Genomic DNA, 60948 nt, shown 5'->3' on the forward strand with positions numbered 1-60948 from the left:
TCACTTTTATAAATAGGTTTTGAGATGTAGTAAAATAGCTGGTGTGAAGGTAGCAGAAATTACAGAGCTAATACAGAAAGCTTTGGCGAACGACCAGAAAGTTAGGTAAGTTTGATTTTTTTAGAACTGAATGGTCTTGTTATAGATTTTTCTGTTGAGGATTTTTCTCGCACAAGCATTAACTCTACAGTTTTTACAGTCTTTCCTTATCTATTCATCTCAGTTGAATATACTAAATGTTTTTTGAAAGTTGATTGAGCTATTTATTGTATTCCAGTTTACACATAATCTGTATTAAAAAGCCACATAATATTTTTCATTTAAAAAGTTAACATTTTCTTAGGAAAAAAAGAATCCAGTAGCTCATGTTAACAGAAAGAATACAAACTGGGGTTGATTCCCATCTCTTCTTACTGTGTGACATTAAGCAACAGCTATATCTCAGCACTTCAGTGTCTTCTGCTTTAAGTACATAACACATGCTTGACACATGGTTTAATAAATGGTTAATTATAGTAACTTTTTATTATCTCACTTGATAGGCATAATAAATTGGTGGGGTTAAGTTAGTCAAATAGTTTCTCATCCAATATTTCTCATGTATCAAAAGGATAAAATAGTTAACTTTTTTTCCCTTCCTGTCTTCTCTCGCATCTCTCATTCCCCCTTCCCTCCCAACTCCCCAAAAAAACCCACACAGGAAAGAAGGTGGAAAGTTTGGCTTTGCAGAATCTATAGCAAATCAAAGGATCACAGCATTTAGAATGGAAAAGGCCCCTATTGATACCTCCGATGTAGAGGAGAAAGCAGAAGAAATCATCTCTGAAGCTGAACCTCCTTCGGAAGTGTATCTTTCCTGGGTGTTTTTGGTAAAAACAAGAAGATTCATAACACTTTGGGTATTATTAGGGCTCTGTGAAGTGTGTGCATATGGAAATTTGTTTTCTGAAACACTGTACTTTGTTAGAAAAAAACATTTAAGATATGAGACAAGATAGTGATGAGTCATATTAAATTGATGGTGTAACATCTACCTTCCCTTCAGCTATCCTACCAAAACCAGAAAATTCTTTTACTTTAAGAAGGAATTTACAGCATTTCATTTTCCTTTGGAAAATTGTTCCCTAATCTCACTGGCATGGTCAGACACTATACATTATACACATTGTTCTTATTTTTTTTAATAAATTTATTTACTTATGTATTTATTTTTGGCTGCATTGGGTCTTCGTTGCTGCACGCGGCCTTTCTCTAGCTGTGGCAAGCAGGGGCTGCTCTCTGTTGTGGTGCTCGGGCTTCTCATTGCGGTGGCTTCTCTTGATGTGGAGCACGGGCTCTAGGCGCTCGGGCTTCAGTAACTGTGGCTCACGGGCTCTAGAGCGCAGGCTCAGCAGTTGTGGCGCAAGGGCTTAGTTGCTCTGCAGCATGCGGGATCTTCCTGGACCAGGGCTCAAACCCATGTCCCCCTGCATTGGCAGGCGGATTCTTAACCACTGCGCCACCAGGGAAGTCCCCACATTGTCCTTGAAGTTCATTCATTCACCAGATTTATTACTGCAACTAAAATGTTCAGAGCAAGTGTGTCTCTCAATATTTCTCACCCATTGTGTCCATAAAATCTTAACCTAAGTTATACACTATTTCTTCTTCACTGTCCAGCCATCCATAGTATAGCTATTAGTAAATTTTTTTCCTAATAATTTGAGGCACACTTCAATCAATCTTAAAGGAAGAAAACTTTCATTCTAATCATTTTCAGCACTGCATCAAAGAGCAGTATTTCTGTTATTCAGTTTTCTTAACTTGCTAAGTGTTTCGAAACCTGTGCTGTGGACTCCTGGAACCGCCCAAATTGGAGAGGGAATAGAAAACTCCTGGGGTGATCTTGAAGACTCTGAGAAGGAAGACGAAGATGAAGGTGGCAGTGATGAAGCTATTATTCTTGATAGTATAAAAATGGACACAGGAGAAGTCTCTAATATTGGAAGCCAAGGTATGTGATACTTTATGGCTATATGTAATATATATATATATATATATATATACATACATATATATCCCTATCTTAGGAATCTTATTTTTATATTAGCAGTTGGGGCTAAATATTTTGTAATTTAAATTTCAACTAAACTTGAGGCTAACTGCAAGAATATGCTTATCTTTGAGGAACAGTGGTATTCTTTGGTATGTGAAGGGAGTGGCATTTTTTATTTTTAAGTTTTTTTTTTTCTGTTTTTTTTTATCTTATCCGGGCCAGTTTTAAGGGGATGAGTTTCTTAAAATCTCATTCCTGTGTGCTGTTTTTTCTTTGTATAGTTTCTAGACTCAAACATAAAAAGGCAGTATCAGAACGTATATTAGAGTAGTGCCATCCATAGAACTTTCTGCAGTGTTAGAAATGTTCAGTCTCTACACTGTCCAGCATAGTAGCCACTAGCCACATGTAGCTACTGAGCAGTGAAATGTGGCTTGTGTGAAGAATTCTAAATTTTAATAAACAAGGAGGGATCTAGGAAGTAGGTTGGTGGAGAACTAAAGGATGCAGCTATTAAATCTGGCTGAGAAAATAGTGAAGGTGATACTGCCTGCCTTCAAGGAAGATCATTGCCTGTAAATATTACTGAGGACCTGCTGGGGTTTTTTGTAAGGCAAAAAAAAAAAAAAAAAAAATCCCCATTAATTGGGACCCTTATTCAGCTTCCCCAGTGGTTACTTCTATTTAGTATTATTCTTCCAGACCTCGTTCCATGTATTTACTATATATTTACACCAACATAAGCTGCTTAAACACAGGGACTATTTATTGATAGATGTTAACTTTTTTTTTTTAACTCCATATGCTTTTATATATTTGTGAAATTTTTCTAATAGGGAGAAAGTAATTGAAAACTCTATTTAAATATAAAGAATTAATGTAGTAAGTTTCATGGGGAAAATGGACAAAAGAACAGAAACAGACGTTTCTGTTCTTTTGCCCATTTTTTGTTTCTGTTCCTATTTGTATTTGCATTCCCAAATACAAACGGCCAGAAACACATTGGCAAGGGTGTATAGGAAAATGGGTTAATATACTATTCTTGGAGTGTAAATTGAAACGTTTCCGGAGGGATCTGGCAAAAATGTCTTTCGGAAGGTATATGCCTTTTGACCCAGTAATTTGTTTCTAGTTATTTTTCCTTTTAGTGTTGTTTATAATAGGGAGAAATTTAAAATCTAGATCTTCAAAATTAACAAATTCAAGGAGTAGCACAAGGAATTCAGTTGGCATATTGACTTGGTTCCTAATTGGTTCTATAAGATGCTCTATGTGTGTGTGTGTATAGTGTGTGTGAGTGTGTGTGTGTGTGTGTGTGTGTATATATATATATATATATACACACACACACTCACACACACTATACACACACACACATGTATGTAGAATTATCCCCCTCATTTTAATTCTTTTAAAGAAGCACACATAAGGTTTTTCAGAGCTCCAAGGAATAACCTCAGGGAAGGGAAGAACCAAATAGTAGATCTGTAAGCCTCCACCCAAAATGCTGCTTGGGTTCTCTATCTGAAACTTATATTCCTTTCTTAACATTTTCTTAAAAGATGCCCCTATAGTGCTCTCAGACAGTGAAGAAGAAGAAATGATCATTTTAGAACCAGATAAGAATCCGAAGAAAATAAGGTAACAAATTTCTGGTTTATTTCAAATGTATACATATACTCAAGACTTCTTTTTAGAAGCTTGCTCTCTGGGTTTCTTCAACCTGAGATTTATAGAATTAGGTCTGTAAAACTGCTTGGATGCCTTTTAAGGTTACAGTATTCTTCTGTCATAGGTGGCAAAAGTAAGCTCCTAGTACTAATACTGTTAAAACTTGTTAATTTACTTTGTTCACAGAACACAGACCATCAGTGCAACACAAGTAAAAGCACCAAGTAAAAAGCCAGTGAAAAAGAGAAAAAAGAAGAGAGCTGCTAATTAAAGTTCACATAGTTGTATATTTGTGTATATAACTATTAAAAAGGTATTTATTCAGTGCTAACAACCTTGGGTATTATTCACAAACCCATTACAGAATCTAGTTCTTTATACAGTTTTTACATTATGCTTTAAAATAAACGTCTGGAGGACTCTTTAAAACAGGTTTTAAATAACTGTCACTTTGGTAGGTCAAGTGTAGTAAAAGTCGATGAATGAAAAGCATTTTCATAGTGTGTACAAAGACCTGAAAGAGTCTTCTTAGATTATGCCCAAGTCAGACAGTTGGCCCAGTTCCTTAGGGAGGTGAATGTCATCACCTGTGTGTTGGAAGGAGAAGCCTTCCCTGTCCCCATGCTTTAATAAACCAAATTAATTTTTCTAAGTGAAATCCTGAAGTCAAATTTTTGCCTCAAATTAAATTTGACTTACAAACCAAATTTTCCAAATCAATTTATTTCTTATTATCCTGACAGCTGGCATCATTAATACTTTAACAAAAACCACTTAAAATTAGCCAAATATCTAAGATAGTTACATGTACAAAAGATATACAAATTAAAACCTTTAAAAAGTAATAGATACCATAATTTGTACTTGACCATAACTTCCGTATTCAGAAATGATTGTAAAATTAAAACCTAAGATAAAATCTGTACACCATATACTTTGAGTGATTTACATCCTAGAAAACAAAGGCAGTCTTTCACCGTTACACATTTAGTGTCTCGGGTGGGTTGAGGAGAGAAACACCATGATACCTGTAAGCAGGGAAAAAAAAAATCCATTTTTAGTAAACATTCATTGGGTGAAACAGATTATGGAATGAAACATATACTAGGAACTCACAAATGCTATTTCTGTCTACTTGAATTAATGGTTATAAAACCATAGTCTGGTCCCCAACACTTGCATGCATGCCCACCGTTCCTCTCCCCTCTTCTCCCTCAAATACAAGACAGAAGCTCAAAACACATGGCTGCTAAGAGAACAGTTGCTTAAGGAGGCTGTGCCTGATTTGTGAATCCCTTAAATAAAGTTAAAATGTCAAGGATCTCTGAACCGTACGATAGCCTGGAAAAGCAAGCTTCTTTGGTATCTACTGCTGTTAATTCTTACTTTGAGTTTTTGTACTTTTCTCTTATTGACTGTTGTGCATGCCGCGGAGCTCTGAGGTAGGTCTGGTGAAGGTCCATGAGACAAGGCTTTAGAGTTTCCAGCGTATATCCAGTCTTTTGTACTAATGATTCAGGCTGCAGGAGGGAGGATGGAACCACTGAGTTTTGTTTTTAGTAACAGACACTGAATACAAGTTAGTAGTTGGCATTAGTTGGCTTGAGTTTTGTCCTAACACCTCCAACTAACATCTTCCAGTTTTCTCAAGCTCTTTTTGCTAACGTCAATCAATTTTTACTATTTTCCTTGCCAACAGCAAGTCTTATGGCCTGAATTCTTTAAGCACACCCTTCAAATCCAAGCATTAATAGTAACCAAGCTTTCTACCTAACAGATGCTATTAAACAGGTAAGACAAAATGCTTTCAACAGTGTACGTGGTTGAATAGCTCTTCCAGTTCAGTACATCTAGACAACTGTCAGTTGTATAGGACAGTTATTTAACCTATCTGGCACAAGCATTTACAGCACAAGGTGGATGTGTGAGGACGTCGTCATACATACCCAGCTTTGTCCCGTGACAGTGTAGAGTGCTAAATGAAAGGCTGCTGCGGCGGTAACTGATGGCAAATACTTTAGATATGGGTCAGCATCTATCAAACTTAATTCTCCCAAAAACTGGAATGAAAAGGTAAATATACTTTATGATCATAAGAGCTCTGGAATTCAAAACTCAAATCCTTACCTTCTGACTGAATATTTTGCTATCTTTTAAGACTGGCTCTGTAGCCACCATTGCCACATCTTTAAATATATTCACTATCATATTTTGCTTCATTCTCATCCTGTATTTTTCCTCCTTTAATAGCTTTAAAAACAACTCTTCTGGCTACCATTTACCGAGACTTCCTCCTCATACCACTATTCCTAGTGCTTTCTCCATTTATGTTTTCTTTTCTTTCATGCTGCAGCACTAACCTGTCCCCAGAATACTAAATCCCTTGTCCAAGGCTGTATAATGAAACTAGAGCTTGCCCCTAATTGTGACCTTAGAATCTTCATTCAGCAAATGAAAAGAACTTACCATTGCTAAACTTTCAACTTTGCAGTTTGCAGACTGCTGGTGCAGAAAGTACTGGGTAAGAAACTGATTTATTGTTGGTGCAGCTAAGTCAAAAGCAAGGACTTTCAAAACTAGGTGCTCCATTCTCAGAACTTGTTTCTTGGTATAAGTGTCATCTGTAATGTATACAAACTCTGCTACTTCTGGGGGGTATATTTCTTCAAACTTTCTACAATGAAAGAAGTTTTAAGTAATCAGTCCTTTTATAAGAAAAGCTTGTTTGTCCTAACTTGAAATCCCTTAAGCAGAATGAATGGAACGAATCCAAAACCAGTTGCCTGTTTGCACTGATACTTGACCATTTCTAGCCAAGACTAGGTAAATGCTAATTAAAAGCCCCAAATATTTCTCCCACTTCAGTCAAAGGAAGTAAGTGAGAGGCCGACTTCCCAAGATGGGAACAATGCCAGAGTTCACCAAGTAACTGAAAATGTAGGAAATTTCCTTAGAAAAATAAATAATTTACATTTTAGTTTTCATGTCTTAATGGAGAACAGATAAGATTTTGCTTATATACCAGAAAGTACTTTGAAGTAGAAGGAACCACTCTGTAACCTAGTCCTGGTGTATTAAAATGTCGCCAATCTGTAGGTTCATTCAAGGTGCCCTGAAATCCAGATCTAGGAAAATTAATGTCCTAAATTTAAAAAGTTTCATCCACTCCACCATCCCTAAAGTAGTCGCTGACTCCCTGCCTTGTATAGTATGTTAAAATGTCATACTTTAAAAGATCACAATTTCTTCCCTACACAGAAAGATACTACTAATCACTTTTAACCCAACAAACCAAGTTGTACTTACGAGGCTAACAGCATAGCAGCAGTGCCCACAAGCTGAAGTTTTCCTCTCAACACAGACATCGATGAAAGAAACCTATCAATGTAGTTCACAGCCAAATGCAGGGTCTCATTCTGTAGTTTATATTCTTCTCCTACTTCAACTAACCAGTCCACGAGGATAGCCCTCATACTGTTAGTAATGTCTGGCTGTTTCTTCATGTAACCCACTTTAGGCTTACATTTAACCTGTTGAGAAGGTTACTTAGTATAGTGTTAAAACTGCAGTTAGATCATTCTACCATTAACAGATGCTGCCTATATGCTAGAAACTTAAGTATAGCATTAGAGTAATTCACTGGCAGTTAAAAAACTTAAAAACATTATCCTCTTAATTTCCTTTCACCACAGTGAACAAATAGTGTAAAAAGTAGATTCAGAGAGCCTTTACCTCCATTTCCCTAAGGTATGTGTGAATGTCCTCATGGTAGTCTGGTACTTCATTAACACTCACTGGCTTTTCATCTTCCAGTACAATTGACATATCCATAGTATGTGGTGACTCTGGGAGAATTCAAAAGTACAGTGAAGTTCACTTTTCATTTTCGACTTAATTTAAGAGCTAAAAGTGATTGCCCTTGTAAGGAGTCCCAAACTACCAATGTGTTTATTTCATCCAACTAAAAAGAGCTTGTTATGACAAAGTACATAGAAGATTTAACTCTGATTTTAGTACCTATGTCCACTTAGTTTTGGAATGATTTTAATTAACAAGAAAAAGTACTGACAAACCATTAACAGGAAAATGAGTTAGAGGAGCAGGTATTGAAGTATCTTCATCTCCCATGACAGGAGTACACTGGTTTTGCTAGGACAAAGTTAAAATCCAAGTTTGGAGATATCTAGGATTTGTCAAAAGAGAGTTTGCAGACCCCTAAGTCTAACATTCAAAGCACAATCCAGGCAGTAACTAGGAGTAGGGCTAACAAGTGTGCTAAAGAGAAACTCAGATTTCTTATGGGCAGTTCAAACACATTAACACTAATATCAATGGGTGATTCTTTTTTGGTAAATTTAAATTATCTTTGAAGGCAAAAAATATCCATTATTCTTTTTACTTCAAGGTTTGAGTTTAAAATTTGTTGCAGATTTTAAATAAAAATACACCAATTATTTTATTTCCATAGGACTTCGCTGCTATACCTCTCATCTACAGAACTAAAGCTGAGATTGAATTTAGTGAGCTGTCCAGTGACTCGATAGCCTGATGGTAAAGAAGCAGCACAAACTGTAGTCAGAGTTGTCTATAGCAGCTACTCTGACTCACAGGAGGACAATGTCCCTCTCTGGTATCAGACAATCACTCAGACTGATTTTACAGAAACAAAGTTTTAAAGGTGGAAGAGATGTTGGCTATCTCAGTATTTAAAGCTGCATTCTCAAATAGCACTCTATTTGAGAATGGTATGTACAAAGTGAGTCTTAACACAACTGAAATATATTCTCCCAATCAAGCAAACATTTCCAGGGTCAGATTAAAATAAGTCTGAGATCTAATGAAATTGATGTGATTAGCAGTGTACCAGAAGGAGCACAGGATTAGGATCCTTTTGTAGGTCACTGGGTCTTGGCTTAGCTGTGAGGCCTGAGATAAGTCACACCCTTTCTAAACTTGTTACATTAAACCTAACTCATAATGTAGTTAAGGATCAGGTAAGATAATGTTTTGAAAAGCAAAATTTCATTAATCCAGTCTATTCAATAATTATGATTACATTGATTTGATGTAATCAAATGATGTAATGATGTAATCAAATGATGATGTAATCAAACGATATGATTACATTGATTTGATACAAATTTGATACAAATTTTCTTTAAAACTTACCAAAACTACCATCCATTGGGTAATCAAGAGGTGCCAGTGGTTTTCTCGGTCCTGGTAAAGTAACAGCTGAATTAAAAGCCAAAACATCTTCACTTTCTGGTTTTTTAGATTCAACTGGCCTCTTTTGAGTCTCTTCTTCTGCTTCATCCACATGAATGGTAAATGCAGGCTGTTGACTGTTTGCTTTCCAGGTAGGAACGGTGACATGCTCATCATTTATAGGAAGATCCTTAAGAGGTGCAACCTAAAAAATAAATAACTGGCTTTGAGCCTATTAAGTGGCATTTTGTTCTGCTTTCATCCCCTTATACTGCATTTACTCCCAATTACTCTATCAGGAAAATTAAACTTTAGGGGGGAAAATCCAGACAAGGAAATTTGAGTAGTCAGTCGGAGAAAGAAGGGATGTTCCAATTTGTCACAGGCATTCCTGCAAGGGTTTTAGAGTCAGATTAAGTGGAATTGGGCAAAACTAATCAAGGCCACGAGATGGGTGGAGTGGCAGGGCGAAAAATGCCAAATTTAGGAGAGATGGCAAAAAAGTGGTTTACCTCTTTCGCCCCAGGGTGGAGCAACAGAGCAAATTCGGTAAGATGGCGGAATTGACCAAAAGCAAAGTATTTTTTATACCCTTTCCTAAAGCAGAGGTAATCTCTTAACCATATGGGGAGGATGAAGGAAGTCCGAGCAGTGCCTGGGGCTTAAAAGCAGAGAGAAAGGCGTGGAGGCGGGCAAAGGCCATACTCATGTTGTACGGCTTGGTTTGACTTCGTTATCTATAGAAAAATACTCCCAATGGAGGAGAGCGGACAGGCAGCACAAACGCAGAGTGCTGGCAGAGAGAGTAATGGGAGAAACTAATGGGAGTAATGTGGCATCCTACACTCCAGAAAACCAGGGATCAAGGGACTCCAGATCCTGGCTTCCCGCGAAAAGGCCAGGGGATGCTTTCTCGCCACTCTCCTCTGCCGGCTAAACCCCTGCAAAACTCCCGCTCGGCCCACCCTCCTGCAGATACGGCTCACTGCTTTACCCGTCGCGTCTTAGGCCTCTGCTGCGGCGCTGGTCCCCGCGAGTTCCCGGCCTTCAGTACCGCCAGCCCAGCGCGGGTCCGGGACTGCTGGGTGGGCGCCGCCTTCTCGGGGTTGATGTTCTCCTGGTCCTCCTGGAGCGCCGTCTGCTGCAATGTTAACAGCGCCGAGCCTGCCTCGCGGGCCGCAGGCCCGGGCGCGGAGCTGCCCAACATCACTGCTCCCGGGGGCGCGGCGGGATCAGCCTGCGGCGCCAAGCAGCGTGCACTGCGTCCCGCCGATCAGCCTAGGTACACTCCAGCTGTACCCGCCCGCCGCAGCTCGGGCCAGCCTACCCACCCGCTGGCCCGCTCGGGATCGTGTAGGACCGAGGAGGTTGCGAAAGGCGGAGGCAGGCACTGCCGGACGTGGAGGGCCAAAGACGCCCCCGAAATGAAGCGAGCAGCCCGCCGGAGCGGCGGCTGTTCATGCAGTTCAAGTATCCCGCGACTATTGAAATGGACCAATGAAAAGAGCCGAGGCCCGTGACGTCACTCGGGGCGACGCGGTCGCAGGCGAGTGAAGGCGGTGCGAAGGCAACCGAGCAGGGGCGGAGCGGGGCGAAGAGACGTCGAACGGCGGCAGGAGGAAGTACGCGCGCCCGGCGGGGAGGCGGGGCCTAAGTCTACTGTGACTTTAAATAGGGCCGCTAGGCGGTCCCTGTCTCGGGGCAAGGGCTGTCTCTAGGATAAACTGAATTAAACTTTAGCAATTAGTAGCGGGCCGCCCCGGCCTTCTGCCCTAGGACCTCCAGTTAGCTTGACTGACTAGTTTCTCAAGGTATAAAATCTGATCCGGCCACATACTGGCCTGGTGGTCTTGTTCAAGTTATTCAGTGTCTCCAATTCTCAATTTTCCTATCTGTTAATTGGGAATGATATCTACGCGTTATACAGTTGTCGTTAGTATTAAATAACGTGCATAAATCATTTAACACGCTGCTTATGTAACTGATATAATATTGAAAGACTATAATGTCATCTTACCATTTAGGTGTTTCTTCACAGTCTTATGCTTTTTATTTTTCCTAATGAAGATGCAATTAATTTAAAGTGCCACCTTGAACTACTGTTGATATATGTAACAAACAGTAATGTACTACAAGAAATTCAACTAGACAGTCATTAATTTTTATCTCTTTTTTTCCCCAAGGTGTGGCAGCCGACAAAAAGCTCGGAGTAAAATTCTAGTGACCTAGATATAATTATGTGTTCCATTTAGAAATGAAGGTTGTTTAAACATAGTAAAAACAATATGACCTTATAAAAGTAAAACTCTCTTAGCAATATGTGCCTTTAACAAATTTTCACATTTAATATACAACAAGGCTTGCACATAACTAATAAATATAATGGTATATAATTAAGAAGCACTGTTGTTTTCCAACAAATTCATAAGTGTGCCCTTCTTGAAAACACACAGAATAGTTTATTTTCTATTGTAATCCTTATGCTATTTTAAACAACCTTTAAGTACAATATTCACTTGAATATGAATAAAATATGAATTAAGATTAATGACTTCCATAGCCTTAAAGTCATATTTCCCTCCATTTATGATAAAAAAGAAATCAGTGGATATTAGTGCAGGAAAATCTAAGAAGCTGTCACTATTTCGACACTATTCACATGTAGTATACTTGTATAGGTATAGCCCTACTGGTTACAGCACATCAAGTTAAGATCCCCCCAATCTGTGCAAATTCTGCTGATTTCCCTGGCCAACTCAAGTATTTTACAAACTGAGCATGGGTCACAAAACATTACCAAGCAACAGCAAAATCAATTGTAAATCAATCTCAATTCCTAAAAAAAATTTATGTTATTTCCCCTGGTTGACAACATACATAGTAACCAGAACGCAATCCAGGCACCAGAACTTGGGTTCCACCTTTACAAAATAATAGCATGTCCTCTTAAACACTTAACCTCACTGAGAATCAGTTTTCTTACATGATTTGACAAAATAATCAATATATGTTGTCAAGATCAAATGAGGAGGGACTTCCCTGGTGGCACAGTGGTTAGGAATCCACCTGCCAATGCAGGGGACACGGGTTTGATCCCTGGTCCAGGAAGATCCCACATGCCGCGGAGCAACTAAGCCCCTGCGCCACAACTACTGAGCCTGCGCTCTAGAGCTGGCGAACCACAGCTACTGAAGCTTGCGTGCCTAGAACTCATGCTCCGCAACAAGAGAAGCCACCACAATGAGAAGCCCTCTCACCGCAGTGAAGAGTAGCCCCGGCTCGCTGCAACTAGAGAAAGCCCGCACGCAGCAGTGAAGACCCAACACAGCAAAAAAATTATTAATTAATTAATTTAAAAAATAATTAGCCAAAAATAAATTAAAAGAAAAAAGATCAAATGAGGTAACATATGTAAATACATTTTGAAAACCATAAAGCAGTTTATACATATGTGTGTTAGCTTATTAAATATTTGAATATATTTTTATTTTCCAAATAATAGTTCTCGATTATTAGAAACATTATAATTATTATAAAATAATTATTTTATACAATGATTATTATAAAACATCCACTTGAAAAAAATTCATTAAAATCCTTTATAATCATTCCACTTGTTTTAAAAATAAAAATTCTCTTTATTTTAAAAAAGTTCCATTTGTCCTCCTATCTCTCTCTCTCTCTCTCTCTCTCTCTTTTTCTCTCTTACTCCTCTTCCTCTTCCTCTTTCTCTGCTATGTGAGGACACAACAAGAAAGCAACCATCTGCAAGCCAAGAAGAGAGCTCTCACCAGAGCCCAACCACGCTGGCACCTTGACCCCAGACTTCCAGCCTCTAGAATTTACGTGGACCTCTCACTGCCATGGCCTCTCCCGCTGCGGAGCGCAGCCTCCGGACGCGCAGGCCCAGCGGCCATGGCTCACGGGCCCAGCCGCTCCGCGGCACATGGGACCCTCCCAGACGGGGGCACGAACCCGCGTGCCCTGCATTGGCAGGCTGAGTATCAACCACTGCGCCACCAGGGAAGCCCTGAATGCGGATCTTGATGTTTGAATATGTTTTAACCTTGCACGATGTCTATATTAACAATATATGGGTTGTTTGATAAATAAATATTTTAAAAATTAAAAAAAAGTTCCATTTGTCAAAAAAAATAGAAGCATTACTAAAAAAAAGTCATAACATATATTTTTAGATAATATTAAAAAACGCACTTGAAATAAAAGTATATACAGTTAGCTTGCAATTCTATTTTAACATTTTTAATTTAAACATACAACTTCTTTGGAACTTTACCTTATTTATATTTCATGCAGCATCAAAGAAAGCAATCAATGCATTTTGGTCATAACTGTCCAGAATCTCCAGTAAAAGAGGCACTTTGGTTTTTACATTGGTGCCTTTGAATTTGAACTTATCTATGAAAAGATCGGTGATCATGCCTATAAAGAAAAAATGTTAATTTTCTGTCATTGATTAATTCTATTAATGACACATTATTTAATGAAAGTAAGCGACTGCTTGAGAATCTATTTCTAAGCACCTGTAATTCCATTATTTAACATACAGAAATCTGAAAGGATTGATGCATCAAAAAATATTTGGGGGGGATTTTAAGGCAAGTTTCAAAATATAAATCATTTGGCTAATAACCCTCTTAACAATTGGCTATAAGCTATTAATTCAGACAATCAACTGCTGGCCAGTTTTGAACTGCTATTGGTATATATAAAATTACAACAAGTGGGTTTTTTTTTTCCACCAGGCTGACCATTTTGACACAGTGTAGACATATTCTGTTCATAACAGCTTTATCTGAATTAAAATATCCCATCTATATGTTGACCATTCTTAGGATTTGACTTGAAGGCAAATATTTCTAGTTTCAAAGATCTGGGCAAATTATTTCACCTTTGAGTTTTTGCATATATATAGTGGGAATAATTCAAGCTATCAATCTTTTATCCAAAACTCTTGATGCAAGATGTGTTTCAGAATTTTTCACATTTTAGGAAGATAATAAAAGGAATATACCATATATATGGCATAATACCCGTGGAAAGTGAGTGGCAGCATCTGATAACAAAACATAACATTTCTGCAACAAAATATATGAATATTCATACTAAGTGGAATAAAAAAACTATAAATAACCTCATATCAGTTTAAGTGAGGTTTTGTCATTAATTCAGATCAAGTCAGATTTATTGCCAAATGATTTATGAACAAAGTTTTTGATTTCAAAGCTCTCTGGACTGTGGAATTGGTGATAAGATATGGTGGTTCTGCACCACCCATCTTCTAAGTTGTAATGGGGATAAAAGATCATGTGTTTGCCACATAGTAAATATTAAGATATTAGATATTATTGTTACCGTTTATGAGCAAGTCTCTGGGCATAAAATAAATTCATTAGGTAGATCTTAAGGATCAATATGGACTGATGATACCAACTGACTCTACAGAAGACTCGGCACAGTGCAAACAGCTTGCATTTGGGGGCAAGGAGGTTCTAATGAAGGCTTTGCCACCACCTACCTATGTGACAACACATTCTTAAGCTCAGATTTCAGTTTACAGATGTGAAAACCAGAGATAACACTATCTACCTTGCTGAGCTGTTGTAAGGATTAAATATCCCCCCTAATTATAAAGATGTTATAAATAAATAGGCGTGCTATGCACAATAGGTCTTACATAAAGATCACAAAAAATGTTTCCTTAAGCTGTTCCTTCCTTCCTCCCTCTTGCTCTTGCTTTTTCAATACAACTGTGAAACATTCAACTTCTCACCACCAAAGCAGAATGAGTTTTAAACATAAACTGACACAGCACATATATACCCCCTATTAAATTTTGCATAAAAATATTAAATGCTGCATTTTGATATTTCAGAATAGCAATAAAAACTGAAAATTATTTGTGTGAAATATAGCCTAAATTGTAATGCTTCATAGGATACATTCATTTCACACTGGGTTTCTTCATATATATAAATTCATTGCATTAGACTTATTTCACTTCTTAATATTTATTTGTATTTTATCTAGTAAAAATATTAAACATTAAAACCAACTTGACAAAATAAATATATTGGGCAGTACATGGGTTGTTACTGGTTCATGACTGCTGTAATCTTTGCCTGTCTCCTTCTGCCCAGCTTCTCTCATGTGATCCTTTGCAAACAGCCAGTAGAAAAGAAATATGACAAGGTATTCTAGAATAGTTCACTAACCATAGAGTCTTTCAAGATGTGCAGGTTGCTTTTTGTATTCTTCCTGTAGGTGATCTGCCTCTTCTAGGATACAGCGATATTCTGGTATCAGAAAGTTTGTGTTTCCCTCATGAACCTGCAATTCCTTATTTTAAAGTTAAAAACAGAAGCACTTAATGTTCAAAATTTAATCCAGTGTAAAGTGGATTTAAAGTGGAAAACTTTAAGGTCTTTACAATTTTAGAAATCCCATCACAATAAAATAATGATCACGAGTCCCGTGACACAAATACTTACTTTTAAAGCATCAATTAATTGCACTTTCTTAGCCAAAAGCAACTGGTACTCCAGCTTTGGGTGGATTAGCTTTAATGTGTGTTTGACTGATACTTCATTTATCTCTATAAGAAGTTAAGTCAGGCACAATTAGAGAAGTCACTTTGATCAGGAACATTCTTATTGTAACAACAACCAACAACCCCCCCCAAAAACAGAAAGAATGATTCTTTTTTTTTTTTACCGTATAATATGTTGAGGTTAATTTTCCTTTTTGTAGCTTCTTTAGAGAGCACATCTTTTAGGATGGATATAGTAGAAATGTTGTCAGATTTAAAAACTCCTTCACCTTTTCTATAAAATTAATATTTTTAAAAGAACAGCTTTAGAAGGAAATACATCCAATAAATATGTCCAATAAATACATATTTTGCAAATAGGACCTTGTGTCTAGACTTCATTTAATTTTAGATTTCTTTATATACACATCTCATTATTAATGTAAAACATATTTAAACATGTAACCTTTTACTGTTGTAGTGATTCAAGTTCTAAACATACTTGTAAAACTGAATAAAAGATGTTAGACACATGCCTCCGAAAGATACGACAATTTATATAAGTTCTTCATTTAAAACAACTTCTTTTCATTTTCACTAATAAAATTTCCAATAGCTAACCCCTATGTATATAAAATGCATTTAGAATTGCTTGCTTTCATATAAGTTTTTTTTATGTAATCACATAAATTACAGCATGACTATATGCTTCATCCTTAAAAGAAAGCTAATATCAAACCTAAGAGTAACATCTTCTGTTCTTCCATGCCCAGCATCCATTGCCACTTCTTACGTTCACAGGACCCTTCTTTTTCTTTATGGAACCCCTCCTTCTCTCTCTCTCTTTCTCTCTCACCCTTTTCAATCCATATAGTTTCATTGGCACTGGCCCCAACCCCATTTCTGGGACTTCAGGAGGAAGTTTTCAGCAGCGTATTCCATACCCCTGAGCACAGTGGTTCACGACTCAACGATGATACTCAATCCTGGGACTTTTATTGGAACTAGTGGGAAAGAAAGGCTATGGTAGCTGAAAAGATATAAAGCTGGATGGAGCTGTTGGTGGCCACCATGGCACTACATAGGAAAGCCAAGAGAAGACAAAAACAGCTGAGCAATGGAAAGGGATAAAGTCTTGACAATATCAGTTAAGCCACTGATCCAGTTATGCTTGAGGCAGACTACTGCTAGTCTTTTAAGTTATATGAACTAATAAATTCCTTTTATTTGGTTAAGCCTGCTTACGTTTGGTTCCTTTTTATGATGACCAAAATTTTCCTAATTAATATATACCATCTTTTACATATTCAGTGTTGCCTTTTTGTTTGCTTTTATATTGACTGCTTTTTTTTTCTTTTTTTCTAGAAAGATGAATAATACACACTTATTTTGATCCCAATTATGTATTAGAAATCATGAGATTTTTTTCACTAGTCTTCAATTTTAATTAATAATATTTAACATTAAATACTTATGCAGTACCTGGCACTGCGGAATGACTCACGTGGTTTATCTTCCTTTAAGCATCACAATTCAGTGAAGTAAGTGCTACTATTTCTATTCGTCAGAAAAGAAACTGAAACCCAGAAAGTTAAGTAATGTAGCTAAGAGCAAATAGCTGGTGAGTCACAGAGCCAGATTCAAACCTAAGTATGTCTGTCTCCAAAGTACACGCTTCTATACTTCTTCCATATATATGTATTTTATGGAACAAAAAACCTTTACTGTGTACCACTATGTTCAAAGCCATGTGTTAGATACTTGGAGGATACATACAAAGTTAATTAAGAATAAACTCTGCCCAGAGCTTACAATCTGATTTACAGACAAGCTTACATAAAAATTATTATATACTTCAAAAAAATAACAATAAAAACCTAAGGCAGGTAAGAATAAAATGTTATGGGAACAGAGAATAGAATCAAGGAAGACTTAAAAAATGTACCTATTGAGTTGGGCCTTGAAGAATAAGTAGAGTTTTGACTATTAAGGAAAGAATATTTAAAGACACAGAATGGTAAAAAGCAAAGGTATGCTATTATAAAAATATGTAGTATGCCAGGGGCCTGTCAAATTGTCTGCTATGATTAAAACGTGAGGTTCGCTGTGGTACTTCAAAACTGAAGTCATGATTCCAGGTTTACACAGGTAAGATCCCCTGGAGGGTACAGTGAAACACCCCCATAGAACTGATGCTAAAACCAATTAGATTTCTGGAGAGTTCTTGGTCCCAAAGGCTATATTCAGAGGTAAAATTATGTGTTCACTGTTGTTTCCAGAACCTAGCATGGTAAAGTCTCAGCTAGGAAGCAGAAAGTAGAATACCTCAGTAAACTGCTTAGGGAGAGAAGCTTTAAGAGACAGAGACAGAGAGAAGATAAGAAACCTCCTCCCCTCCAAACAAACAAAATCAAAAAACAAAAGATCAAACAAACAAAAACAACCTGCAGATGTGAGAGAATGAGAATGCAAAAACCTTGCAGAAGTATGAGGGTACAAGCTCAAAGCAGATGTAGAGAAACCAGCTTTACCCAACACATTCAGAAAAAGAACAAAAGAGAAGGAAATTTTAGCCTCTACTATATTCAGAAACAGAAATTAGGGGAGCCTATGGGAGATGAGTAGGGAGTGACAGTGAAGGGGGCAGGAGGGCAACTGGGAGCTTGAGAAGAGTGTCAAGGAATAATGACCTTCACCTCAATGTGGTCACTTCAAAAGCCTGCATGTTCTAAGCTCTCAAGTTCTTGAGCCATTTCCTATTTTTGCATAAAGAAATTCAATGGTAATTCTTCTTGTAATTCTTACTGGAATTAGGATAAATGTTCAAATCAATTTGGGAAGGACTTGCATGTTTACATTGTCTTCATATTGATAACTATAGAATATATTACTCCATTAAATCAAGTCTTTAATGTCAATAAAATTTTAAAGTTTTCTTCATGAAGTTCTATGTATTTCTAATAAAGAATATTCTTACAGATTTTACATGAACATTTTGTTATTGTTATCGCTGCTCTGAACGAATCTTTTTAAATAATTTATTTTCTAACTGGTTATGGCTGAGAATTGGAAAGGTATTGCCCTTTCATATTCATCTTTAGTCAATCATTTTTTAAACTCATTAATTCCATTTGTTTTTCAAAGATTCTCTTAAACAGTATAGTTTTTCAATCATATTATTTGCAAATTATTACTGCCTTAAAACTTATGAAAATTTAGAAGTTCCATTTATATAAAAAACACTTGTGAACCAGGAATAAGTTTTATTTACCTGTAGGTACTTTCAAGTTGTGTATCCAGGAAGGTGTTCTGAAAGTAAAATGTCACACATTCTCCTGCTGGAGGTTTTTCAGGAACTTCAGGCAGGCAAAAAACCACCCAGGAGTGAAGTTCCGCAAAACTGAACTGGCCTGTCAAAGTCAGTGTATTCATGGGTCTGCAATTAAACAGTAGAGGTACACATATTTGTCTGGGAATACACAGAGGTATTATATGTACTCAACACATTAAAAAACAGAATTTTGCAACAGTAGTTACAAATAGAAAAGCAGCCTTTTAATTTTTCTCAGATTTATCTTAGCCATCAGAGAAACATTTTGATTTCAAGGGAAAAAAAAAAAGAATGCTTACCTATACCTGTACTTCTAATATTCAGTTAAGTGACATAAATAGCTTGTTTTCATTATAACATGCCTTCACAAATACAATTCAGTTTACTCAGGTAAATTCCATTTTTTAAAAGTTCATCTAGTGTTTATATTATAGGAACTACAAAACATAAGAATCTCCTAAAGGAAAAAATCAGCATAATGTGAAGGCAAAGAATTGGGTTTTTAAGTAAGATGGACATGGGTTTGAAACGCTAGCTGCACGCCACTGGGAAAGTTAGGGAATGATACCTTCTATTTTGCAGGGATATGGAATTAACTTTCTATCTGCAAATTACACATACACAAAAGGTTGTAAACTAAATCAAATAAATTTAAAATAAATCAAATGGATAAAGAATTAAGAAAATGCAAGTTTATGGAATTAAAGGTACAGAAAGAATTTTAAGAGAATACAGAATAGAAAGGACTTTTGAGATTGCCACACCAACTCTATTTGCAGATGAGAGAACTAAAGCCCAGAGCTTAAATTATTTTCCCAAAGTCATGTAGGAACAGATATCAGGCTATATAATCTGAGTCTCCTGAGTCCCAGTTTGCTGTTCTTTCCAGAACACCACGCTATACCTCCTTTAACAACTTTGACTTTTAAGCAGGAAGACACCCTCAGAGAATCCATTCTCTTTAATGTTTTCCCAAAACCTTCCTTAGGAACTTTTCTCCTTATATCGTATTTAAATTACATACCTTTAAAATTACAAGCTGCAATAGAAAAATACATAGGCTTTGGCCTCAAATCTTCACTCTGTTTCTCATATCAACAAGTTACTTACTTTTCCAAACATTACTACTTGTTTTGCCGTAAGACTTAAATGGTAACACCTAAGCACTGAGCACAATGCATGGCACAGGGCAAGTATTCACTAATTGTTCATTTCTTTCCCTTCTTCATTTAAGGCCATGGTCTCTCATTTTCAGAAAAGAAAGTGAAAAACTATAACCAGGAGGATAATTAAGTTGGAATGGAAGTTAGAAATAATAGGGACTATCACAACTAATTGCTCTACCAGTATTCCCTGAGGTGAAGTAGAAAGGAAATATAATGTTTGAGGCTAACACAATAAGGTCCTGTTTACAGAGAACTCAAATGCTAAACAGTATTTTCTCACGATAGATGTTTGAGACAGAGAACTATTACTCTACTGATTTCAGAATGGTAAATATATGAGAAAGATAGGAAATTCCAGCTCAAATCAGCCTCTAAAAGAAGACAAAGACGCTTACGTCTATTAGAAATAATACAGGTATCCCCTGCTTTTTGAAAGTTCACTTTATGCCACTTTGTTTTTACAAAAGGCCTACACGAGTGCCTATTTTCGGTAACCAAGAGAAATCCAAAGAGGATTTTTGCTTTTACCAAGAAAAGGTGAAAAGCAAAAACAGCCTCAGCGTTTGTTCTGCAGCGGCTGTTACCGAAGCAGCAAGTACCCCAGCAGCACTGAGAGCAGCCCCGCCGAGTTCCTTCTCCAGGAACTACACTCATCAGGCCACATAGCTTTGAACTGTCTGTGAGCATCTGTGCTTTATCCCAATTTATTTTGAGCATCCATTATCAAGATGTGTCCTACAGTAACTGCTTCTTCGCTTTATGCTATTTTGGCTTATGAAAGGTTTCATAGGAACACGCTACTTTCAGATAGCGGGGGAAACCTGTACACAGCATTTAAATATTTATTTAATTTTTAAAAAGCACAACTAGCTACCAGAATTTACACTACTAAAATAAAAAGCAACTTTATCTGCATCATGTAATATCCTAAAAATAAACTTCTCCCTCCTTTGCCCTACCTGTCATGATCAATAAAGTGAGTTCTTTGATGGAGTGAAAGGGGTTTGATAAGGTACTGGCGGACCTGACATGTTTTGGGTTGAATTCTTGGAGTCACATATGCTTGAAGTGTCCCATACTGGCCTTCAATTGAGCGAATCTGAACACAAAAGAGGAAAGAAAATAAGAATAATCTGGCAACATAAAGGCTATCTTTAAAATGTTCAACACAAGCAAGCAGGCACTCAGACCGTAATCTCTTCTGTAATATGTTGAAGGAAATAAGGACATTCTATGAAACAAGAACTTTTTACCTCTACCGTAAAAGAAAATTTTAAAAGATTTTGGAAATCAAAAGCAAAATTAATCCATCTATGAAAGTCATCCCCACCACATATTTTTTAGGTCTGTCATTCCAAAAGACAGACATTCTCACACACCACCCTATCACATCTAAAAGTGTAGGTGTATAATATATTGTATAAGATTCACATAAAAAAAATGGTTAAAATTTAGATATTTTTGTTGAAGGGATAAGTGGGTCAATAACTAATACTTCATTTTCTCAGAAATAGGGGTATTATAGCATATGGCTATTGTTATAAAAACCTACTGACAGAAAAAAAAATGTTTCCAAGAACTTAATTCTTGACTTTCTATGAAAATAGAGAAGCATACTCACAATTTACTTATGACATATTTGGATTAGGAAATTCTTTTTAAGCTATTTGAATATGGCTAGTTGGATATCCTGAGAATTTAAAACACTTACAGAAAACCCTAATTCATGAAATTATGAAGACCTAATTTTAGGAGTTAGAAAGCAATCAAGTTTCTCCCTCCTGTCCCTTTCAGCTCTTCTCTGTTCCAATTCATGAAGTGGATTGTAGTACCTGTTGTATTACAACAGGTTGTATTCTCTAATCTAACTGATACATCGGCTCATACTTTTCCTGGCATGTGAGGGGGGGAAAAAAATCAATGTTTTACCTAAATGGGAAACATAAATAAAAGTTTAAAGCAAGATTTTTTGCAAATTTTATACTGAAAATATTGTTCTGAATGGGAAGAGAGAAAAGATAAGGAATAAAAATACAGAAGGAAAATAAAAATCGATCTGATAAAGCTCTATTTTAGGGTTTCTTTTTAAAGGGTAAGCTTACACTGGCACGTAAGTTTTTCCACAATAAGTTCACAATTAGTACAACACGGGGAATATAGCCAATATTTTATAATAACTGTAAATGCAGTATCAACTTTAAAAAAAGAATATAATTGTTCATAATATTAAGAAAAGTCATAATGCTTTCTCTGATTATATACTTCATATTCATTTTTTAAAAATCCACACAATGAAGAAAAATTAGGATTAACATATAAGTAATCTGAAATCCTACCACCCAGAGATGATCAATATTGCTATTTTGATAGTCAACCTTTCTTTCATACATCTCTCTATGCAGATGTACAAAAATAAATGCATAACTTCACATGACTAAATTCTATTTATATCATAGACATCTTTGTTTTTATTTCTAATAACCAGATTTTTCCCTTATCTCTGCCTCTCCTAATACCATCACCTCCTTCCCACTCCCATCCCACCCATACCTTCCCCCTATTGTATGACCTATCATATCAGAGAGGTATGTTTCTTTTTATACATTTCTTCATATTATAGATAATATATATATATACATATATAGGACTTTTATCTGCATTTTGTGTTTTTCATGGAATTTGCTCCATGTTAACAGGAATTGACCAACTCCTTCTTTATTGCAGCTCTGCAATATTCTATGAAATGGATAAACAGCTATTTATTCAAACATTAAATTACTGAGTGTTCACTTTGGTTCAACTTTCTGCCTCTACAAACAATGCTGTGTGTACAATACTGTGATTTTATTGCTATGAAATAGATTCCAACAAATGGGATTATAGCCTATTTTACCAAAGTAGCAATAAGAATTTTTATTTCCTTCAGCTATGATTGAGAGTGTCCTTTTCCTCATCCTGCCACCTGGTAATTCTGCTTTTTCAAAATTTTTGCCAATCTGTTAGACAAGCGGAAACTGATTTTTGTTATTTTGAGTTTCCCTAACTGATAATGAGGTAGAATATGTTCTTTTAATATTTGTTAGCTATTTTGATTCCCTCTTCTGTGAACTGCCTATCCACATTGGCCTATTTTCCTAATTGGGTAGTCTTTTTTTTTTTTAAGGAACAAGATTCTTTCTTTCTTTGGCTGCGTTGGGTCTTAGTTGTATGCGGGATGTTTCATTGCAGTGTGTGGGCTCAGAAGTTGTGGTGTGTGGGCTCTCTAGTTGTGGCATGTGGGCTCCAGAGTGCATGGCCTCAGTAGTTGCAGCACGCGGGCTCTCTAACTGTGGCACACAGGCTCAGTAGTTGCGGTGCACGGCCCTAGTTGCCCCGTGGCATGTGGGATCTTAGTTCCCCAAACAGGGATTGAACCGGCGTCCCCTGCATTGGAAGGTGGATTCTTAACTACTGGACCACCCTGGGTAGTCTTTTTAAACAACTTATAGGCAGTCTTCATATTCTGATATTTACCCATTATCTGGAAGACAGCTTCTTTTTGAAAATAACTAGGTACTTAATTCATCTGAATTTATCTTTTATAATATATGGCATAAGAATCCACTTAATATTCTTCCAGATGGATGCCAGTTGTACCAATAGCAATTTTTATTTTTTTAATTAATTAATTTATCTTTGGCTGCATTGGGTCTTAGTTGCTGTGGGTCTAACCACTGTGCCACCAGGGAAGTCCCACCAAAAGCAATTTTTAAATAAAAATAGTAATTTAATAGAATTTTCCCTATCTAAAAACGCTGGGCATTAAATTCCCATAAATATGTGCTGGGCTATATTTCTAAACTTTATTTTGTTGTGTGACCTATTTATTTAGGCCTTGTAAATACCCCACATTATTTTTATTATAGTAGTTTGATAGTACATTTTACCATAGGGCAAGATAAGTTCCACCTTTTCTCCTTTTTCATAGTTTTGTTGGCTCTTTTCAGGCATTTACTCTTTCCTCTGAACTTTAAAGTTATTATATCCAATTTTAAAAAAGAACATAGGTTTTTAATATTTTTAGGCCTACTTCCTAATTTATTGGCACAATCTAGCTCAGTGAATGTAATCTAAATGTTTAATTAGGTTACATAAATATGCTGAAGTATATTCCTTTAGAACTTATACCAGTTTTCAATTTTTCTTTCAAAATACATGAAAGGGAACTTATACAGATGAAAATAAATTGTTTAGAAAAAAATTACATTTTAACTGGAACTTCCTTAACCAGATATGAAAAAGTTATTGTGCAATAGCATCTCTCTTGAAAAAAGCATACTCTGAGTTTCAGAACATCAGGAAAAAGTTATAGTGCTTAATTTCTGGATCATAAACATATCAAAAATAATTTTTTTTTAAATTTCACACTAAAAATTAAATAACTAAAATAAACTTGTATGCTACAATCAGTATTTAATTATAAAAGTGATTATGTTAGTAAATTGCAAAAGGAAACTTCAAAGATTTTCCCTGGAATAGTTGGTAATGACATCACTGGAATGCAATCAGAAAAATCCAGATAATAGGAAAATATAGGGCAAACGCTCAGATACTTCAATAACCAAATTACCTTATTTGGACCATGATTGGATCAAACAAACTAAAAAAAACACTACACTAAACATTTGATAATACTAAGGAATTATTATTATTTTTCTTAGGTGTGATAACAGTATTGTGGTTATGTTTTTAAAAAGAGTTCTTATCGTTTAAGTGGAGATATGTATATGCATAACAGATTCACTTTGCTGTGCACCTGAAACTAACACAACATTGTAAATCAACTATACCCTAATAAAAAATTTTTTAAAAATACAAATTTTACATAATCACTTAGAAAAAAGAGATCTTATCTTTTAAACATATGTACTGAAATATTTACTAATAAAATTATAAAGTATTTTGTATTTGCTTCAAAATAATTTGGAATGGAGAGTGACAGCATAAACAGGATTGTCATGAGTTGATCATCGCTGAAACTGGAATCATTACTTTTATGTATGCTTGAAACTTTCCATAATAGAAAATTATAAAAAATATTTCCAGTTAGAGGAAATTTAGGATTGGTAATTTTAGAGAACGTGACTGGTTGAGTGCTAACAGAAAAGAGAGTGGTTTGGGCTGAATTAAAACCTAATAGGTCATTCAAAAGACATTATTCCAAAATGCTCATTTCAGGAAGAAATTTAATGCAAAGAAATGATATCGTATGTTGCAAGATTTACCAAGGAAACAAGAAAGTTCAAACTTTCAAATAAAGGTAATCTCAAACAGTTTTACCTTTAGTTCCAGCCTCGTGGTATTTGCCTGGCACCGATAAGTGGCGAGAAGAAAGTTGTCATTTGACTAGGAAGAATTCAAAGTTGAGGAAAAGGATGAATCTATGTTTTTAACAATAACAACAGCACCAACAGTAATAATAATATTTATTTTTACTGAGCACCCATTATTTGGGTGGGACCATGCTATGAGCTTTATGCTTATTCCTACAAACAACCCTATGTGGTAAGTTTTAACAGATGAAGAAATTGAGGTTTGAAGGGTTAGGTAAATTTCCTAAATGCCAGTAAGTAATGGTATTCAAATTCGTATCTTTAAGACTCTAAAGCTCAGTGCTCTTTCCATATTAAATCTCTCCAATAACACTTTAAAATATTAATTGTTCTCCCAAAAATTTAACTGGCAGTGCAAACTCCTAATGTTTGCATTATAAAGGTAAAAACATCAATGTTCAGTGTTGAATGTATTTGATTTTCACACATACTTATAGACAACTGAGAAATATCTCATCTATGCATTCCCAGCAAATAGCATAGTGTCAGGTAGACTGTAGGCATTCAACACGTTTGTTGAACAAAATTGGAGAGGTTACTTCAAGTATGATAACTTCTTAAAATTGAATAATAAACTACTAAGAACAGAAGAGTATATCTGTGTGCATGAATTGCAAAATCAGACAAAGCAACGTGAACTATTTGATATGAAATTTTCAGGCACTGCTATTTCCCTATTTTTAATAAATACTGAAGAAATAAAAAGAATGCTAATGCTAAAAAGAAAATTCAAATGTTTTAATTTCAAATCATTTAAACTCAGCAAACACAGAGGATCAGTCAACTTAAAAATAAATATACTTGTGTGTAATTAAAAACAAATATTGTGTGTAATTAAAAACAAATATTTAAGTATTTATGGATAAAATTATATATATTAATTAAAGGCGATAAAATGTCTGGAATTTGGTTTGGGATAGGGAGGGAGAGGGTAAAGAACATAAAACAAGACTGGCCATATGTTAAAGTTAGTGATGAGTACATGGAGGTTATTACAGTATTCTTTCTCCTTCTGTATATACTTGAAATCTCCATAAGATTTGTTTTTAAGCCATCATTCTAGAAAATAGGTTTTAAATTAGTATGAAATACTCATTTCAAAGAATCCTGCAGTGATATAAACAGGTTAATCTTTCACTGTAACTTAGGAATTAAAGATCTGAAGTTCATACTAACTTGATTTTTTAAATGATCATAAAAATGTAGGTCTTAATCCTTTTATGTTTTATTCTCAAACAGGGATGACAAAGCACATATGATAAATAATACAACTGCCATAAAATCTCTTATCAAAAAAAAAAAGCTTTACTCTGAAATTATTTTGAAAATTATTCCCTAATATAACTATCAACTTTGTTCTTTATCTACTCCTGTTATCCTTCCTTTTGTTTTTTTTTTGTTTCTTTTCGGTGCGCGGGCCTCTCACCGTTGTGGCCTCTCCCGCCGCGGAGCACAGGCTCCGGACGCGCAGGCTAAGCGGCCATGGCTCACGGGCCCAGCCACTCGGCGGCATGTGGGATCTTCCCGGACCGGGGCACGAACCCGTGTCCCCTGCATCGGCAGGCGGACTCTCAACCACTGCGCCACCAGGGAAGCCCTATCCTTCCCTTTTTAATGCCAACTCCAGTCACCATTTCCTGCTCTGGCTGGCCTTCTCCAATGCAGCTGCTCCAGACCTTCTCTGAACCCTAACTTCTCTTCAGGAGCCACACCTAAGCTCTGAGATGCTAGTCAGCCAGTACCATGCAGAAAGAAGTGATACAGTAAGCACGTCCAAAAGCTCTGATATGGTCTCATCCCAGGTACTTTGCACACAGTAAGTGTTCAATAAATGTCTGTTGAATGAAGGTTAAGCAAGAGTCAACAAGAAAAAGTGGGGAAAGACAGGCAGATGGAACAGATCATGTTTAAATGTAGGAATGTGTGAAGCTGTAAAGCATTTTCAAGAAATTTTAAGAACTTCAGTTTGGCAGAAATCATGTGCATGGGAGGGAAGGTAGCAGCTGGTGAGAGATTAAGTTGGAGATGTAATCAAGAGCTGAATTACAGATTTTTTATGCTACAGTGAGGAATCTTGACCTACATGCAGCTCAGGAAATAAGGAATCTTTAAAAGGTTTTGAGAAAAGGAATGACACGGGGATGTTTGTCTTTTAGGAAGGCCTCTCTGGTGGCAGTGCACAGCATAGCGTGGAGGTGACAGGCAATACTGGAGGCACAGAAACTGGCAGACGGGGAGTTCAAGCAAAAGCATTATGAGGACCTGGAAGGTTAACAGAAGTGCAAATGAAGCAGAGTCGACGTAGAAGAGCAAGGAGGTGGAAATGACAAAAATTAGTGACTACAGCAGCACCCCCCCTTATCTGTGGTTTCGCTTTTCAGGGTTTCAGTTACCCACAGTCGACTGTGGTCTGAAAATATTAAACAGAAAATTGCAGAAATAAGCAATTCATAACTTTTAAATTGCACACCGTTCTGAGTAGTGTGATGAGAACTTGTGACATCCCATTCCATCCTGTCTGGGACATGAATCATCCCATATTCATGCTGTATATGCTACCCGCCCGTTAGCCACTTAGGAACCATCTCAGTTATCACATAGACCAACCTTCATGGTATTGCAGTGCTTGTGTCAAATAACCCATGTTTTACTTAATAACAGCTCCAAAGTGCAAAAATAGTGATGCTGAAACAAACACCGTATCATACAGAGGTTCCGTACTATTCTGATTTCAGGCATCCATTGGGGATCTTGGAATGTATCTCCAGCAGAAAAGGAGGGAACTACTGTAACTGGATTTAACAGATCAGAGAGAGGAAGGAATTTAGGACAACACTCCAGTTTCTGGATTTTCTGAGGATAGGGAAAGAGAGTAGAAGCAGATTTTGAGGGAAGGGTTATGAAAGGAAATACAGAAGAAACATCAAACACTAGTAGCATTTACAGGCTTTATACAAAATGGCATAATGGAAATGAAAGCATTTGAAGAATTTTTTATATTTTTACTCACCTCAGAATCACAGCTGCTAAAGCTGACAACAGCAGAATTTTTATCCACATCTAGTAAATCTATTGGAACATCACTCTACAGTCAATATTAAAAAAAAAAAAGGTTTAGATGAAAAACTAAAAATTCTCACAACACAAATTTTCTGTAAGGGTTCTCCTTAGCTCTAGTTTACGTTTGTCTCTAAATTTGACAGTATGAACTCTCTTAACTTGTATTTGATAATATGCACTTCTAGAAAATAAATATAATAAAGAATAAGAGTTATATTACAATGACCTATTTTTTTCTAATTTGGATTAATCAGATCACAGAATTTCATCTCTCATCACTCTCTTTAAAGTATACTCTTCCTACTTTTTTTTGTCAGTGCTAAAAATGTTACCATGGGCTGCAAATAATCATATGACCATTCTTACTATATCAGTTCATTTTTATCATTTCTTACTTCACCTGTAACACAGAAAGGGGATAATTTTTGGTCTCCTCCAGAGAGGTAGCTTCTAGGACAATGCTGTTGCACTGTGTTCTGTGTGAATGGTGCTTCTGGAGTTGTTCAATGCAGTAGCCCTTGAGCTAGCATTACCTGAGAGACATTTCTGCCTCTAAGTTTTAATTAATAATCTGATCTCTCCCTCACATCTTTTAAAACTTTGTCTTCTTCCTCTTTATTCTTTTCTCATTTTCTGATGGGTTTTCCATCTTGCTTATTTTCCATTCATCCTACTATCATCCTTTTCCACTCCCTGAATATCTTCCAATTTAAAGAAAAAATAATTGTTAGGCACCCATACTCCAATGTAAAATAAAAATTTTAAAAAACTAATAATAAAAAAAGAAAAAAGAATTAAATACATTGATAAATGGAGTTATATATTATTATCCCTAAGTTTCACCTTTTGAGATTATCTACCTAGAAACTGATGGTTAATGAGCAGGCTGTATTATTTCAGTAGTTGGAGCTTAAAAAAGGTTCTAATAAGGATATAAAATACTGGAGTTTCCTAAGTCACATCTCTGTTAAGATTCTCCTAAAGGCTAACCAGAGAACAAATCTTTAATGTCCTTTCTAGGTCTTCCTGAAACTTAAGTCCATTGGTCTTTTGTTTAATATGTACGGGATAAATAAAAAATAAAGACATAATTTAAATAATCTATGAGCCAACTGATTAGCTAATGCAAGATTAAGATAAACATTTAAAATCACCGTTTAAAAGTGTTCAATAATAATTAGTGCATACGACTTGTTTGCAAAATAGATCCAGCCATAAAACAAAGAAATTAGACATTCTGCTTACTTGTATTAAGACATTATCTATCGCCGTCTGAACCTCTAAGATAAGGCTGTAGCTGGCATCATCTTTATTTAATGTAAACTTGTCATTTACACTAAATGAAGGTACTGCTGATTTTGCTTTGCTTGATTGAGAAGACTGTTGATATTTCTCTCTTTCCTGTAGTACCTTATATTGCAGATGTTCCAACTCACTCCTAGAGGAAAATATATACAAATTTGTCACCTATAAGTATAAACATTTGAGATCCTTAGAATATTTACAAAAGTCTGAGACATTTACTGCTGCAAAATGCATTTTTATTGGTTGAGTTAGAACTATAACACTAATAGGAACAAAATTTTTACTTCTATGACTGACCTAATGGTTCCACATTATTTAACTCTGATCTAAAAACTAAAACATCTACTCAGCCCCACACCAGCAATATTAATAAGGCATTGTAAGAATCAAGGCAGGCTGCAAATAATCAATCCTAATACATGAATCTGGTTACAGTCACATATAGCACTAATCAGAAAAGAAACTGATTGTTCTGGGGTAGAGGAACATATTAGATTTAATAAGAAGAAACAGAACGTGTGAAATCAGTAAACATGTACCTTTCAGTAAGACATTAGGGGCAAAAGACAAAATAAGAAGGCTGCTGAGTATGAATATATTGGAGACCACAAGGGTAATCACGAGCCAGAGGTACAGCTGAAGTTCTACCAAGTGTTGGAGATTGAACTGTGCAGGCATTGCTTAGAGCTGCTCCAGTTAAAGGGAAAGGAAGTAAATAGTAACTAGGGTAGAACAACATGAGGTTTAGCTACTAGCCCCAATTGAGGGGGAAAAGTCTGGGAAGGCGCTTGGAAGGGATTTGTGCACTAAACAAAAGAAAAGATTCATTCGCCCAAGAAATATTTACTGAGTGACTCTATGTACTTAGGATCCGGGTGCTGAATGAACAAAATAGACATAAGCTTCTCGTGAACGTACATTCCAGTGGAATCAGGAGGGGGCTGACTTGGTTATAAATATGAGGTATTGTACTGAGGACATGAGATAGTAGTTCATTAACTCTCCTTGGTGTCCTTGCTGCATGAACATTAGAGCTTTCTCTCTTGGTGACTTTGGTGAACTGGTCTGTGGTGAACTGGTGGTGTGGCTTTAGTGAACTAGTACTTGTGGCATTTGGTTGCCTCAAAAACTTCTGTAGCCATCAACTACCACCAAAAAAGGATCAGCCCTCACTCCTGAGGGCTGAGGGCTGAAGGGCTAGGGTAAGGAGAATAGTCATTAAAAGTTTCAGTGACTCCCACTTCTTCATTGTATGCAGCAATTTTCCTTGAGGCCATTTTCACAGGACTTGTCAAATTGAACAGGTCATGAAAGCAATCCCTGTGTCTAAGAGAGTCAACATTACTCATTTCCAGTAAGAAAACTTATAAACCAAAGTTACAGACTCAGAAGGGTCCACAAGAGCAGTAAACATGAGAATTAATGAGGAATAGAGCCATCTGTGTTGGTTTCTTTCTAATGTCTATGAAACCAAACAAACAAAAAAAACACTGTAACTGTTTATAATAAATGAATGAAAAAATACAATTCTTGAGCTAAGAAAAAAACAACATAGAATAAAACATATAAAAAGTGTATTTCTAACTCCAAAATATTAATCAGCACTTACTGCTAATTTTCTCAAACTGATAAGCTTTTATTTAAAAAGGTCATAAACTAATTAAATGTATAATTCCTTCCAATAAAATATACTGCATTTATAAATAAGAAAAAAAACCAATCACATACTTTATGAAATGAAAAAAAAAAGAAGCAAACAAAAATCCAAAATTACCGTAACGAAGAAATTTTATTCTGCATCTCCTGATTAATTTTTAGTTCTTCTCCCGGTCCACTTTCCTTGTGAATAGGCTCTGTCGTCAGACCTGTAACCCAGCCTGCAGAGATGAATTACAATCGTGCACCGTTAAGTGCTGCTAGTGTTAAAAGAAACCCAAGATACATGCCCCTGTGTCCACCAACATCAACCTCACTTAGTCTTGGACTTATTCCTTTTCAAACAACAAGACAAAACAAAACGCAAAAGAAATCAAGCTAGAAGATATTCAAACCATAAAGAAATTACTTTGGATACCATTTTTGTTTTGCCTGAAATACTGTAATACTACGATTAAGGAAATCTTTCACTTCTCAATTTAAAGTTTTAGTTTTCAAGTATGGAATAAGTCAACACATTCTAGGCAAATGCCAAAAACAGCTGATGAATAAAAGTTGTCTTTCAAAAATTATTTTCATGGCAAGTTAAACTCTCATATAACTATTGTGAGAATACAAAAATGACCTACTCAAAAGCAAGCAAGTTTTATAAGAAATGTACACAGTAACAAAACAAACTAAATTTCAGTAAATATTCTTTTTAAACCAAAGGATATCATTTAATTTTCAAAGATGCTAGAGATATACTAAGTACTTTTAAAAAGTATTATTCAAATATTAACTGTTTTATAAATCAATACACCTACTCCTTCCTTTCTTATTTTTTAACCATTAGAGCTTTTAATGCTGTAGGTAAGAGTGACTTACTAATAAACATTTTAAAAAGCAATCATCAAAAGCAATTTATTAAATTTATATTTTTTATTATTGATTCTTTCTTCAACTAGCTATTACCATTTACCTTACCTGAATATGTGGATACCACGATTTCATCATAGCCATCTTTCCCTACACAACCACCCTGGATAGATGTGACACTCTCAGACAACGTCTAAAATAAATTTAAGATCAAGCACGTCATTAATAAAATTTCACAGATATGTGAAATAATAAGCCACAAAACTTATTTTGCTGTCTCCCAACATTCAACATATATTTATTGAATACTTATTATGTGTAGACACTGAGATTGGAAAGGTGAAAATCCTACACAAATGGCTGAAAATTCCAGTGCTTTTTAATTTGGGGAAAGAAGATTGAAAATGATTCATATATTTGTGTGTACCACTCAGCTACAGTAATCATCTAATGAGCAAAATCATTTATTTATATAAAGAAATAAGTTTTTTTAAAAAAATGACATAAGCGGGAATTCCCTGACAGTCCAGTGGTTAGGACTCCATGCTTCCACTGCAGGGAGCCTGGGTTCCATCCCTTGTCAGGAAACTAGGATCCTACAAGCCACGTGGCCAAAAAAAAAAAAAAAAAAAAATTACATAAGCAAAACTCTCAATACATTTAGTTTATTACCTGAATTCCACAGACCACCTCTCATGTGTTTTCTCCAAATAGTTTTTTAGAAGAATAAAGAAGACGCTAGCTTACATGGAAACTTTAGACAACTTGCTACTATGGAGACCAAGTTTTTCAGATGCTTCAGGGTTTATATCTCTTTTAAGCAATACTTCCCAAACTTGCCTGACAATAATCATTTGGGTGAGTCAACTAGGAATCTGTATTTTTAACAAGCACTCTAGGTCAGTGGCTTTCAAGCGATTTGGAAAGCAAGCAATAAGTTTCATATTGCAATCTGGTATAATTCACACATGAACATACACAACAACAGATATAACTTAAAAGGTTTGTGTTGCACTCTGATATATTCTAATCTATTCTCTTTCATTTAAAAAAAATGTGTTGGCAACCCGTTAATGAGTTTGACCAGTAGCTCTGCCAGGTAATTATTATCAAGCAAGGCCCAGAACCATTGTCCTAAAGGGGAAGGTACAGGGAATGGACACCAGCATTAAAAATGCTAGTTCTCTTCATCCTCCCTGTAAGAGGCAAACCTCTGAGCTATTCTGCAAATCAGGCTGTCTTAGCTGTTCCTGAGCTAATTACCTGAGAGATTCAAGTGACAAAGGTTTGACTATACATTTGCATGAAGTTAGGTTCATAGGTGCATTTTTTTTCTTTTTTTTTTGGCTGCACTGCACATTTTGCAGGAATCGTAGCTCCCCGATCAGGGATGGAACCTGTGCGCACTGCAAGGGAAGTGCAGAGTCCTAACCACTGGACCACCAGGGAATTCCCCAACAAGTGAATTTTTAACAAGTGTCCCAGTGGATTTCATATACACTAGAATTCTTCAAACTTTTTTGTTCATGTTCTCGCTAAAGTTAATTCTGAAAAAACAAACAAAACTGCATCCATCCCTGTGTACATTTTTAAACTGACTTTCAGATTTTCATCACCACTTTAAATAGTTACAAAGAATGTAATATCTGGAAGTTTTAGAGATTATAATTTTAAAATAAAACTGTCACATAATCACACTCCAATCATACCCAATGAATCTAAATATCAAGACAAATTTATACACACAATTGACTTAAAAATGAAAAAACAAATCGTTCTTTCACAGCTGGAAATTTTACATTGTTCCCTAAACTTCTATTTTCACTCCACTTCCCCCACATATATTTATCTTAATGTAATGTACTCATATGCTTGAAATTCTTTTATACTTCTCTGCAACCAAGAAAAAAGAAATAGAATTTTTTTATCTTCTGTGATTAAAAACTCTAAGAATTAGAAATTTCTATTGTCTAATTATTAGTATTTCACAATTGATCGACAAATATATGTTTTATATTTTTAACTAATAACCACTAAAACAAAATTCTACAGGAAATGTATCTCATGAGACAATAGGACAGTTTTTCCTTCTAAATTATTCATGTACCACAATGAGTATTAATTATATATTGGTAGAATGAGACTGAGTTCAACATCAGTCCTATTCTTTCTTCATTTTCATAGATAGAAGCACTAATCGAGCTTAGTGCCATAAAGATATTGATGAGACTAAAAGAAATTTTGTTGTAAAAAGTTCACTCTATTGTTTAAATATCTTCCAAGTTACATACCTAAAATCATCTGATCTACCACTGAAAATGTTTAATGGTGTATCATCTGACACCTTGATTAGGTCCTCCTTCTATATATTGAAAGCAAAACACTGGAAACCAGCTGACTACAGAAGAATGTTTTACTGAGTCAAGAGTCACACACATTCTCACTTTCTGAGTGGTTTATTGAGTGACTATTAATTATAACTTACTCTTTCACTCACTTAGAAGTACCTTATTTAACCTAATGTACTCAGAAAAAGTTATAAAAATTAAAAAACTGTTAATTTCTACATTTTTTTGTCAATACAACATTTTAATGAAATTCATTTATCTTATGTACTTCAAGTACCTTTTTATAAAAGTCTTGGAGTTGTAGATTTAGGTAATTCAACTTACACCTTAAAAAAAACAGTCATAGAACCATAACACAGGAGATCATAGACAACATAGTATAGACATGCTTTATGTAAGTAACAACATGGAATGCCAATTAGGGGAACTCACAAGAAAAGACCTTGGTCACTGCTCAAAATATTGGTGAATAAATATATATTTATAAGTTTAAATTAAAATGTGATGTTTAAGGTATGTACATATTGTCTTTTTATGATCTGCTCCTTAACTCTTTTGATTAACCATCAGTCCAGACTATGTCAGATAAGAGGACTTCTCCTGATTAGGAAAACAATAAAGAGAGTGACGTCATGAATCAAGATGAGGCAGCATATTCGCAGCCTTAACACAACATGGAAGCAGTACCTCTATCATCAGACAAACAGAAGAAAGATTGGGAAGACAGGAATTCTTAGTGCCACACCTGGCAGAGGGGAGACATGCTATGTCATTACTGGGGTTTGGAATAGAAGTCAAAGAGGAAACTTGGGGTCTAAATAGGAAAGTTTCTCAGGGGTTGATGATAAAAAAATGGGAGATCACCAACACAGGATTATTATGTACTTTTAAGCCTAAACTATTATTTGCATCATTAGCAAGGTAACTTTGTGCACCAAAGAAAGATGAACAAGTACAAAATAAATCCAGAAAATAAGTTGTATAATGTTTTTATCCCCATATTACCTAAATAATAATACACTTTATGTACCAAAACATCTGTTATTTACTGATATGCAATTAAAGTAGGTACTGGGAGAAATTTACCACTATTAGAGAAATTAGACAAAGAAAGAAAAGTTCATACTGAGTTGTGGTTTTTTGTTGCTGCCGTTAAACAGCCTCAATACATCATGCATGAGGCAGGATGGGGAAACCCTGGACAGGAGAACACCACTTTATGAAAATTAAAGATTCAGTTTATGCCAGAATGCTTCTCCATGTGACTCTGCACCTTGGGATAAACAAGCTTAATTACACTTAAAATCTGTGAACTAAAAATTACTCTTATCTAGTATTTCTTCTCATACTGTGGATCCTGGGTGGCGAGAAGTGAAATTGCTACTTTTCCCTCTCAGCTTAAGGATATTTTTGATATTGTCTTAACAATACGAAGTTTATTCCTAAAACCTGATTACTTTAAAACAACACAATCTCATTTATGCTACCTAAACATATAAATGTTACTCCTGTAATCTATTATGCATTATAGAAACTAAGGTAATACATATAATAATTTGCATATACAGTATTTAGAAATCAAATAAAAAAGTAATTTATTGTTCAGTTTGAGGGCAATAGTCATTTATTCAAACATAAGAGTAGTCTAGAGAAGATTTTGATAATGTCAAAGCAGAGATATTTTAAGCCAAACACAAAATTTTAATATATTTCATTTAATAAAACACAAAGTCAGTCATCTCTATAATTGATTAATAATAAGCATATATAGTCCTTTTAAAAGTGAACTTACCTGATCAAATCGTAGAACAGGCTCATTTGCATTATCAAAACTATACACTTCCACCATTCCATCATCTCTTCCAACAAGTAAATCTTTAACCCCATCACCCACAATGTCAAAGCTGTCAATACACAAAATACCTTTAAAAAAGGTAAATGATAAGTTATCAATAAAATTGATATTATAGTAAAAAATATACCAAGTATGAATGAAAAAAAATATATATCAAATCAGTGTAGGAAAAAAAAACTAGGGTAAATTAGCTTCCCTGGTGGTGCGGTGGTTAAGAATCCGCCTGCTGAAGCAGGAGACACGGGTTTGAGCCCTGGGCCAGGAAGATCCCATGTGCCGCGGAGCAACTAAGCCCAGGCGCCACAACTACTGAGCCTCTGCTCTAGAGCCCGCAAGCCACAACTACTGAGCCCATGTGCCACAACTACTGAAGCCCGCACGCCTAGAGCCCGTGCTCTACAACAAGAGAAGCCACAACGAGAAGCCCACGCACCGCAACAAAGAGTAGCCTCCGCTCGCCGCAACTAGAGAAAGCCTGAGCGCAGCAACAAAGACCCAACACCGGCAAATATAAAAAAACAAATAAATAAATAAAAATTTAAAAAAACCAAAACAAAACAACTATAACAATAACTTCCCAATTGAACTCCATGCCTCTAATTTTGACCTGCTTCCCTACAAACCCACTCTCCACGGAGTGTTTTTGTTTTAGTTTGGTAAATTAGATCACATCATACCCCCACTTACAATTTTCCAATGACTCCTCACTACAGTTAGATTAAAATTCAAACCCCTTTACCAAGGCTCGTGAGGACCTACGTGAGTTGGCCTTATTCTACCTCTGTGACTTCATCTCATGCCATACGAACGTATTTAGCCACACTGGTCTTCCTTCTTCTCCTCAAATGAATCGAGTTTACCTCTGCCTCAAGTCCTCTGCCTTTATTTTTTCCTCTTCCTGGACATTCTTTTCCCCTAAATCTTATACATTGTTAACACGTTTTCTTGTCAATTAGATCTCATGCTGTACTTATAAACAGCCATCCAAACCTACCAAGTCAGATATAAATTCCCCTTAGAAAGGTGTAAATTCCTTAGAAAAAAGGAATATTCCCTGACCCGACTGCACTTCTTTGCCTCATACCAAGTACTCCCAAATTCCAATTAATTCCCTACAGCAAAAACGAAAAATGGATTTCAGAATAGGTTAATGTTATAGATAGACATTAGTGCATAAAAGCCTATCCACCTCAATTTACTATTAGCATATCTTACTTTAAAAATTATGGCAAAAGTATGATAGACCTGCTAAATAAACAAAGAGTAAATAAACCTGAGGCGGCTCTGTAAATTGCTAAGTCTGCTATACATTATGAATAAATAAAATAGAATGAACTATATAACGGAGGTTGACCTATTTATCTATCTATCTATCGAACCCACACCCTTGGAAGTGAAAGCACAGAGTCCTAACCATTGAATCACCAGGAAATTCCCAGTATATTTTATTTAAAAATCACTGAAATTCAGAATCTGAATTACATCAAAAACATACCTCCCGACTTCCCTGGTGGTGCAGTGGTTAAGAATCCGCCTGCCAATGCAGGGGATACGGGTTTCAGCCCTGGTCCAGGAAGATGCCACATGCCACAGAGCAACTAAGCCAATGTGTCACAACTACTAAGCCTGTGCTCTAGAGCCCATGAACCACTACTACTGAGCCCACGTGCCATAACTACTGAAGCGCGTGCACCTAGAGACCGTGCTCCGCAACAAGAGAAGCCACCACAATGAGAAGCCCGCACACCGCAACAAAGAATAGCCCCCGCTCGCCACAACTAGAGAAAGCCCACGCTCAGCAATGAAGACCCAACACAGCCATAAATAAATAAATAAATAAATAAATAAAAAATACCTCCCCTCTTTTTCTCATTTCGAATTTCCCACTTGTGTATTGGTTTGGATGTAGTGATCTGAATAAGCCCAAGTTTTCCATCTGACGTTCCAAACAAAAGGTCTTCTCCAGAGTCACCTAGTTATATGTAAAGTCAACATATTACATTTACCCTACAACTCACACTATTTCTTTAAAATTGAAATATTTTCAAATGTATTGTCTTTCATGTAAAAATCTCATTTAAAACATTAAATGAGAAGACATTTTAATTTACTTAATTTAGAAGGATGGTTATACATTCACAGAATGTATAACCATAAGAGATAAGACCTTTCCTCATCAACTAATTTTAAGATGAGGAAACTAAAAAATTAAAGTTCAATAACACATTACTGTTAACAACTGGCAAGTTAGAAGACAATTGTCTCTATTCCAGTTCATGTTCTTCCTACAATTTCCCATTTTCACTTAATATATAGTTAAATGATTAAAAACCCCGAAATATCTAAACTTAAATAACGTAACTCACTCCCTTATTTGATTGTCAAAAATAAAGCCCTGATTACCGCCATTTCCATTGTGTAGGGCTAAAACAGTAGGTGGGCCAGGAACTTCAATTTCATACATCACATCAGATCCCTGAAGGAGAACAAGTATTTTAAAACTAAAACAGAAGACAAATTTAAAATAATATAGGTATTCATAAATAATATCAATATTCATATAAAGAACCCTGGAATAAAACTACTGAAAAAAACTAGATTGTGAATATTAACTTCTATTTGTTAGCAATTCTGCACATGTCGACTCATTTTATAATAAAAATATACATATATAAAATATAAAGAGTGAGGAAATAAATATTTCAAATATTCTCCACTTTGTATACTTTTCACTTTAGGTACTTTGTTTGCCTGAAAACTTGACACTGGTAAATTTCCCTATCAAAACTTTCCATGAACAAGTTGTTTCTTCTGTCCTCTCTAACTCAAGGGCTTTAACTTAGAGCACATTCAAACAGACTCAGAAAACTCTGGCCTTGCCGTTGGGTATTTTGGAAACCCACTCTAGTAAGAGGCAGAATGACCTGCTTTTTAGATAAGAAAACAGTTAAATCCTTTTATTTGTCTTTTTTTCAATTTTGTCACTTATAATGCATAGTATTTGCATAGTATTTGTGAATAGTATTTGTGAAGCTGTTAAAGAATGAGGTAGAAGTATTAAATTCACATAGAAAAAATATGATAAATCACTCAATGAAAAAACATTGGCAAAATTACAGTAAATCTGGTATACCATTATTGTTTAAAATTTTTAAATATGTATAGAATATATAAGAGCCATATGCTTTATATTTTATTTAGAAAAACATTAAAAATTCACAGATATCTACATATAACTATATAAACACAAAAGAATACACACAAAACTGTTTTTTTTTAAAAGGCTACCTTTGGGGTAACAGATTGCCTACAAAGGCAGACAGAGAGTAGGGGAAAAGTGTGCAGGGCAGAGGAAAGACTTCAACTTTTTACTTTGCACAAATACTTAGTGATTTTTTTTTTTTACAATTAGCATATGGATCTCTTGTTAAACAAAGCAGAATCCTAGAATTCAGCCAGATCAATTTCTAAATGGGTGTGAGCCAACTCGTTAAAAGCCTTATTCAAACAACTCATATTTGAGCATAGGCTAGGGGAGAAATTAATCGTTCACCCCGCTAGAGTGAACCTTGAACATTACTTTAATTCCCCATAGAGAGAAAAAAAAAAAAAGAACTTCATAGAGCCACTTGATTTCTTCTATAAAAGGGATGGTGCCAAGACAAGCCATCTAACTATGAAATTCCAAAGAGTGAGATAGCCTTTGGTGGCACAGAATAAATAGCTAGACTTTTTGTTCAATTGCACTATCATCCTAAATTTTGATCCACTTAATCCACTTGTTATATGTTATTTACATCTAAACTTTGTTTTATGGATGTATGTGTGTGTGTGTGTGTGTGTCTGTGAGAGAGAGAGAGAGAGAGAGAGAGAGAGAGAGAGAGAGAGAAAGAGAGAGAGGGTATGTCTATTTTATTGAAAGTCACTTTCGGAAGTCCCTGCTGGTCCAGCGGTTAGGACTCAGTGCTTTCACTGCTAAGGGTCTGGGTTCAATCCCTGGTCTGGGAACTAAGATCCCGCAAGCCGTGTGGTGTGGCCAAAAAAAAAAAAAAAGTCACTTTCAAGAAGACAGTTGTAATTAGTACTACTAATAAGAATGGCCTTAAGTAGTTGTTTTAGCCAATCATGTTTTTTAATAGAAATATAAAGATAGTAGATGCTTTTTCAAATATTTACTGAGTGCTTATTCTGTTCAACATACTGTCATAAATGCTGGGTAAATTCAAATGATACAACCCTGATCTCAACTCTCTCCTGTTAAAGCCTAACACCCTCTCCCCAACCCAATTTCCTCCTTTAATTTGACTTTTTGGGAGAGGGGAGAGTGATAGAAGAAATAAAAAAAAAGGGGGGGGGCTTCCCTGGTGGTGCAGTGGTTGAGAGTCCGCCTGCCGATGCAGGGGACACGGGTTCATGCCCCGGTCTGGGAAGATCCCACATGCCACAGAGTGGCTAGGCCCATAAGCCATGGCCGCTGAGCCCGTGCGTCCGGAGCCTGTGCTCCGCAATGGGAGAGGCCACAACAGTGAGAGGTGACAGGCCTGCGTACCGCGAAAAAAAAAAAAAAAAAGGAAAAGCTAGGAAGGGTTCCCTATAGCAAAGGCATTAGATTCTTATTGTACTAATTCACATATTATGTGTGGGGGGAAAAGTGTCCTTTCTTCCATATATGCCTCTCTAAAAACTTGTCAAAGATTTCTACACATTCGCCTCAAGGAAAAAAAATAAAAGTTTGTTAATTAAAATATTAAAATTTTCAAGATATAATTTTAAGATATTTAAAGTGGTAGTAGTCACTAAAGTAATTTATCTCAAGTATACACTGTTCAGCAATATTTTTTTTACCTAAATTAAGAAAAACTATAAAAATGCAAATAACAGCAACCTGTAAAACTCTGAGTACTCTGTCCTGGCAGGCCAACACCGGTACATCACGAAGTACTCTTTCCACTGGAAGGCAGATGACGTCATTGATTTTGTCTCCAGAAAGGTAATAATGTTGGTCTTTGCAGTCACAATAATGGTTATAGATATAACTTGCACTGAGAAAAAGGTCTGAGCCAGATATGTGCCTGAGAATATTAAAAGTAATTTAAGATATCAATTTAAGATTCAGGAAGCTCCTGAATTATTTTCAGAGATGAAAATAAAAGTTTATTTATATACAGTTTACTATCATTTTATCACAGACTCAGAGGACACTTTTGGTTTGTTTTCGTTCCCCCCACTTAATTTCTAGCCTTTTGGTAAAGCATTGGTTTTGAAAGCTGAAAATGAGGTTCTACAGGCCTCAGGTGTCTCAAAAATTGAGCTCAGAAAAACTGAAAACAAAGACAAGATAATGGTAATATTCATTGTCTATATCTGAAGACAATTACTATATCAAAAAGTAACTTTTTTGAATGTGTAATATGTGCCAAGCACTGTCCTAAGTGACACATGTATTAGCTCAATCCTCATAACTTTATAAACTAGGGACCATTATTATCCCTTTTTAAGGAGAATAATAAAATGTTAAGTAACATGCATAAAGGCACGGAACTAGTAGACAGTAGACTGGATTGCAACTCAGTTTTTAACTCTACAGTTAGCTTTCTTACTACCACATTGAATAGAATAAGGCTTTTGAACTGAATCTACTTGAAACTAAATAACAAACAGTGGAAAAAATGACTTCACTAGAATTTTAACTTGAAAAAAGAAATAATAACTTCATTTCAAATTATATTTAACAAAATTTAGATAAATAATCTCAACTATATTATAATTCTTATAATGAATCAAGTTTCCACTGGGGAGCTAAAATTTTTGACAAAAATTATATACTAGTATATTATCTTCACTTCTAGATAGCTATCACCATGTGATCATAAAGAGGGCATTTATTTGACAGTTTCACCTATTTTTCCACTTCTCCTCTAAGGTCTATTTAAAAATTTTTTGATACTAAAATTATTCCTTATCCTATAATGATCCTCATTGATTTTCTCTTCTTCAATTATTGTTCAAATGGCTTCACTTTGTGGCTCTGCATATGATTTCAGAAGTTCTCTTAATAGAGGGCAGACAGCAGAAGCAAGAACTACAATTCCACACCCTGTGGAACGAAAACCTCATACATAGAAAGATAGACAAAATGAAAACGCAGAGGACTTTGTACCAGATGAAGGAACAAGAAAAACCCCAGAAAAACAACTGAATGGAGTGGAGATAGGCAACCTTCCAGAAAAAGAATTCAGAATAATGATAGTGAAGATGATCCAGGACCTTGGAAAAAGAATGGAGGCAAAGATCGAGAAGATGTAAGAAATGTTTAACAAAAACCTAGAAGGATTAAAGAACAAACAAACAGATATGAACAATACAATAACTGAAATGAAAACTACACTAGAAGGAATCAATAGCAGAATAACAAAAGCAGAAGAACAGATAAGTAACCTGGAAGACAGAATGGTGGAATTCACTGCTGTGGAACAGAATAAAGAAAAAAGAATGAAAAGAAATGAAAACAGCCTAAGAGACCTCTGGGACAACATTAGACATAACAACATTCGCATTATAGGGGCTCCAGAGGAGAAGAGAGAGAGAAAGGACCAGAGAAAATATTTGAAAAGATTATAGTCGAAAACTTCCCTAACATGGGAAAGGAAATAGCCACCCAAGTCCAGGAAGCGCAGAGAGTCCCAGGCAGGATAAACCCAAGGAGAAACATGCTGAGACACATAGTAATCAAATTGGCAAAAACTAAAGACAAAGAAAAATTATTGAAAGCAACAAGGGAAAAATGACAACATACAAGGGAACTCCAATAAGGTTAACAGCTGATTTCTCAGCAGAAACTCTACAAGCCAGAAGGGAGTGGCATGACATAAGTAAAGTGATGAAAGGGAAGAATCTAAAACCAAGATTACTCTACCTGGCAAGGATTTCATTCAGATTCGATGGAGAAATCAAAAGCTTTACAGACAAGCAAAAGCTAAGAAATTCAGAACCACCAAACCAGCTCTACAACAAATGCTAAAAGAACTTCTCTAAGTGGGAAACACATGAGAAGAAAAGGACCTACAAAAACAAACCCATGACAATTAAGAAAATGGTATTAGGAACATACATATCGATAATTACCTTAAACGTGAGTGGATTAAATGCTCCAACCAAAAGACACAGGCTTGCTGAATGGAGACAAAAACAAGATCCATATATGCTGCCTACAAGAGACCCATTTCAGACCTAGGAACACATACAGACAATGTGAGTGGATGGAAAAAGATATTGCATGCAAATGGAAATCAAAAGAAAGCTGGAGCAGCAATTTTCATATCAGATAAAATAGACTTTAAAATAAAGAATGTTACAAGAGAAAAGGAAGGACACTACATAATGATCAAGGGATCAATCCAAGAAGATATAACAATTATAAATATATATGCACCCAACATAGGAGCATCTCAATAGATAAGGCAACTGCTAACATCTATAAGAGAGAAAATCGACAGTAACACAATTATAGTGGGGGACTTTAACACCTCACTTACACCAATGGACAGATCATCCAGACAGAAAATTAATAAGGAAATACAAGCTTTAACTGACACAATAGACTAGATATATTTAATTGATTTTTATAGGACATTCTATCCAAAAACAGCAGATTACACTTTCTTCTCAAGTGCACACAGAACATTCTCCAGGATAGATCACATCATGGGTCACAAATCAAGCCTCGGTGAATTTAAGAAAATTGAAATCATAACAAGCATCTTTTCCAACCACAATGCTATGAGACTAGAAGTCAATTACAGGGAAAAAAATGTAAAAAACACAAACACATGGAGGCTAAACAATACACTATTTAATAACCAAGAGATCACTGAAGAAATCAAAGAAAAAATCAAAAAATACCTAGAGACAAATGACAATGAAACACGACAATTCAAAACCTATGGGATGCAGCAAAAGCAGTTCTAAGAGGGAAGTTTATAGCTATACAAGCCTACCTCAAGAAACAAGAAAAATCTCAAATAAACAATCTAACCTTACACCTAAAGGAACTAGAGAAAGAAGAACAAATAAAACCCAAAGTTAGTGGAAGGAAAGAAATCATAAAGATCAGAGCAGAAATAAATGAAATAGAAACAAAGAAAACAATAGCAAAGATCAATAAAACTAAAAGCTGGTTCTTTGAGAAGATAAACAAAACTGATAAACCTTTAGCCAGACTCATCAAGATAAAGAGGGAGAGGACTCAAATCAATAAAATTAGAAATGAAAAATAGAAGTTACAGTGGACACCACAGAAACACAAAGCATCATAAGAGACTACTACAAGCAACTATATGCCAATAAAACGGAAAACCTGGAAGAAATGGACAAATCCTTAGAAAGGTATAACTTTCCAAGACTGAACCAGGAAGAAATAGAAAATATGAACAGAACAATTACAAGTAATGAAATTGAAACTGTGATTAAAAATATTCCAACAAACAAAAGTCCACGACCAGATGTCTTCAGAGGTGAATTCTATCAAATATTTAGAGAAGAGCTAACACTCATCCTTCTCAAACTCTTCCAAAAAATTGCAGAGGAAGGAACACTCTCAAATTCATTCTATGAGGCCACCATCACCCTGATACCAAAACCAGACAAAGATACTAAAAAAAAGAAAATTACAGACCAATATCACTGATGAATACAGTGCAAAAATCGTCAACAAAATACTATCAAACAGAATCCAACAACATATTAAAAGGATCATACATCATGATCAAGTGGAATTTATCCCAGGGATGCAAGGATTCTTCAATATATGCAAATCAATCAATGTGATACACACTAACAAACTGAAGAAGAAAAACCATATGATCATCTCAATAGATGCAGAAAAAGCTTTTGACAAAATTCAACACCGATTTATGATAAAAACTCTCCAGTAAGTGGACAAAGAAGGAACCTACTTCAACATAATAAAGGCCATATATAACAAACCCACAGCCAACATCATTCTCAATGGTGAAAAACTGAAAGCATTTCCTCTAAGATCAGGAACAAGACAAGGATGTCCACTCTTGCCACTATTATTCAACACAGTTTTGGCAGTCATAGTCACGGCAATCAGAGAAGAAAAAGAAATAAAAGGAATACAAATAGGAAAAGAAGTAAAACTGTCACTGTTTGCAGATGACATGATACTATACATAGAGAATCCTAAAGATGCTACCAGAAAACTACTAGAGCTAATCAATGAATTTGGTAAAGTTGCAGGATACAAAATTGATGCACACAAATCTCTTGCATTCCTATACACTAACAATGAAAGATCAGAAAGAGAAATTAAGGAAACAATCCCATTCACCACTGCAACAAAAAGAATAAAATACCTAGGAATAAAGCTACCTAAGGAGGTAAAAGACCTGTATACAGAAAAGTATAAGACACTGATGAAAGAAATTAAAGATGCTACAAACAAAAGGAGAGATATACCATGTTCATGGATTGGAAGAATCAATATTGTGAAAATGACTATACTAACCAAAGCAATCTACACATTCAATGCAATCACTATCAAATTACCAATGGCATTTTTTACAGAACTAGAACAAAAAATCTTAAAATTTGTATGGAGACACAAAGGACCCCGAATAGCCAAAGCAGTTCTGAGGGAAAAAAATGGAGCTGGAGGAACCAGACTCCCTGACTTCGGACTATACTACAAAGCTACAGTAATCAAGACAATGTGGTACTGGCACAGAAACAGAAATATAGATCAATGGAACAGGATAGAAAGCCCAGAGATAAACCCACACACCTATGGTCAACTAATCTATGACAAAGGAGGCAAGGATATACAATGGAGAAAAGACAGTCTCTTCAATAAGTGGTGCTGGGAAAAGTGGACAGCTACACGTAAAAGAATGAAATTAGAACACTCCCTAACACCATACACAAAAATAAACTCAAAATGGATTAGAGACCTAAATGTAAGACCGGATGCTATAAAACTCTTAGAGGAAAACATAAGAACACACTTTGACATAAATCCCAGCAAGATCTTTTTTGATCCACCTCCTAGAGTAATGGAAATAAAAATGAAAACAAACAAATGGGACCTAATGAAACTTAAAAGCTTTTGCAAAGCAAAGGAAACTACAACAAGACAAAAAGACAACCCTCAGAATGGGATAAAATATTTGCAAACGAATCAACAGACAAAGGATTAATCTCTAAAATATATAAACAGCTCATGAGGCTCAATATTAAAAGAACAAACAACCCAATCCAAAAATGGGCAGAAGACCTAAATAGACATTTCTCCAAAGAAGACATACAGATTGCCAAAACACACATGAAACGATGCTCAACATCACTAATTATGAGAGAAATGCAAATCAAAACTACAATGAGGTATCACCTCACACCAGTTAGAATGGGCATCATCAGAAAATCTACAAACAACAAATGCTGGAGAGGGTGTGGAGAAAAGGGAACCCTACTGCACTGTTGGTGGGAATGTAAATTGATACAGCCACTACGAAGCACAGTATGAAGGTTCCTTAAAAAACTAAAAATAGAATTACCATATGACCCAGCAATCGCACTACTGGGCATATACCCAGAGAAAACCATAATTCAAAGAGACGCATGCACCCCAATGTTCATTGCAGCACTATTTACAATAGCCAGGTCATGGAAGCAACCTAAATGCCCATCAGCAGATGAATGGATAAAGAAGATGTGGTACATATATACAATGGAATATTACTCAGCCATAAAAAGGAACGAAATTGGGTCATTTGTAGAGACGTGGATGAATCTAGAGACTGTCATACAGAGTGTAGTAAGTCAGAAAGAGAAAAACAAATATCGTATATTAATGCATATATGTGGAACCTAAAAAAATGGTACAGATGAACAGGTTTTCAGGGCAGAAATAGAGACACAGATGTAGAAAACAAACGTTATGGACACCAAGGGGGAAAAGTGGCGGGGGGCTGGTGGTGGTGGGATGAATTGGGAGATTGGGATTGACATATATACACTAATATGTATAAAATCGATAAATAAGAACCTGCTGTTTAAAATAAATAAATAAAAAGTTCTCTTAATATAATTTTTATCAACTTAATGAAATTCTAAATCTCTTACAAGATTTGAAATTTCATTTTCAAATCCATCTGCATTATAAGCAGGGAAGGATTAATGAGTGGTAATTAATTTTATAAGTGGTCAGTTTTCTTACTGAATATTGTCAAGTTAAATAATCTTGTTTTCCCATGCAACCTTATCAATGTGGTGATTCAGATAATAAATTTTCAAAAACTGAGTAAAGAACTTTTCCATCCTACCTCTGCCACTCCAGTAAAAACATTTAAGAAACTAGCTAAAGAGACTATTGGCTGGGAAACTCCTTTCTGAATGTGGAGGTATGCTAATAATTAGCTACTTTGGTTTTAGTATTTCACAGTTATCACTGGCCATGTCTATCTAGAAAAGCGTTTCTAGAAATGAATGATATTCTTATTAAGCCACTGAAATTACTTCTACTTGCCACTGTTTAATTCTTATCTAATCTCATCAAACCTAAGTTTTACAGCCCAGACATCAGGACACATGCTGTGCATTATACAGAATTACACAGGACAGCTATACATTAACAGAACTCTGGATCATTAGTTTCCAAACCAAGGTCTGACTGCTTATATAACATGGCTGCATAGGATTCAAATGAAAAACTGTTCTTTTCACCCACTCCGAATAATTCTGATTCTGCAGGTATGAGGTAGGACAAGGAATCTATTGTTTAAATCTTCCAAGGGATTCTCCTAAGTAGCAGGTTTGAAGGACAGTGGATAGATAAACTTTAAAGCCTCTTCCAGTTCTCCACGATTCAAAAACTAAAATTTTAATTGCAAAATTTCACATAGCAGGAAGCCATTAAGGAAGCTATTTTTCACTTAGAGTCTTACCTGATTCACCTCAAATTATACCTTTTTGGTAGTCATTAACTTTGATGGCCAGGCTTTTAACAAAATGATGCTACCTCAAAATCAGAACTACCAGAGACGGCAAAGCAACAGGAACCTAAATATCTGGAGATTTCCTTTCACTTCTTTTATACTTTGATCATGAATCATAACAGAACTAACTAGTTAAAAATGAAGCTATAAATACTATAAATGTCTTAAAAAGATAAGATTTCAACACCTAATTGATTTTGTATTGACTCCAGGTCAAATTTAATTTCCGACTAATAAAGTATCTTTAATTATTTCCCAGATAACCTACTAAGATGTGATACTTAATCTGATGTTTGTCACCTATCCAAAATATTGTAAATGGATATGTAAAAATAAAAAAGAGAATAAACATACATAGCTTTAATGCTTTCAGTGAGGTTTGTTTCAAAAGAGAGAAACTGTTTTCCTCTCTTTGTGAAGCCTCTAATTTCAGATCCTGCAGCAATAAAAATTTTCTCCTGGGGCGTGTTAAGAACCCCTCCTAGTTCCAATCTGGCAATCTTCTGCCCAGGTAAAGTCTTGAAGACTGTCTGCAAAAATCATTGAGGAAAAAATTAAGTACACAAATTTATTCCAAGTATTTTCTTTTACCATAAAAAATGCTGTGATTTTAAACTTACAATATATTATAGTTCTAAATAGGAACACCTTTAGATACAAATGTATCCAGTGGCCTTCTGGGTTTTTTGCTAAATATCTTCAAACTTTGCAACGTTTATTCCCACACACATTGCATTTCAATGACATTATTAAAATCTAAACTCTTGCAACTCAAAGTAGGGTTCGCTAAGCAGCAGCATTAGCATCACTTACCTTATTAGAAATGCAGACTCTCAGGCTCAACCCGAGATCTACTGAATGAGAATCTGCATTTTACCAAGATTCCTCAGCTGGTTCCAGTGCACGTTTCTATACCTTAATCATCTTTTTAAAACTAATCTCTCCTGGTTCCCTTACAATTTTATAAATTTTAGTAGTATAAATTAAGGACTGTAGAATTTACTGAAAACCTGAGCATATAACTTCATATCTCTCTATTTAATTGGAAACATTTGCATCCTTAGTTTATTCCTCGTTATTTTCTATATTATTATTGGCATCAGTTTCTTCCCTTCACCACCAATGACTTATACACAGAGAATAAAATATCTGGAAGGATATATGAACAATGGAAACACTGAGTTTCTGATAGTTTTTACCCTCTTCATCTTTTTGCAAATTTCATATAATGTAGAATGAATATAAGAGTTCACATCTCAGACCCATCACTTGTAAACTATGATCTGGGAATAGGATGACATAAAACTCACTTCCTTGGTTAGGCTATATTAAGTGGCAAAGGTGATGTGACGGTCACGTCCATGTTACCCTGTTATATAAGACTCCATCTTAGCAGACTGGACAGATTTCCCTGTTGGCCTGAAGAAGCAGTTCACCATGTTGTGCGAGGGCCTGGGAGAAGAGCGCATGGCAAGGAATTGTGGTGGGCCTCAGGACGCTGAAAGCAGGCCCTGGCTTACGGACAGCAATAAAGTGGGGACCTCAGTCCAACAACAGTAAAGAACTGAATTCTTCCAACAACTACCTGGGCTTGGAACAGGACCCTGAGCTCCAGAAAGAAATAGAGCCTGGCTGCACATGTGTTGCAGCCACGTGAGGTCTCGAGCTTGGACTCCTGCCCAGTGAGATAATAAATGTGTTTTGTTTTAAGCCCCTAAATTTGAGGTAACTTATTACACAGAATAAAAAACTAATATATCACCCTAGGCTGTCAAAGATGTTTTACAAATGGCTAGCAAATGACTCTCATGCTGCCTATAATCTCATACTTCATATGACTACTTCCCTCAACCTATTTCTCATTATGCTTTAGAAAAAATTTTAATGTAGGAGTATTCAAAAGGTACACATACCACTGCTTCTCCTTTCTTCATGCCAATGCACATAACTACTCCATCATGATCTCCAACAACCACCTGTAACAGATTGAAGAGAATATAAAATTACTGTTATTATGCCCTACTAACTTATATGGGGAAAACAAGATTCTCAATATATAAATTATGATTTTAAAAGTAGAGACCAGAAAATCTAGTAAAGACATCCCCACAAAAAATATCCACCAAAGAATTGTAAGAAAGGGCCAAAGAGAAGGCTATGAAGAGTTGTTATGGAAGTAGCTGGCTTTCTGTTCTGTTCCTACAAGGTAAGCAGAACAAGAAAATAGAGACAGAAATGACAAGGAGGCAATTTTCTTTCCTTTAACTGGAGCATAAGAACATTTTAAGATTAACTTTTAAAACATTATCAGGCACTTCCCTGGTGGCGCAGTGGTTAAGAGTCAGCCTGTGAATGCAGGGGACACGGGTTCGAGCCCTGGTCTGGGAAGATCCCACATGCCACGGAGCAGCTAAGCCCGTGCGCCACAACTACTGAGCATGAGCTCTAGAGTCCGCAAGCCACAACTACTGAGCCCGAGTGCCACAACTACTGAAGCTTGCGCACCTAGAGCCCATGCTCCGCAACAAGAGAAGATACCGCAATGAGAAGCCCACACACCGCTGCGAAGAGTAGCCTCTGCTCACCGCAACTAGAGAAAGCCCACACGCAGCAACAAAGACCCAATGTAGCCAAAAATAAATAAATAAATTCATATATTAAAAAAAATTTATCAAAATGAGGTTGTGACAGACCTATTTGATATTTTTAAAACTTTTTACTTTTTATTTTTATTGACGTATAGCTGATTTACCTAATTAAATTTAAAAGCTTTTAGGGCTTCCCTGGTGGCGCAGTGGTTGAGAGTCCGCCTGCCGATGCAGGGGACGCGGGTTCCTGCCCCGGTCCGGGAGGGTCCCACATGCCGCGGAGTGGCTGGGCCCGTGAGCCATGGACGCTGAGCCTGCGCGTCCGGAGCCTGTGCTCTGCAGCGGGAGAGGCCACAACAGTGAGAGGCCCGCGTACCGCAAAAAAAAAAAAAAAAAAAAAAAAATTCAAAAGCTTTTGCAAAGCAAAGGAAACCATCAAAAAAACGAAAAGACAACCTATCGAATGGGAGAAAATATTTGCAAATAATAAGACCAATAAGGGGTTAATATCCAAAATATGTAAGCAGCTCATACAACTTAACATAAATAAAACCAACAACCTGATTAAAAAATGGGCAGAAGACCTGAACAGACATTTTTCCAAAGAGGAAATGCAGATGGCCAACAGGCACATGAAAAGATTCTCAATACCGCTAATCATCAGGGAAATGCAAATCAAAACCACAATGAGATATCACCTCACACCAGTCAGAATGGCTATCATCAAAAAGAACACAAATAACAAATGTTGGCAAGGATGTGCAGAAAAGGGAAACCCTCGTACACTGTTGGTAGGAATGAAAATTGGTGCAGCCACAGTGGAAAACAGTACGGAGGTTCCTCAAACAACTAAAAATAGAACTACCATATGACCCAGCAATGCCACTCCTGGGTATATATCCAAAAAATCTCAAAAACATGAATTCGAAAAGGTACATGCACCCTAATGCTCACAGCAGCATTATTTACAATTGCCAAGATATGGAAGGAACCTAAGTGTCCATCAACAGATGATGGATAAAGAATACTACTCAGCCATAAAAAAGAATGAAATTTTGCCTTTTGCAACAACATGGATGGACTTGGAGGGCATTATGCTAAGTGAAATAAGTCAGACAGAGAATGACAAACTGTATGATAACATTTGTATGCAGAATCTAAAAAATACAACAAACTAGTGAATATTTTTAAAAAAGTAGCAGACTCACAGGTATAGAAAACAAACTACCAGTGGTTACCAGTGGGGAGAGGGAAGGAGGAGGGGCAACACAGGAGTAGGGGATTAAGAGATACAAACTACTATGTATAAAATAAGCTAAAAGGATATATAGTATAACACAGGGAATATAGCCAATATTTTATAATAACTAAATGGAATATAACCTTGAAAATTATGAATCACTATATTGTACACCTGTAACTTATATAATATTGTACACCAACTATATTTCAATAAAAAATAAATAAAATGATCTTTTTAAAAAGTGTAAAAGAGTCCTGAGACCAAAAAGTTTGAGAAGTGTTGCTCTAGTTGAGTGAATACAATAAATGACAACCAAAAATCTGTTGATTTATCCTGATAAAATGTTAATATATAGGAATACTATATTTATTTTGCAGCTATTAAAATATCCTACTAGTCTACCAAGAAATTATAATTGTCTTATGGAAATCACAGGATTAATATTTCTATAAAAATAATCAATATTGTTAGTTAAATGTAAAGATTAACATCAATATATTTAATTACTCTTAAAAATATGATAAAGTTTTTAAAAAGCATTTTCTCTACAGTCTATTGTGTTTTTTATTTCTTTTTTCATATACACAATCTGGTACACACAGGGTAAATTATTACCAGAAAAATGGAATATGGTTTTCAAGTAGTTTGCTTATACTATTTACTAATTGTACATAATAATTATAATGTCCAAGAAACTTACTGTCTATAAATGTCCCTTGGTATTCTAAGCTCTGTTCAAATGAAAAGAAATTCATTTCCATTTTAGCCTTGGAATTAAAAAAAAAACTTATCAATAATGAAGGAAATGTAAACCTCTCCTCTGTCAGAGCTGAAGAGATATGGAGAAATCAGTATCTCTACGTTACCTTTTGTGTGGCTCTATATCTTGAAGCAGGAAGCAGCTTCATAGTCTTCTGAGAGGTCACTCCCACCTAAGGAAACACATCAGCTGCCTGGTGAGTGATTTCTGATACACTAATTTGAAGTTATTAAATCAGAGATTAAAAGGACCAGCAGATTCTAATCATAGTAAGCCTCAGTTTTTTTATTGCAATTAATTAGTGATACGAAATAATTATTATCAGCAATGAACTTATTTTCTAATGAAATATACTACAAAAGTCAGAATACAGGAAACAATCAAAAATAGTAAAATTTATGCTACAAAGTCAAGTCAAAAATAATAACGTGGCATTACTGGCAAGATACTTCACACCAAAAAAATATTTCTATAAGCCTTCTTTCACAACTTCATACAGTTGTTAAAGTGTGTTTGTAATTTAAGATCTTTGGTAATAGATTATTATTGAAAATGCAACATAAAAGATTTTAGCTAAAATACCACCATGCTGATGAAGATTATTTTACAGAAGTTACAGAAGTTGGAAACAGCATGGTTTGCTCAGCAGGGCACTGTCACTAGTGGCGCATGGTTAGGGGAGGAGAATGGGACCAAAGAGAGAGAACCTGGTGGAAAAAACAGACAATGCAAGAATTTACATATAGTATAGGTCTATCCTTTAATTCTGTATTCTAGGGGGTAGTATTAAAGTTTAATCTGTTTAGATTCGTATTTTTGAAACATTAATCTAGCAATGATATGAAGGATATCTTGGAGGGAGGTAAGCTGGAGGCTAGGAGCTATTTCAATTATCCAAGCAAGAGAAGATGAGGACTGAACTAGGGGTAACAGAGATGGAGGGAGCAAATGGGACAGATTCGTGAGATATTTAGGAGATAAAAGCAGCAAAATGTGGTGACCAGATGGATAGGGAAGATATTAAGGTGGGAAGTACCTAGCATGACTCTCAAGGAAAGTGACAGGACAAACATTTGTACCATTAGCCAAAATAGGATTACTGAAAAAGGAGATGGAGAAGGAGAGAAAGTCTAGGGCTGAAATACTGAGAGGCAGGGTGGTGTACCAGAAAGAACACCAGCTCTGGAGTCAGAGGCTTTGTTTCAAATAGGAACTCCATCCTTTCCGCTATCATGTAAATCACCTTCTCTGAGCCCCTTGATCCTCATGTACCTACTTTAGGAATTTTTATGAGGATTAAATATATGTACGTGTGTTAAGATCTGAGAATAAACTAGACGGTCGAAAACGGCTGTCATTGCTTTTATTATGATCTGGCTCGTGGGGTCCGGCTCACAGTAAGAAACAAGTGTCTGGCGCTCGGCAGAAGGGACTGGGTACAGATGGAGATCAGGGAGTTAGAAGCTGCAGCCGGGGAGGAGGAGAAGGGCCCCGGGGAGGAATCCGGGAGCGCATCAGGACATTCGGAGCATCTTCAGGACCTGGCAGACGCCAGCACCGCGGAGGCGCGTGCTCCCTCTTTCCAAGTCCCCGTGGACCGTCACCAACAAGCCGGAGTTGCCCGTGAGCAAGGTGTCTGGAGGGTGGCACCCGGATCCGCTCCTGTGCCGCCGCGTCGCCGCCGAGACACCCCAACAGACGCCAGTGGAAGGATCGAATCCTCTCAGGGAGCGCAGCTCACCCCGCGCAGCGACCGCCCCAACCCCTCAGGTTTACCTGTAAATAATCCGCTCGGTTTAAATTCAGATCCATGACGGAGGCACGGACGCGCTGGGCAGCGCCAGGCCAGGCCAGGTAGGATAGAGGCTGCGGGACCCCTGGCCTCCGAAGGGAAAAAGCCTGCTTCCCCACTGAGGGCCAACGCCAGCTACTAAGGGCTCAGTGGGGGATGCAAAGGCGGAGCGTCAGGGCAGCGGCGTCCTGCGTGACGTCCGTACATTCCTGCGAGAGGGCCCCGGAAGGAAACGAAGCCCCACCCCCCCTCCCGACAGACCGCCCACTGACTTAACCCGCTCCAATGAGAGGCGGAGAGGAACGGAGGGCGAGCTCCAGGAGACCTGGGAAGGGTGGTTTCCAGGGAGACCGGAGACGCAGTCTTGGCTATGCCTCCGCCACCGCCCTGAGCCCCAAGTCTTAAGTCTTTTCTGTGTAGAGCCTTGACTTGAAGCCCTGGTAGATTCTGACCTGTTTCACCGCCACTAGAAAGGATCCCTCAAAGAATTAGGTTTCACCGCCATAAGAGTTAGCTTACAGCAGCATAGGAGTTCTCAAACTTTTGGCCCTAGGACCCCTTTACAAAACTCTAATAACAATTGAGGACCCCAAAGACCTTTTGGTTATATGAATTATCTATTGATATTTACCATATTAGAAATTAGAACTAAGTTTCTAAAAAATATATTGAAAAAAACGAACTCATTATATAAATATTTTAATGAAAAATAACTATTTCCAAAATAAAGAAAAGTAAAAAGACTGGCTTTGTTTGCAAATCTATTCACTGTCCACCTGAACAGTGAACAGGGAGTCCCAGATCTACTTCTGCATACAATCTATTGGTATATGTTGTTTTTTGTTTCTTTGTTAAGTATATGAAGAAAATGTGGTCCAAACTCAACAAGTGGTAGTTTTTGAAAAGTTAGTTGCAATGTGGCTTCATTATACAACATCTCCAAAAGTCCATTTGTTAATATCATCACAGATTCCATCAGAAAAGTTTTGAAGTGTTGGAAAGTTGTCAACCTCAGATGGCGGATAAAAATTTTTGAAAAATTCTAATTTGTGCTTAAAAGCTTGAATTTGAAGCATTGGCAACAAATGTCAATTATTTTCCTTGAAATGATAGTTTTCCTTCTTGAATTCACAAGAAAGTGTATGCCAGGTATCCAAGTCTAAATAATCATAATTTGTCAGTCGTGCTTTCAAAAAAAGTTCCATGAAAAAAACAGTGAGTTCAGCTAGCAATTCAAATCCATGAAAAAAACAGTGAGTTCAGCTAGCAATTCAAAAACAGTGAGTTCAGCTAGCAATTCAAAAGTGCTTTTCCTTGAAACAACTAATGTACTTCCGTATTCAGTAGAAATGCTTCATGCATACTTCCCATGTCACCCCACAGAGTATTAAAAAGGATATGTACTCGGACTTCCTTGGTGGTCCAGTGGTTAAGACTCCACCCTTCCACTGCAGGGAGCCCAGGTTCGATCCCTGGTGGAGGAACTAGGATCCCACATGACACGTGGCATGGCCGAATTAAAAAAAAAAATGATATGTACTACGAGTAGAGGCTTAAAATTAACAATTTTCACTGCTTCATAAAGAACATTTTTACATGAAACTTTGTTTCCTGTCAATGTGTGGCCTTGATCCACGCTTAAGTACCAGCAGTATTAACCAACCTTGCTTTTGTACCATTAGTACAAATGTCCACACAGTGAAAAAGGCAAGTAGCATCTTATTGTTATGAAAATACCTTCAAAATCACAGACCCCCCGAAATGGCCTCAGGGACCCTCTGACTATTGCTGGCCTATAGTGACCCATGATCTGATTGAGAGCTGACCTTACTTGACTCACTTTCATCAGTCCTTCCTTTGTGCATACCACACTCTGCCTACAGAAATACTACAGATGAATAAGTGGTTTCTGTGGTCTACTGGGGAGAGTTGACAAATGATTTCTGTGGTCAACTAGGGGAGAGTTCACAAATGTTTGTGAAACAAGAATTAAGCCCTTGAGAAGGGGTTCTTTTTTTTTTAACATCTTTATTGGGGTATAATTGCTTTACAATGGTGTGTTAGTTTCTGCTTTATAACAAAGTGAATCAGTTATACATATACATATGTTCCCATATCTGAGAAGAGGTTCTTAAGAAAAGAAATTATTTCCTACACAGAGATCTGAGAAGGTTTTGCCTAGGTCCCAGGATATTCCAGATAATTCTTTTTTTTTAATTTTTTATTTAAATTTTGTTTTTATTTTTGGCTGTCTTGGGTCTTCGTTGCTGCACGCGGGCTTTCTCTAGTTGCGGAGAGTGGGGGCTACTCTTCGTTGCAGTGCAGCGGGCTTCTCATTGCAGTGGCTTCTCTTGATGTGGAGCACGGGCTCTAGGCATGCGGGCTTCAGTAGTTGTGGCACGTGGGTTCAGTAGTTGTGGCTCACGGGCTCTAGAGCGCAGGCTCAGTAGTTGTGGCGCACAGGCTTAGTTGTTCTGCAGCATGTGGGATCTTCCCGGACCAGGGCTCAAACCCTTGTCCCCTGCATTGGCAGGCGGATTCTTAACCACTGCACCAACAGGGAAGCCCCAGACAATTCTTTTGCTGAGGCCAAAATAACTCAGTATTGAAATAGACAACAATGCCTGAAGATGGTTTAGCTGTGTAGAAATTTGGAGAAAATATCAATTAAGACTCAACAAAAATACAGATCAATTTTAGAAGTAAATTGAAAAAATAAAGCCATAGAGGAGATAAAATAGAACTGTAATAGAATTTTATGGAATTTAGGGGGTTGGAAGGTGTATTAGTTAGATAGAGCCACTATAATAAAGAAGTACAAACTGAGTGGCTTAGACAACAGAAATTTATTTTCTTGTATGATCTCACAAGCTAGGATTACAAAATCAAGTTGTCAGCAGGGAACCAAACCAATCCTCTGAGGCATTTCTCCTGGGCGTGTAGATGGCCATCTTCTCCCTGTTTCTTCATATGGTCTTCCCTCTGTGTTCATCTGTGTCTTAATCTCCTCCTCTAATAAGGCCATCAGTCATGCAGGATAAAGGTCCACCCTAGTGACCTAACTTTAACTTAATTATTTCTTTAAAGGTCCTTTCTCCAAATACAGTCACATTCTGAGGTACTGGGGATTAGGATTTCAACATATGAATTTGGAGGGTGCTTGGGGTGGGGGGGAGGCACAATTCAGCCCATAACAGAAAGGAATTTGTTTCATCTTTAAAAGAATAGAAGAAACCACAAAGAAAAAACAGATATGAAGAACAAAGATTAGACATTTCAATATGTCACAAAAATTTTAAAACAAAAAAATTTAGGACTTCCCTGGTGACACAGTGGTTAAGAATCCGCCTGCCAATGCAGGGGACATGGGTTCGAGCCCTGGTCCAGGAAGATCCCACATGCCACAGAGCGACTAAGCCCGTGCGCCACAACTACTGAGCCCATGTGCCACAACTATTGAGCCCACGTGCCACAACTACTGAAGCCTGCACGCCTAGAGCCTGTGCTCCAGAACAAGAGAAGCCACCGCAATGAGAAGCCAGCGCACCGCAACAAAGAGTAGCCCCCTGCTCAATGCAACTAGAGAAAGCCCACGCACAGCAACGAAGACCCAGTGCAGCCCCAAAATAAATAAATACATTCATAAAAAAAATTTAGGATAAATATGTGTAGTTAGTATCTTAATAAACAGTTCATACAAATATAAAAAAAGAAATATAATTATTCCAATAAGAAAAACATGAACAGACAATACACAAAGAAGGTGGCTACTGAACAAACATATAGAAATTTGTTACCTTCACTTGTAATCAATAACAGTAAAGCAAGATACATTTTTTGCCTTTCAAATTAGAAAATAAATTTAAATGATACCACTATATGCCGTAGAGAGAGCGCGTGCTCATCATCCATGATGCTTTAAACTAGTAATAAAAACCCTTTTCAAAAGCAACTTAGTAATGTATATCCAAATCTATAAAGTATGTGGTGATATTTTTAACGTATAATCCCAACTCTGGATATTTAGTCTATGAAAACAACACAAAATAGGTTAGAAGCCATGATCGAGGCATTATTTAAAATAGGAGCCTACGTGTCCAATAATAGGGGAGTATTGCATCCCTCCACTTTCCGGGCTATTATGCAGCCATTGAAAGTGAAAATAATGAAGGCTGTATAGCAATGGGGAAAGTGCTCAGGACAATTTTAAAAGAATATCAAATTGTGTGTATACTATGACTTCAATTATAGGAAAAGACTGTTAAGAAATATACCAAAATAACTTTAGTCGGTTATAAATTGAAGAATTATGAGCTTCTCCTCCTGTTTTTTTGTTTTCCATAAGGTGTTTAAGAGTCATCTGTTTAACTGGGCATAGTTTCCAAAGTACGCAATCCGCTGTCCCAGTGATTGCAAGTTTCTGATAAAGGGTATTCTAAGACGGTGAGTACCGAATCTTCCCACCGTCTATTTTCTTGTTTCCCTTTTTAGGTCCTGGCAGTGCATGTTAACAATTTAAGGAAAATGGTACCGATATCAATATTGTTATGTTTTTGTATTATAACAAACAAACCATCAAAATGTCAAAAACCTGGTGCACGGGCTTAGTTGCTCCATGGCATGTGGCATGTGGGATCCTCCCAGACCAGGGCTCGAACCCGTGTCCCCTACACTGGCAGGCAGATTCCTAACCACTTTGCCACAAGGGAAGTCCTGAAGATCAACTTTTAAAACATAGAAATGAGGCTATGACATATTATCAAAAATAAATAAAAAGAGCTTGTATGATATGTTACTTGGAATTCTTTCATTCTGCATCTAGAAAAGGCAAGGGATGTATTTTTTATTTTTAAGTACCGTGTTCTGTTTCAAAAAGATGAGCAAAGGTTTCAAACTACTAATTTTAAGCACTTCTCAAATAATTAGCAGGGTGGGGAGTTTTTATTCACAATAAATGAAATACAAAGTTAGACAAAATTGCCACTATATTTTCTCTTTTTAAACATGTCTTAAGGTAGTTGAGACATCTTGGTGGGCTACATCAAAAAAAAAAATAAAAGTCAAAACAAAACAAAACACCCAAATACAACACAACACAACAAAACCCCAGATGATTGCATCTCAGATGTGATAAAAATTGCCATGAGACAAATTTACTGAATTACCATGCACTTCAGTAACTTATAACCTTATGTTGTGGTCTTAAAGCAATCATTGTAAGCATAAATTAAAGAACTCATTACTAAGAATAGGAGCATTAAATTCATTATTCATTAATTGTGTTAAAACCATCAACACAGCTAGAGGTGGTTGGCTGAGTGACTGAGTCATGAGTATACATATTGGTCTCCACTAATATGTGGTACCAATTTGGAAACTCTCAAACTCTTGTTTTAAAAGAAAAAAGAAACATACAATGGAAAAAGAAAAAAGAAAAATAACAAATAGCCCTTTCAGGCTGACTTTAAATAAAAGCAAGATATGGAAACAGAGATCATTACCACCTTGGAAGATGATATTAACCTTCTGAAACACCTCTACAATGCCCAGAGACCAGGAACCCCTGGTGTAGCATAACCCTGTTTGACTGGACGATGTATGAGACCAGAGAAGTTAAGTGATTTGTTTCAGGCCACACAATTAACAATTAATGCGGCTTCAGTTTCCTTTAGACATTGGCCATATGACACTTTACCATCCCATTTACAAAAGCTGCTCTCATTTGGTTTACACATTTGAATTGAAATATGATATGGGGAAAGAGAATTATCCTAAATTATACTAACTTGGCTTTTTTTTTTTCGGTTGGAGCAGTGTGGCTTGTGGAATCTTATTTCCCTGACCAGGGATCAAACCCAGCCCGCAGCAGTGAAAGCAAGCATGGAGTCCTAACCACTGGACCGCCAGGGAATTCCCTAACTTTGCTTTTAATAATCACAACATATTTATGTCATTTCTAAGTTTCAGTAGTGCACAGAACTTTTTGAAGACACTGGATACTATTTTGCATAGTCCCTTCTTTTATTTCAAGTCTATGAATCCAAGGTTCTCAACATATTGTGAATTCCAGCAAGTCAAGGGTCCTCAGTAAGTTTAATACAGCAAGCACTTACAAAGTGCCAAACTTTTTAAACAA

The 60948-nt window shown here is 36.3% G+C and overlaps 3 protein-coding genes across 6 annotated transcripts in view; 1 reads left to right on the forward strand and 2 right to left on the reverse strand.

The window, feature by feature from the left end:
• EXOSC9 (exosome component 9) overlaps positions 1–4364 on the forward strand; it is a 12045-nt gene extending 7681 nt beyond the window's left edge. The window contains exons 8-12 of the mRNA XM_060148665.1: positions 17–105; positions 701–847; positions 1812–1993; positions 3598–3676; positions 3893–4364. Coding sequence (XP_060004648.1) covers positions 17–105; positions 701–847; positions 1812–1993; positions 3598–3676; positions 3893–3977 — 582 coding nt within the window. The 3' untranslated portion in view covers positions 3978–4364. The remainder of the gene's footprint in view (positions 1–16; positions 106–700; positions 848–1811; positions 1994–3597; positions 3677–3892) is intronic.
• Positions 3989–10825, reverse strand: CCNA2 (cyclin A2). 2 transcript variants are annotated; one of them, XM_060148666.1, is made up of 8 exons: positions 9909–10818; positions 8876–9119; positions 7439–7551; positions 7013–7236; positions 6173–6380; positions 5653–5766; positions 5093–5226; positions 3989–4734 (listed from the first exon to the last, which is right to left on the reverse strand). In XM_060148666.1, the coding sequence occupies exons 1-8, from the start codon at positions 10119–10121 to the stop codon at positions 4686–4688; spliced, it is 1299 nt and encodes a 432-aa protein (XP_060004649.1). In that variant the 5' UTR covers positions 10122–10818; the 3' UTR covers positions 3989–4685. The 2 variants fall into 2 exon arrangements, with proteins under 2 accessions (XP_060004649.1, XP_060004650.1); XM_060148667.1 differs by lacking the exon at positions 5653–5766 and having other exon boundaries at positions 9909–10825.
• A 2272-nt stretch (positions 10826–13097) lies between these two features.
• On the reverse strand, positions 13098–55016 carry BBS7 (Bardet-Biedl syndrome 7). Of its 3 annotated transcripts, XM_060148661.1 has the most exons (19): positions 54797–55016; positions 53127–53192; positions 50343–50405; positions 48784–48959; positions 41301–41487; positions 38819–38891; positions 38271–38387; positions 36353–36483; positions 32321–32405; positions 31473–31575; positions 29639–29831; positions 28344–28418; positions 25281–25346; positions 20921–21060; positions 18736–18900; positions 15650–15759; positions 15427–15530; positions 15151–15274; positions 13098–13357 (listed from the first exon to the last, which is right to left on the reverse strand). In XM_060148661.1, exons 1-19 carry the CDS (start codon positions 54830–54832, stop codon positions 13224–13226), a joined length of 2148 nt encoding a protein of 715 aa, XP_060004644.1. In that variant the 5' UTR covers positions 54833–55016; the 3' UTR covers positions 13098–13223. The 3 variants fall into 3 exon arrangements, with proteins under 3 accessions (XP_060004644.1, XP_060004646.1, XP_060004647.1); XM_060148663.1 differs by lacking the exon at positions 38271–38387; XM_060148664.1 differs by lacking the exons at positions 53127–53192; positions 54797–55016 and adding an exon at positions 51182–51200.
• Positions 55017–60948: the final 5932 nt, after the last annotated feature.

This window comes from Lagenorhynchus albirostris, chromosome 4 (genome assembly GCF_949774975.1).
Source record: "Lagenorhynchus albirostris chromosome 4, mLagAlb1.1, whole genome shotgun sequence".
NCBI lineage: Eukaryota > Metazoa > Chordata > Mammalia > Artiodactyla > Delphinidae > Lagenorhynchus > Lagenorhynchus albirostris.

Bases quoted from the DNA above. Each gene is read 5' to 3' on its own strand.
- CCNA2 (XM_060148666.1), bottom strand. From the start codon at position 10,121: ATGTTGGGCAGCTCCGCGCCCGGGCCTGCGGCCCGCGAGGCAGGCTCG. The intron at 7,552-8,875 runs GTAAGTTTTAAA...GAATTCTCCCAG, and splicing joins CCCAATGGATGGTAGTTTTG to AGTCACCACATACTATGGAT. The intron at 5,227-5,652 runs GTATGTATGACG...TCCCTCCTGCAG, and splicing joins CTGTCACGGGACAAAGCTGG to CCTGAATCATTAGTACAAAA.
- BBS7 (XM_060148661.1), bottom strand. From the start codon at position 54,832: ATGGATCTGAATTTAAACCGAGCGGATTATTTACAG. The intron at 48,960-50,342 runs GTATGTGTACCT...TGATTTTTGCAG, and splicing joins TGAAGAAAGGAGAAGCAGTG to ACAGTCTTCAAGACTTTACC. The intron at 32,406-36,352 runs GTAAGTTCACTT...AATTTATTTTAG, and splicing joins CTGTTCTACGATTTGATCAG to ACGTTGTCTGAGAGTGTCAC.